The sequence below is a fragment of the Helianthus annuus genome, chromosome 8, assembly GCF_002127325.2.
Source record: "Helianthus annuus cultivar XRQ/B chromosome 8, HanXRQr2.0-SUNRISE, whole genome shotgun sequence".
NCBI classification, from domain to species: Eukaryota; Viridiplantae; Streptophyta; class Magnoliopsida; order Asterales; family Asteraceae; genus Helianthus; species Helianthus annuus.
Window position 1 is genome coordinate 11,295,123 of NC_035440.2, and position 72,089 is coordinate 11,367,211.

The window sequence follows — 72,089 nt, forward strand, 5'->3', positions numbered from 1 at the left end:
TCTTGCATGCTTGATTAATATGGGTAACTTAAACACATTCTGTATTTTGAGACAAAAACGATATGGTTTGACCCGTTTCGGCTAATATATGCAAACTAGTCACACAAGCCGATCCGAACGCGAAATGTGCGTAACGAGTAACCACAAGAGTCATATACAGGTTTCCTAAGTTAATATGCCTTAGATATGTTGTTACATTAGTAAGATATCTTCTATTATGCCCATAACGAATTTAAAACCAATTTATGCCCCGTAAGGGTATTTTGGTCATTCAAAAGGTTATAAAAGAGTTTAAACATAATTCTGAGTTTCGGGTCTGATGAAATCAGTAAAAATACTTAATTTACTAAGTTATATCAGTAGGGTATAACCTATATGTGAAATTTATCATTTCTAACCATACTATGCTCCGAATGGCATTTTGGTAATTTCACTTAAGGTTTAAAGGTTAAATCTAGAAATCTGAGTTTAAAACTTTTGCTTACTGCTAAAGTATAAAAATTTACTTAAAACATCAGTAGGTATCAAGTCTTATATATCTAATATTGTTTTAATACATACTATGCGTTTAAAACACTTAAAAACGCTAAAATGGCGATTTTGAGCTATTTCCGGGTTCTTAAAGGAAAGCTGATATTTTTACTATTCCAGAAGGCTTAAAATATTCTATTTATCATATTAGATCAGTAGAAAAAGGTTTGGTATCAAAAGTTTTGGTAAAACTCATTTTATAGCTTAAAAGGGCAAAACCGACAACTACCGAATTAAGCTTAGAACTCTAGGTTATGATCATCCTAAAAATAAATAAAAATCTCCAAAAATTCCAAAGTATTATTTTACATCAGTGGGTAAAAAGTTTGGTATCAAAAGTTGGATTTAGATAGGCTAGATGCTAATTACGCCATTTAATTACTAAAAAGCTTTCTAATTACGCTATTGAACGTAACTCTTAATCTAGACCTCAAACTAATGTCAAATTCTAGGTACAAGTTTATAAATCAGTACCTAAGGTTTCTACTGTTTTACATTTTCAAAATTCACGATTTAAGGTCATATGGGCATAATAGTCAACATTTAGGCGATTAACGGAAACATGCATATAAATGGGATAACTAATGAACCAAGTTGTATAATCACAGAGGGTTATACTTATAGGTAACTTGGTCCTAATAAGGCTCTAAGGCATTCCTAAATCATGCTCAAACGGGTCAGAACTGAAAGTCAAAGCATAAATCAAACTATGCGACTTTCGGTCCCGAACCGAGCCTAAACTGAAAATTGTCGAGTTGAACATGTTTAGACATGTTCTTACATTAATTACCAAGTTATATTAATGTCAAAACAGGTTGCATAGCTTCTACATTGCTAATTATGCATTTATTTGAAAATTAGCTTTCTGTTGACTTTTTATAATCAAGTTTGACTCGATAATTGACCTAATTAGAGTGGGAATCAGAGGGTGACCTTTTAGGGGTTTAATGCCCACATAATTACCAACTCGTAGGTACTTTCATAATGAAATTTGACTGGAGCAATTAAGATTAATGACGAAGTCAAACCTTAATTACGACGGTTTGACTAAACGCTAATAAACTAAGCAAAACTGAATTAAAGGAGGTTAAGCATACTTACAATAGTCCTAAGCACAACTAATGATCACTAGGAAAGATGCTTGAGCTCCAGGAACCTCCAAGAAGTGAGTTGTGATGGTTACAAGTGAATGAGCAAATGAAAACCCAAAGTTCATGGCTTTATATAGGTTTCTTGGATCACTAAGATCATGCCAAACAAGTCTAGGAATGTTATGGGATCATTCCAAGTGTCCCTATACTCTTTAAAACCATCAAACAAGCTCCATGTATTGAAAACCAGGCATCTAAGTCGGTTAAACCGGCTGTAACAGGCAGCTGTCAACATTTCCTGTATCTGGCAGTCCCAGGCGGCCCGCGTAAGGGTCCTGCCAGGGCTTACGCGCCCCGCGTGGCATCTGGTTTCAGGTTACAAGTTTTCAAATATTGCATATTTGGTCCCTGGTCCTTCCAAACTTGATTTTTGGCTCATTTCTTGCACTATAAACCCCCAAACTTGACTTTTAAGGACTCCAAGTTATAAACTAACTTTGTTAGGTCCCCGGTAATTCATACGTTCACCGAAAAGTCTTAAATTTCAACGTTGACGCTTTTAACCCCTCGTATACGAATATTGTCATAACTTTCTCATACTTTATCGAAACCTCGTGAAATTTTTATCACACATTCTTGTGAGTATAATTTATCATTAAAAAGCTTTGGGTCCGATAAAAGATCACTCAGAGGTATATTTTAAACATGTTGACACATTTAGCCCCTGTAGTTTGTAATTCCTCACTTTTTTCCCAATTAGCTTCGTATGATCCATGATTTATTCGTTTAAGGGTATAAACATCATGTAGGGTTATTGAAAGACATATTCATCCGTTGTTGACATTTTGAACCCTTATATTCACATACTTTCTCTGTTTGTCAACTTTAGTCCTTCATACGTAATCTTTTACACGTTCGAAGCTTATGACACGTGTCAATACATTATTGGACATGAATTTTCGAGGTGTTACATCCTCACCCCCTTAAAAGAAATCTCGACCTCGAGATTTACTGAAATAAATGAGGGTACTTTTCCTTCACTGTGGATTCTACCTCCCACGTGTACTCGGGACCTCTGCGGGCATCCCATTTAACCTTGACAATAGGCACATGCTTCCTCCGAAGCTTCTTAACCTTTCGATCCTCAATCGACAAAGGTTTTTCCACAGATTTCAAGCTCTTATCTATATGCACATCTGTGTGTGGTATGACTAGCAAGTCATCAGCTAGACATTTCTTCAGATTGCAGATGTGGAACACATTGTGAATACCATTGAGCTCTTCAGGTAAGTTTAACTTATAAGCTACTGATCCAACACATTCGATGATCTCGAATGGACCTATATACCTTGGGCTTAACTTACCTTTCTTACCAAATCGCATCACTCCCTTCCAGGGTGATACTTTAAGAAGGACTTTATCACCAACCTCGAACTTGAGAGGTTTTCGCCTTTTATCAGCATAACTCTTCTGCCTATCCCTGGCAGCTTTTAGGCGATCAGGAATCTGGACAATCTTGTCCGTCGTTTCGAAGACTAACTCAGGTTCGGATAATTGAGTTTCTCTTACTTCTGCCCAACAAATGGGCGTTCTGCATTTCCTACCATATAATGCCTCAAAAGGCGCAGCCTGAATGCTTGTATGGTAGCTATTGTTATAGGAGAACTCAACCAATGGCAGGTGCTTATCCCAGTTACCGCCTAAATCAATTACACATACACGAAGCATGTCTTCCAGAGTCTGGATGGTACGCTCACTCTGCCCATCCGTCTGAGGATGGTAAGCCGTACTGAAATTTAAATGCATGCCCAAAGACTGTTGGAAACTTTTCCAAAAGTGTGACGTATATCTGGTATCTCTATCAGAGATAATAGCAACTGGTACTCCATGCAGAGATACAATCTTATCAACATACATCTGGGCTAACATGTCAGAACTGTAAGTTTCCTTAATAGGTAGGAAATGTGTTGACTTAGTCAGTCTATCTACTATCACCCAAATAGTATCATTTCCTTTCTTAGTCTTTGGCAACTTGGTGATAAAATCTATTGTCACCATTTCCCACTTCCAGGTGGGGATTTTAGGCTGTTGTAGCAAACCAGACGGCTTTTGATGTTCAGCCTTGACTTGAGCACACGTCAAACATTTAGCTACATAGGCAGCTATAGACTTCTTCAAGCCTATCCACCAATAGTTTGCCTTCAAATCCTGGTACATTTTATCAGCTCAAGGATGAACGGAATATTTGGAACTGTGGGCTTCCTGGAGGATAACATCCCGAAGTCCTCCATAAACAGGAACCCATATTCGTCCATTTAACCTTAGGATTTCGTCCTTACCATAGGATAACTGCTCTTCAGACACTCCTAGCTTTTCATCAGGATAGTTAGCTTCCAACACAGCTTCCTTCTATGCAACTAACAACCTTTCATTCAAACTATTCTTGATCTCAATGCTCTTGGCATTGATTCTTATAGGCTTTACCTTTTCTTTTCTGCTTAAGGCATCAGCAACCACATTTGCCTTGCCTGGATGGTATCTTATTTCACAATCATAATCGTTTAAGGTTTTCATCCATCGTCGCTGCCTCATATTCAAGTCCTTCTGATTAAACAAATGTTGAAGGCTCTTGTGATTAGAATAGACCACACACTTAGTTCCATACAAGTAATGCCTCCATAGTTTTAGTGCGAATACAACGGCACCCAACTCCAAATCATGGGTGGTGTAATTCTTCTTGTGCACCTTTAACTGACGTGATTCATAGGCAATAACCTTGCCTTTCTGCATTAACACACAACCCATACCAGTGTGTGATGCATCGCAATATACCACAAACTCCTCAATCCCATCTGGCAATGTCAACACAGGAGCATTGCTCAACTTCTCCTTCAAAACATCGAAGGATTCTTGCTGCTTAGGCCCCCAGTCAAACTTGCTATTCTTGCGAGTGAGTAAAGTCAGGGGTGCTGCAATTCTGGAGAAGTTTTCTATAAATCGCCTATAGTAGCCTGCCAGTCCTAGGAAACTGCGAATCTCCGTAGGCGTCTTCGGCTCTTGCCAGTTCATAATAGCTTCAATCTTAGCGGGATCTACTTGGATACCGCGCTCACTAACCACATGTCCAAGAAATTGGACTTCACGAAGCCAAAATTCGCACTTCGAGAACTTGGCATAAAGCTTCTCCTGCTGCCGTAGTTTCAGAATACATCTAAGATGCTTCTCGTGGTCAGCTTGATTCCTTGAATAAATCAGGATGTCGTTAATGAATACAATAACAAATTTGTCCAAGTATGGCTTGCAGACACGATTCATGAGATCCATGAATGCGGCTGGTGCATTTGTGAGCCCAAAAGGCATCACTAGGAACTCGTAATGACCATAGCGAGTCCTAAACGCAGTCTTGTGCACGTCTTCATCTTTAACCTTCAACTGATGATAACCTGACCTCAAATCGATCTTAGAAAAGTAGCTTGCTCCTTGCAATTGATCGAACAGATAGTCGATCCTGGGCAAAGGATACCTATTCTTGATAGTGACCTTATTAAGCTCACGGTAATCAATACACAGACGCATTGATCCATCCTTCTTCTGGACAAACAAGATTGGCGCTCCCCAAGGAGATAAACTAGGTCTAATAAAACCTTTGGCTAACAAATCATCTAGCTGTGTCCTCAATTCCTTCATATCTGTTGGTGCTAACCTATAAGGTGCTCTCGCAACAGGCGCTGCTCTAGGGATGATGTCAATTCTAAACTTCACTTGTCTATCTGGTGGCAAGCCAGGTAGTTCTTCAAGGAAAACTTCGGGGTATTCAGAAATGACTGGAATATCTTCAACCTTGGGCTTCTGCTCATCAATAGTCACTTATGCCATGTAATGACACAACCCTTCTTCAAGCATCTAGATGCCTTGAGCATAGACACTTGCCCAGGTAATCCATACCGGGTATCTCCCTGAATGGTAAGTGACTCACCAGACGGAGTCTTAATTACCACTTGTTTCTTGTTGCAGATGATCTGGGCTTGGTTATGCGATAACCAATCCATGCCCAATACGATATCAAATCCGGCTAACTTCAAAGGAAGCAAAGACATAGGAAAAGAATGGTTCCTAATGGATATAAAACATCCATCTAAAACAGTTGAGGCGGTTTCTAAGGTACCATCAGCTAATTCCACCTCATATTTCACACTTAAGGTTTTAACAGGTAAATTCAGCAACTTACAAAACTTATTATCTACGAACGACTTATCAGCGCCAGAATCAAACAGTACTCTTGCATAGATATCATTTATGAGAAAGGTACCTATGATCACGTTGTCGTCCTGAATTGCCTCCTGTGCGTTCATTTGGAAGACCCTAGCATTGGTCTTCTTGGCTTCCTCAGGTTTCTTGGCATATTTAGGGCAGTTAGTCTTAATGTGCCCTTTCTCGTTGCAGCCGTAGCAGGTAGCATCTTTAATCTTCTTGCAGTCAATAGTCTTGTGCTCTTTAGACTTGCACAACCCACATGCAGGTGGTCCTGATTGAGACTTGGTCTCAAGCTTGCACTTTCCAAAGTGGCGTTTTTGACAAGTTGTGCATTTTGGCTTTTCTTCAGGTTGCTGACTATTCTTTCCAGACCCAAACTTTCTAGAATCAGTGTTTCCCTTATGCTTCTTCTCCGACCCTCGTGAGCTATCCTCCTCACGCTTCCTCTTACTCTCTTCAGAGTTCTTGAGCGATCTTAACCTGACCGCATCTAAGGTGAGAGATAGAGATAGATCAGCAGCTGATCTAAAAGTAGCAGGTCTCGAAGCCTTAACACTGGCTTTGATTTATGGGGCTAATCCCCCAATGAAGCGAGCAATCCTCTTGGGTTCTGGTGTCACAAGGTAAGGAACCAGTCTAGACATGGTGTTGAAACTGGTGAGGTAAGCTTGACAATCTAAATTTTTCATCACCAGTGATAAGAAATCTGATTCAATCCTTTCCACTTCATGCTGTGGACAATAGTTCTCCTTAATGAGAACAACAAACTGCTCCCATGACATATTGTAGAGCGGGATTTTCCCAGCAGCTTAAATGAGAGACTTCCACCATGCCAGTGCCTCTCCCTTGAACGATTGGGATACATACTTCACTATATCCCTTTCAGCACAACCGCTGATATCTACCACAGTGTCCATTTCATCTAACCAGGTCATACAATCAATTGCTCCTTTCTCCCCAATGAAATCCCGGGGTTTGTAGGAAACAAAGTACTTATAAGTACAAGACTTGGTACGTGGCTCATTATCGAACATTATTCTCTTGCGTGGAACACTGTGTTGGTTAGATGAATGTTCAACATCCTCTTTCTTATGTCCATCTTTCTTAGAGGGTGGCTTGCTATGAGCTTCTGAATGAGTCTTAGGAACAGACTTAGAGTGGGGTACCGAAGAGGTTCTACTATACGCCTTACTAACCTCCTTAAATTGCTCCTTTACAGCTTTAGATACAGCTGTATGAATCAGTGTACGGAGCTCTCCTTTGGTTATATTAACCCTATCATCATCGTTTTCCAGGGAATGACTGTTCACTTCCTCTGACCTAGCCATGTAGCTTTAATTGCTACATAAAATCACATAAAGACGAGGTTATACGGAAGCTTACACAGTTTTATCATTTTAAACGATTTATTGACCATGGTTTTTAATACACCTTTTAGTTAATTATTCAGGATAACCCTAAATTATATAATAGCACAAAAGGCCTAGTCACGTAGACAAGTTTAATTTCATAACCCAGAATTCTTATAGAATTGGGGTATTAAGGTTTGAATCAAAGTTCATTACCTTTTCTAGACGGGGAGTTGTAGGCTACCACTGTCTTTAGTCCCAGATGACATTAATTATAGCCCGTGGGCACTTCATCCTTAAGGGATGATTATATAAATATGGGAATTTAGAATAACCCTTTTTAATAATGACTTATGTGATTTTATCGAATCACAATTGTCAAGCATATTAATATGCTTTCGGATATTAACAAAGTTTTGAATCTTTTGAATAGGTTGTACCATCTTGGCCATGTCTACAAAGACATTTAGGCTAGGTTTTACCATCTTGGCCATGTCTGTAATGACAATTAGGCTAGGTTTCACCTTTAAGATTCTTTTAATATTAAACGCATAGCAAATCCTAATGTGAGATGTTAACAAGGACCTGAATCTAATTGAGGAACTACCATCTTGGCCCTGTCTTAAGGTGACACATGGCTAGGTCTTGTCCTTTTAGATTTTGCCATTTTATCATAATGGTAGATCTTATAAAATAAAGATATTATAATAGAATGGTTGCCCTAAATGGGACTTCTAACTGAAATGACTTGCCCATGCAAGGGCTAATCAGAAAAATAAGAAAGAAAACAAATCAAAAACAAAACAAATTAGGATTAGTCCTAAGTTCTTATCTAGACTCAAGAATGTGCAATTGTGTAATTGAGATTAAACACAAAAGGCTAGTGTTTAATTCACTCAGCGTTGGCTCTGATACCAACCTGTCACACCCCTATTTTCCACGTGTCACTGGTGGGCCCGGTGGGGAGTATCGTTACGTAATTGATATCATCATAGTCAAACAACACAACATATAAATGCACAGCGGAAGCAAAAGATATAAATTTATTTCAACTGAAGAAATTGTAATGTTTAGGTATCACAAAACAGTCGAAACAGATCCACAGGCGGATCAAATAAAAAGAAAAACTGTTCAATAGACTTTGACATCTAAAGCTTGCGAGACTTGAGTAATGATGCCTGGAGTAGCCAGCCTATTTCGTCTAGTACCTGCACTTAGCCTTTTTTGGAAAATACGTCAGTTTGCACTGGTAAATACAACTTAACTGACTCATTTTGAAAAGAGTTTGAAAATTGATTTAAATGCACTTCGGCAAAAATATTTTTATAACTTGGGACAATTATTCAAAATAATCTTGTATACAGTTTTACTCATTTGTCGTCCATTAGGGCCGGTTGCATGGCCGGACTTAAGTTAACTGACACGCCACAGGTATAATGCCCACAAGGTCGATTCCTTATAGTGGGATACCAGTTTTTACATAATGCATGTGTCAGGTGTACGCCTACACCCCGTGCTTAGGTCATGGCCATTTCTTTGAATGATGCCAAGGATATCCGGGACATGGTCATTTAACCCCCAAGGGCCATACACCAAATAATACATATCAAACAGGTCATGTAAATAGATCAATCACAATACGATTTAAATGACTACATACACCCGATCAAGCGGTACTTTTATAGTACCGTATCCCAAGCCCGTATAGGGAAAATAAGTTAAGGGTATTTACTTGAGCAATGTATAAATCAAATACTGCAAGTGCACGTAGCTTTTACTGGGCTCCTAATCTGGAAGGAAGGTTTTTAATAACCTATTAGAATCCTAACGGGTCTTTAATTAAGCTTAGACTTAGACCGGTTAGTTTTCAAAAGGAAGACACGGTTCAAACGCATGATAAAGCGAAGACCGGTTTAGAATATGGTTTTGACCCGACAAGCTTGCATGCTTGTTTAATATGGGTAACTTAAACACATTCTGGATTTTGAGACAAAAACGATATGGTTTGACCCGTTTCGGCTAATATATGCAAACTAGTCACACAAGCCGATCCGAACGCGAAATGTGCGTAACGAGTAACCACAAGAGTCATATACAGGTTTCCTAAGTTAATATGCCTTAAATATGTTTTGACATCAGTAGGATATCTTCTATTATGCCCATAACGAATTTAAAACCAATTTATGCCCCGTAAGGGTATTTTGGTCATTTAAAAGGTTATAAAAGAGTTTAAACATAATTCTGAGTTTCTGGTCTAATGAAATTAGTAAAAATACTTAATTTACTAAGTTATATCAGTAGGGTATAACCTATATGTGAAATTTATCATTTCTAACCATACTATGCTCCGAAGGGCATTTTGGTAATTTCACTTAAGGTTTAAAGGTTAAATCTGGAAATCTGAGTTTAAAACTTTTGCTTACTGCTAAAGTATAAAAATTTACTTAATACATCAGTAGGTATCAAGTCTTATATATCTAATATGGTTTTAATACATACTATGCGTTTAAAACGCTTAAAAACGCTAAAATGGCGATTTTGAGCTATTTCCGGGTTCTTAAAGGAAGGCTGATATTTTTACTATTCTAGAAGGCTTAAAATATTCTATTTATCATATTAGATCAGTAGAAAAAGGTTTGGTATCAAAAGTTTTGGTAAAACTCATTTTATAGCTTAAAAGGGCAAAACCGACAACTACCGAATTAAGCTTAGAACTCTAGGTTATGATCAGCCTAAAAATAAATAAAAATCTTCAAAAATTCCAAAATATTATTTTATATCAGTGGGTAAAAAGTTTGGTATCAAAAATTGGATTTAGATAGGCTAGATGCTAATTACGCCATTTAATTACTAAAAAGCTTTCTAATTACGCTATTGAGCGTAACTCTTAATCTAGACCTCAAACTGATGTCAAATTCTAGGTACAAGTTTATAAATTAGTACCTAAGGTTTCTACTCTTTTACATTTTCAAAATTCACGATTTAAGGTCATATGGGCATAATAGTCCACATTTAGGCGATTAACGGAAACATGCATATAAATAGGATAACTAATGAACCAAGTTGTATAATCACAGAGGGTTATACTTATAGGTAACTTGGTCCTAATAAGGCTCTAAGGCATTCCTAAATCATGCTCAAACGGGTCAGAACTAAAAGTCAAAGTATAAGTCAAACTATGAGACTTTCGGTCACGAACCGAGCCTAAACTGAAAATTGTCGAGTTGAACATGTTTAGACATGTTCTTACATTAACTACCAAGTTATATTAATGTCAAAACAGGTAGAATAGCTTCTACATTGCTAATTTAAGATCTCTTTAGTAAATAATACTCATTCAAATTTGATTACTTTACATCAATAGCGCAGGTAAGCGAGCAACAAGCTGCGCCGCTACCCCTTTCTGAATAGCAAACCCTAGCCTATTAAAGACAAACCCCTGCCCCCCTGTTGATGAGCAACTGTTATGGACAACCTTGTGGACCCTAGTCAACAAACGGATAGCTAATTATGCATTTATTTGAAAAATAGCTTTCTGTTGACTTTTTATAATCAAGTTTGACTCGACAATTGACCTAATTAGAGTGGGAATCAGAGGGTGACCTTTTAGGGGTTTAATGCCCACATAATTACCAACTCGTAGGTACTTTCATAATGAAATTTGACTGGAGCAATTAAGATTAATGACGAAGTCAAACCTTAATTACGATGGTTTGACTAAACGCTAATAAACTAAGCAAAACTGAATTAAAGGAGGTTAAGCATACTTACAATAGTCCTAAGCACAACTAATGATCACTAGGAAAGATGCTTGAGCTCCAGGAACCTCCAAGAAGTGAGTTGTGATGGTTACAAGTGAATGAGCAAATGAAAACCCAAAGTTCATGGCTTTATATAGGTTTCTTGGATTATTAAGATCATGCCAAACAAGTCTAGGAATGTTATGGGATCATTCCAAGTGTCCCTATACTCTTTAAAACCATCAAACAAGCTCCAAGTATTGAAAACCAGGCATCTAAGTCGGTTAAACCGGCTGTAACAGGCAGCTGTCAACATTTCCTGTATCTGGCAGTCCCAGGCGGCCCGCGTAAGGGTCTTGCCTGGGCTTACGCGCCCCGCGTGGCATCTGGTTTCAGGTTACAAGTTTTCAAATATTGCATATTTGGTCCCTGGTCCTTCCGAACTTGATTTTTGGCTCATTTCTTGCACTATAAACCCCCAAACTTAACTTTTAAGGACTCCAATTATAAACTAACTTTGTTAGGTCCCCGGTAATTCATACGTTCACCGCAAAGTCTTAAATTTCAACGTTGACGCTTTTAACCCCTCGTACACGAATATTGTCATAACTTTCTCATACTTTATCGAAACCTCGTGAAATTTTTATCACACATTCTTGTGAGCATAATTTATCATTACAAAGCTTTGGGTCCACTAAAAGATCACTCAGAGGTATATTGTAAACATGTTGACACATTTAGCCCCTGTAGTTTGTAATTCCTCACTTTCTTTCACAATTAGCTTCGTATGATCCATGATTTATTCGTTTAAGGGTATAAACATCATGTAGGGTTATTGAAAGACATATTCATCCGTTGTTGACATTTTGAACCCTTATATTCACATACTTTCTCTGTTTGTCAACTTTAGTCCTTCATACGTAATCTTTTACACGTTCGAAGCTTATGACACGTGTCAATACATTATTGGACATGAATTTTCGAGGTGTTATACTTTAAAACCCTAGCTTTGGTTTCTTGATTGTGGTGAAGATCTTCTCTCTCTCCTGGTGGTTCTTACACACTCTGTGTTGGTCTCTAAATCCTCGAAGATTTAGGGCAAACTGACCAGTAGTGTTTGTGTTGTTGTTGGGATTATTAGATCTGTTGGTTCTTGTGAACTTTAGATCTGGTAATATTTTTGGAGTTGCTTTGCACCCACTGTGAGATTGTTCTATCTCTCCTCTTTTATATTTCTGTTGATTGGATTAGTTGAAGTCGAGGTAGTGAGGACCGGCACTTTTACTTGTTTTGGTTATTGTTGTCTATTATCTGTTTCTTTGTGTTTCTTTTGGGTATTTGATATCTGTCTTAGTGTTTGGCTCCTGTATTAAGACCTGTCCAGGCACTATAAGTGACGAACCTGGAATCTGGACACTGATACAGCTTCGCCTTAGGGTTATTGTATTTCTGTATTGATTGTTATCTTTTTTATAATTGTTTGTGGTGATATTAATTGGTGATTTTTGATCATGACTGCTAAAGATGATATTTCTGGGTCTTCTCAGACCCTTATTAGTAAATTGGATATAGGTGACCCTTTGTTTCTTCATCTTAGTGACTCAAGTTCTTTAACTATTGTTGGTGTAAAGCTAAAAGGAACTGAAAATTATAGGGTTTGGTCTAGTGCTATGAAATTAGCTTTAGAAGCTAAAAATAAATTTGGTTTCATAGATGGTAAATGTAAAAAGAATACTGATGATGATGTTTTGAGTAGTCAGTGGTGTTGGATTTATATGTACGGGTTCGATAAGTCAACGCTGCTGACCGAGCTATGACCCGTAAGAGTTACACCTTGGGCAACGAACATTAAATCCACTTAATTGGATTAACTGGTGATCGCGAACAATCAGCAGAACGAAACATATAATTTTCTAGGATAATTATATATCCACGAGAAACGGAATTTATTATTTATACGGGTTATAAATAATATAATGTTTAATTACTTATTTAATTAAACTTTACTTTTCGGGCTTCGTATCGCATTTGAGCTTGTACTAGACATGTTGGGCTTTAGGGGTCCAAGAGATGATTGATAGGGTTATTAGTTAACCTAAATATATATTACTATATATATATATATATATATATATATATATATTTTAATCACCTCCCTTTTGAAGATATCTTACAGCCGTAAGAGAGCCAAAAGAAAAAGGCAATTCCTTTTTTTTGTTTTCTTTTCAAACAAACAGGCAAAAGGAGCCGCCACCAAGAAAAAGGTGCCGTCCCTTTTTTTCCTTTTTCTCGTGATTCTTGTTCCGCGAGCCACACCCGGCTACCGTGTTCGTGTTCTAGCACTCGTTCGTTGTACCTAGGTGTCTCACACGGTTAATTATTAACCACAAGGTATATTTAATCTCATCGGTAGATTAATTATTTTATATACCGTATTTGCATGCTTGTAACCATGATCTTGTTCGGTTCACTTTTTGGTGTTGATTATTAATATTTATTCCGCTGCGTTTTTATTAATTATATATTTAGTTAATAAAATATGTCAAACCCGTTTTGATAAAAACTAAAATTGACACCACTGAATCCCAACAAGTGGGACAAGTGTAATTCAGTTATCTTAAGTTGGCTATTAAATTCTGTTTCAGAAGAGTTGTATTTAGGGCAAGTTTTTTCAAAGTTAGCTTCTGAAGTCTGGACAGATTTGAAAGAAACTTATGATAAAGTTAATGGCTCTATAGTGTATGATCTGTATAAAAAAATCAATTGTATTACTCAAAATGGCAGTTCTGTTTCTGAATATTATCATAAACTAAACACAATGTGGAAGCAGTTTGATGCTGTGCTTCAACTGCCTACATGTTCATGTCAAGCAGCAAAAGATTATAATGACTTTTCTACTTTAATCAAACTTATGCAATTTCTTATGGGTTTAGATGATGTCTATCAACCTGTAAGAACTAACTTGCTAACTAGAGAGCCATTACCTTCAATCAAAGTTCCCTTTTCAATTGTGTCCAGGGAAGAATCACATAGAAATTCTAGTGTTGGGTCTAAAAGTCAGAATGTATCCTTTGTTTCTAAAACAAATCAATCTTTTGAACAAAAAAAGAAAGAATTTAGAGGTCCTAATCCTAACCTTAAGTGTACTCATTGTAATAAAATTGGTCACACTGTTGACAGATGTTTTGAGTTGGTTGGATATCCTTCAGGTTCCAAAAGAAAACCTGAAGGTCAGGTTGGAAAAATTTTTTCCAACACTAGGTCAAATGTGTCTTCTGTTCCTTCTGTATCTCCTTTTTCTCCAGAGCAGGTTGCTAAACTGTTGAGTCTTTTGGGTGAAAAAACAAGTACTGAGTCTCAGCCTTCTAATATGGGAGGTGAGTCTAGTTGTGTTTTAAATTCTTTAGGTGAGTTTGTTTGTTGTTCTAGTCTAATCAATTTTGGGTTTGATTATAACTGGATTTGTGATTCTGGTGCTAATCAGCACATGGTCAAAACTGATAAAAATATGTTTAATTGCATTGATGTATCTGAGTATGATTTAACTGTTTCTCATCCAAATGGAACCAAAGCTAAAGTGTCAAAAATTGGTAGTATAGAATTTGCTAAAGGTGTCATTTTAACTGATGTATTTTTTGTTCCAACTTACAGTGTTAATCTATTGTCTGTCTATAAGTTGTCCAAAGATAATCAAATTACTGTTATTTTTAATGAAAATACTTGTTTACTTCAGGATTCGAAATCAAGGAGAATCCTGGTGACTGGTAAACAGGATAATGGCCTTTACTTTGTAAATAAAGGTGTTAACTCTGTTAATTTGTGTTTTAATAGTTTGAACAACAGTAATTTGTGGCATAATAGGTTAGGACATCCTGCTGATCAGATCTTGTCAATTTTAAAAGGTGATTTAGGTGTTGTTGATATTGCAAAACATCCTTGTGAAATTTGTCATAAGGCTAAACAAGTTAGGGTTCCATTCCCTTTAAGTGAACATAAAACAAAAAATTTAGGTGATATTATTCACTTAGATGTTTGGGGACCTTATAAAGTAACTAGTAGAGATGGATTTAAATATTTCTTAACCATTGTTGATGATTATTCACGTGCTGTTTGGTGTTATTTGTTAAGAAATAAATGGAAGTGTTTGAAAATATTGAAAATTTTTATGAGTTAGTGTTAACTCAGTTTAAGAAAAAAATTAAGGTTTTTAGAAGTGATAATGGAACTGAATTTGTGAATAGTAAAATGGAATTTTTTTTTGTAAAAATAAGGGAATTTTGCTTCAAACATCCTGCTCTTACTCACCACAACAAAATGGTGTTGTTGAGAGGAAGCATATACATCTTTTAAACTTGGCAAGATCTCTGTTGTTCCAAAGTGGTGTGCCACTTAATTTTTGGTCTGATTGTGTGTTTACTGCTGTTTATCTTACTAACAGGTTACCTTCCTCTATGCTTCTAGGTAAAAGTCCATATGAGTTAATGTTTGGTTTTAAACCCTCTTTTTTTCACATCTTAGGATATTTGGTTGTTTATGCTTTAGCACTATTCTGAATGACTTAGATAAGTTGTCTTTTAATGCTGAAAAATGTATCTTAATTGGTTATTCTAATGTTAAAAAGGTTATAAACTGTGGAGTTTAGATAATAAAAAGGAGTTTTATTCTAGAGATGTAAAATTTTATGAAACATTTTTTCCTTTTAAATCAACCAATCAAGATAAACTTTTGACTGATTAGTTGAACCATTTAAATTTTTTTGATAATGTTGAAGTGTTAACAACTAGTCCTATAGTTCCCAATGATGAATAGGGGAGACATTAATCTCATGAGGTTACTGGTGATGATCAGCAACCAATCCCCTCTACATCTGCCACTCCAGATAATCTTGAACAACAACATTTAATAGATGGAGTTGAGAGTAGTAGTAGTGAAGGGTCTGGTAGGGCAGAGGACACTAGTACCTCAACTGATGAGATTAACCCATCTGAGGGAACAAGTCTTTCTCTTAGAAGGTCAAGCAGGAAAGTTGTTGTACCAAGAAAATTTGAACATTTTGTATTGAATAGTAAAGTTAAATATAGTTTAGATAAAGTGGTCAATTACTCTTGTTTGTCTTCTGATAATCTGTGTTTCACTGCTTCTTTGAATAAAGTAGTAGAGCCTTCATGTTATGAGGAAGCAGCTACCGATCCCAGGTGGGTAGAGGCTATGAACAAAGAGATGGAAGCTTTGTTCAGAAACAACACCTGAGTTCTAACTGAGCTTCCTCAAGGCAGGAAGGCTATTGGCTGTAAATGGGTTTTTAGAGTAAAATACAAGTCAAATGGGGAAGTAGAAATATTTAAAGCTAGACTTGTTGCTAAGGGTTTCAATCAAAGAGAAGGTCTTGATTTTGGAGAGACTTTCTCACCTGTTGTTAAAATGGTAACTATTAGAACTATCATAATCCTTGCTGTTTACTTTGATTGGCCTTTGTTTCAACTTGATGTTGATAATGCTTTCTTACATGGTACTATTACTGAAGATGTGTATATGAAATTACCTCCAGGATACTATTCTAAAAATGAATCAAAAGTTTGCAAGCTTGTAAAGTCCTTATATGGTCTTAAACAAGCACCTAGAAAATGGAATGAGAGATTAACTGATGTTTTGTTGGACTTTGGATTTATACAAAGCAAATGTGATCATTCTTTGTTTATTATGTCAAAAAATGATATAACTGTGTTTTTGTTAGTATATGTGGATGATATTATAGTCACAGATAATTCTGTTGATGAAATTAAAAGAATTAAGCATGTCTTGAATGAAATTTTTAAAATCAAAGATTTAGGTGTGTTAAAATATTTCCTTGGCATTGAAGTATTGTATGATAAGAGTAGTATTTGTCTTAGTTAAAGGAAATATTGTTTAGAACTTTTAAATGAATTTGGTTATTTAGGGTGTAAACATGTTAATACACCAATAGAACAAAGTTACTTAGTTTCTTCCAAACTTGACAAAGATCAAAAATTACTTAAAAATATTACAGGATTTCAAAAACTAATTGGTAAACTTATATTTTTGTCTTTAACAAGACCTGATATAAGTTACACAGTTCAGTTTTTAAGTCAGTTTATGCATAGTCCCAATGAAGTGCACTTAAATTTGGCATTAAGACTATTAAGATACTTAAAACAAAGTCCTGGTAAAGGACTGAGTTTTAAGAAAAGTGTTAGTCTTGATCTGCTTGGGTTTGCAGATTTTGACTAGGCCAAATGTTTATCTACTAGGAAATCTGTTACTGGTTTTTGCATTTTCCTGGGAGATTGTCTTGGTTCTTGGAAAAGCAAGAAACAAAGCATAGTTTCCAGGTCTACTGTAGAGGCTGAATATCGTGCAATGTGTTCTGCAACTTGTGAGCTTATCTGGCTTAAAAATTTGCTATCTGAGTTGAATGTCAATTGCAGTTTACACATGTCTTTAAAATGTGATAGTCAAGCTGCTATGTCAATAGCAGCTAACCCTGTGTTTCATGAAAGAACTAAGCATTTTGAATTAGATCAGCATTTTTTTAGAGAAAAAGTGGCAGATGGTGTTGTTAATCCTATTAAAGTTGACTCAGAAAGTCAACTTGCAGATGTTTTTACCAAAGGTCTTCGTGTTGCACAAAATGAAGAGTTTTGTAAAAAACTTACACTTGTTGACATGTTTAAGCCAAATGAATGAGGGGGGGGGGTGTTAAAATGTTAAATCTTCATCTCATTTTGTCATTCATTTGGGTTGTTTATTTATTGGACTTATATTATAAGTCTTGTTGATCTATCGTTGATATTGGGCTACTGATTGTTGGATTACTTTTGATATTGGGCTACTGATGTGTTTGTTAGTTTGTTACAACAGATCAAAATATCTCAGGGGGCTAAAGTGTATCTTCAGGGCCTTCAATTGTCATGCTTCATATTTTGTGGACTGAAGTGAAACTTCTAAAGTTTCAGTGTATATAAGGCTTCTTATTGTTCATTATTGGTAGTTTTTGTACTTGTACCGGTTCACTCTCTCTGCTAGGGTTTCAGTCATCTTAGAAGTTCTGTACGAACAATCTCTCATCTGTATCTGAGAGATTGTTCTGGTAGTGTTGTTCTGTTGATGATCATCAGTGAATGATCATCTTTATTCTTTCTGTATTTTGTACTGTTGATCTTACTTTTGTAAGATCTTTGGATATTTGGGGGGCAAATTCTTTTGAGTTGGTTTAATAAGGTTTTGTCACCTGTTTTGTCGTTATTTCTTGTGATTCTTGAGTTGTTGTGTTGAATCATATATTTCTACAATTTCATACGACCCGAACCGTGACCCGTGAACCGGCCAGAACCCCACTACTTGTTTCCCTCTTATATTATTATCCATGTTTTCTATAATGCAAATTACTTTTTGCATGTTTACTTCCCATATTTTCCACTTTCTTAGTTACAGTTTCTTTAGTAATTTTATTTGTATTTAAGTTTTGTTGATTGAATAAGAAAAGAGGAGAGAAAATTGTTGTAAAGTTTTGTTCTTTATCTTTTTTTGAGCCTAACCCACTCAACGGGTCTACCGAGAGAATTAGGATTTCCAATCGGTCTCTAACAGTATTCGTTGTCAAGGTTCTTGATGACTTATTTGACCAAATTGTAAGGAGCAAGTCGCACTAGACATGGTTTATGAATCATGGTTATACTCTACATTTTAACTAATGCAACGACGTCAACCGAGTTTGTCAATCAATGTTAAATCGATAGATTTTTGTATATACCGATGATATTTTAGTATATTTAAAAACCAATGGTGATCATGTTTGTCACCTTTATGAAGTACTTGAATTATTGCACAAGGAGCAACTTTATGCTTCATTCCCCAAGTGTGCTTTCTAGCTCCGTGAGGCATAATTCCTAGCACAATATTCATGTTGATTCGGTTAAAGTTGAAAGTGCAAAGATATGGTCACCACCACCGACCCCTTTTAAGGGGGTGGGGGTGGTCATTAGTGATAGAATTCCATCACTCACAAGCACCCAATCAAGTTCCGCTATGTCATCAACCATTTTTCCATCACTCACAACCTTTTTTAGTGGCATTGTCTATCACTCACAACACCCAAAAATAAATCCCCATGTTCCCTCATAATTTCCATTTTCCACAGCGTGATAAAATCCACACGTGGAATATTGCACGCGTTATAAACGGTTGTGGCGGTGGTGTTCTATGGTTGATAACGCGTTGAAAAGGCTATCACGGGGGATAACCCTGCCACCCCCAGTGGCCTAAGCTTTGGAGTTTCGTGGGTGTATCAACTTATTATCACAAATTCATTTCGGATTTTCTTTCCCAAATTTCTGCCACTTGAACCAAATTAACCGGGAAAGATATCAACTTCGGATGGATTAAAAAAATTATTTTTATTTTTAACACCAATATTAAAGAACCAGAAATTTTATAGTAAAATCACAGTTAAACATGCAACAAGCTGTGCTGTAACCCACTTTTGATAGCAAAACTGATAATGCCAAAAACAAAAGGTTGGTTCTTTGACATCGAGAAATTGTTTTGCACCACCATCTGCAATCAGTCCAGGAAACCGATAGCTTTGGGAGTAAGGGGATCCAATGTATCAAAGGTAAAAAGGGAATGAAGACATGTTGGTTCTTACCACAAGTTTTTCCAAATTTAGCAATTTTTCCTAATTTTGCCCTCAACATTGCCTAGCTAGCCACGAACCCGTTTTCCCTAAGGCCAAAAAGGGGGGACACTCTGGTAAGGTCGACACAGACGTGTTTCCCACTTGCACAACCAAACACGAGAACATCAACTACGCAAAGAGTTGATCTCCCTTCATGCAGGTCTATTAAGAAATTCACATGAACGTCTTTTTTTGGCAGAGATTCATGGCCGCTTAAACACAAAAAATGGAACATCCCTAACCAAGTCATGTTTGTATTTAAAGCACGAAAGCTCCTTACAAAGAACTGCATACTCCCTAAAGTTATCCTCGCAAACCTTACGACAAATTGGGCAAGGCTCATCAATGGGAACAAAGTGATCATTAACAGGTATTTAGGATGACCCGATATTCCACCGTTGACATGTATTGGCCTAGCTCTCCAACGGAGATAATGGTCAAGATTGAGCATTAGGGCCCCGTAGACACTCTAACACAACTTTCTAATGCGAAGATAGGTCAAACATCTTGTACCGAATATAGTACTACTTAAAGGAACAAACATTATGTTAGTTTATTGTAATGCATCATATCTCATGTCAGCATGTGTTCTTAATTACATGAAGGAAGAAAAGATTTTGGAGAAGGTATACTAGTATGCCAGGGTATAAAAAGTACGCCAAAGGGAAAATTACGAAGCGATATCTAAACTATTGTACAAACCTAATTCAATAATTGACACAAAAGATTAAGTTCTTAGAATCAATGATATATTCCAGGAAAAAATACTAAAAAAGTAGGAATAAAAATCAAAACTATTTTTTTCACTTTGTGCTATTATTTAGTTCAATAATAAATATCAAAATAAGAGGGTAAAAAAGTAAATAAAAAGGCACAAATTAAAAAAGTGTTTGCATTTATAAAATACGCCAAAAACTAAAAATATTAGAAAAAATATTTTTTATTCATAAAACAAAAACCTAGGAGACAGTTAAAAATAATTATCTTTTTATTATCCTTATTTCTGAAAAAAAAATTAAAACAAAAATAAATGAAAAAAGGCACTTAATTTTTTGTCGAAACGGCTTTTAATTTTACTCATCTTTTTTAATTTTTTTTTATTTTACGATTATATTCTTATAATTATTATAAGCATATATTGTTTTTTTCTGATATAACAATTAAAATACAATGTTTTATAAACTTTCAAGTATATGCATTCCGACGTATCTATTTTATCTATGTTTTGATAAAACTTTATTATAACTTTTTGGAATAATAGATTTTAATAATCCTAACTATTAGTCGTTGGCCGGCAACGGTCCCAACTTAAAAAATAACCAGTGGTGACATATTGTAAACCAATGGACCCTTACTAAACCGAAAAGGATAAGGAGACAAAAAGAAATTAAGGTTTTTTAGTAAAAGTCCATTAGCTTACAATATATAAAAGGTGGGACCACCGCTAGCTATTTTTGAAATTGTGACCGTTACCGGCCAACGGCTAATAGTTTTTATTATTTAAATTCGTTATTCCTAACTTTTTTATAAGTTCTTTAATTAATAATACCTCATTTGTGTTTAAATTGAGTATTATGTAATAATGTTTGTTCATTATTAAAAAAACGCTGAATACACAGACCAGTTTATTTTCTTGACATTATGACATACTTTCGTTAAAAACGGAACTAGTATTAGTTTTTGTGACTTTTGATCGCTGTAAAATACACGTTGATATCTTTTTAGGCATATCACGACTTAATTTTTTGGATTTTCTTTTTTATCTGCTATAATGAGCGTCGATACTGTAATAAAACAAATTGATGACAACTAAATTCCCGTCGTATAGCATGAGAAAATGACATAAGTTATTATGTAAAGTTCATTTCATTCCAAGGGAATTAACATTAACATAAAGGTTTCTCTCCATAAAATAATCAAATATATAAATAATAAAAACTAAGATAACTTACATATATAGTATTATTATTTATACAAACATTGCATACCTAAAAGTTAAAAATCATGAGAGGTTATGTAGAATCAAGTGAGCACCAAACTGAGGTGGAACGGTGAAAACTTGGAACGGAGAATGTTTATAAGACGGTGAAAGCTCAAATGAGAAGCGTTGCAAAACCATTGCGATTGCGGTTTTGGCTTTCGTCATCGCAAGGTTTTGTCCAAGGCAAACACGAGGACCACTAGAAAACGGGATGAACGGGCTCGATCCTTTGCCCTTCGTTGCATTAACAATCCCGTTAGCAAATCTTTCAGGTTTAAACTCGTGTACATCGTCCCCCCATATCTCACGGTCGTGTTGAACATGCATCGTGGCTAAAGCTAATTGCACACCCGGAGGTATCGTCATGTTTCCAAGCTTCGTGTCCTTGTGGGTCGCTCGTGTAATCATGACCGCCGGCGGGTACAACCTAAGTACTTCGTGTAGTATCATTGTCAAAATCTTTAGATTTTTTAAACCTTCAAAATCAAGTTCTTTGTTACCGAAAACCTTAACAATCTCTTCTCGAGCTTGCATTTGCCATTCTTGATGCAAACTCAAACAAACCATCGTCCAGACAATCAAATTCGAAGTTGTTTCAGATCCAGCGATGTAGAATAATTTGCATTCTTCGATCACGTCGTCCATACTCATTCCAACTCCATGTTCTTCAATCTCCTTCTTGTTTGATTCTAGCAAGATTCCTAGTAAGTCCTCATGTTTATCTTCTCCAATCTTAACAGCTCTCTTCCTCTTGTTGATTATTCCCATCAATACAGATCGAAGCTCTTTAATGTTTTCATTAAACTTCTTGTTCGCTTGGGTCGGTATAAACCTAAATTTCAAAACAAAATCATGCAATATAGAGTGTAACAAGGGGTAACCCGTTACCCCTAACGCTCCAGCGGTAGTGTAAATTTTGGAAAAATTAACGTTTTTTCCGATTTCGTTACCCTTTAATTTTTTTAAACGTTGCCCCTATAATGATTTTCTAAATCTGCAACTGGTTATTTAACACATAAAATTACTAGAAAACTGTTGTTACCTTCTTCCGGGAAGATGAAGTATAAAAACCATTTGGAATATAAGATCGATTTGTTCCTTTTGGATTCGAAATATCTTCTGCCCTTCTTCATAAGAGCTACCAAAAGCCGTACGTGAAATCACATCTCCAGCCAAGTTATCGATATATGGCCATACATCGACTTCTGTAGGACCGGATCCTGCAGTTAGGAGCTCCCATTTGTGGATCATATCACTGCAACTTAATCTGATAGCCGAGAACATGATCTACACACATATCATGCACTCCTTGAATTGTTTTATATATGGACCTCCGAAATAAATTAAATAGCTGAATTAAAAGGGCCAAACCTTGAGATTTTGAAGATTAAAAGCTGGATTGATGATTTTACGATGCTTGATCCATTTGTCGCCCTCAATGGCAAGAAGTCCGCGGACGATGCTATCTCGATACGGCTCGGGATGTGGCTTCTGAAACTCATCTGGTCTTAATAATATCTCTTTTATTAACTCTGGATCTCTAATATACATTCTTGGAGTTGGCCCCAACCATATGAAGGATTTTTCACCTGATCAGATGGTTCATAGTTTGGTCAACCATATTCAAAATGATTATTACTTAATCAAAGTTAAATAAAATACAATCATTAACTATTTTAACTAGAAAACTTAATCACAACTAAAAAAACAATTATTAACTATTTTAACTAGAAGGGTGGGGTTCTAAAGTGAACACTGGTGTATTTGTGAACTGAGTGAACAAATCCTGATCATTGATTTACATCATTAAATCGTAAAATACACTAATGTGTTTTCATCATCAAATGATGGGAATTGATTTACACTTGTGTATACACTTGTATATTGGTAATCAAGGGCTAGAATTAGTTTGTGTTCAGAATCAAGAGGATGGTTCACTAATGAACCTAACACCTAACTAGAAAACTATTAGAAGCATGCATGTGAGGGGCATACAAGATCACATGAAATAGTGGAGAAAAGTACAAGTACAATTATTTATACAATACTTGCAGTTCTTTAATTCAAGTTGTTTATGTATTTAACGAATCTTTTAATATATAACTCATATCAACTTGAGTTTAAACAAATACCAAAACAACCAGAAAAGTCAACCATGGATTGATGATATGAAGAAGAAATAGATAATTGAATACCATATACGATGATCAAAGGGGAGAGTATATGAAGTGATATCATGTGTGATTGGACTGGCCTTTAATCTACCTTCTTTCAGAGTTGTTGCAAACTCTATCATGTCACCCATTAGAAGCTTATATGGATTACCTTTATACCCTTCATCTCTCAGCCACTTCTCTAGTTTCTTTGGCTTCAACCATACCCAGTTCAGTAATTTCCATCCCCACCTCAAGATCACAAGTGTAACAATGACGGTTGCAACTTTACCCATTGTTTCCATCTTTTTCCTCAAGAAGAAAGATAGAAAGAGAAAGGATAATTCATAAGAAGGAACTGTTGAGATTTAAACATCCGCATGATGTAGTGCCTGCTATGTTATACATTATTAGTATTATAATAATCATTGTGTGTAAACCAAGGAAATCGGTAAAGATTATATTTTTAAAGGAAAAATTATTATCTTAATAGCATTTTGCAGATAGTGTCATTTTTAACGAATTTTGACAGGTTTTGCCCTTTATAGGGAATTTTGTTGCACATTACGTCCTTTAACCCTAATCCGGTTAATTTTTTCTTGTTAAATCTAGTCAACTAAGAGTATTTTAGTCCTTTTACTTATTTATTTAATATTTATTTTTAACGAATTTTGACAGGTTTTGCCATTTATAGGGAATTTTGTTGCACGTTACGTCCTTTGAGCTTAACCCAGTTAATTTTTTCTTGTTAAATCTAGTCAACTAAGGGTATTTTAGTCCTTTTACTTATTTATTTAATATTTTATTTTAATTAATAAACAAAAACAATTAAAAAAATTAATATGTATATATATACACTAAAAAGAAAATATATATACACTAAAAAAAATCAGTGTTCTCCTATACCCCACCATGTACAACCACCGTTCATCACCTAAAACCACCCTATACCACCTGATACCGTCACCCCACACCACCACCCACCACCCACACCCTTGATCTCTTTACCAATTTTCACATGATTTAACACAGACAACAACAATATTCTTAGATATCATCCTAATCCATCTATCTCTAACGAGATCTGTGAAACAAACACATTCCATAAACATACATATTTAATCAGTTCAATATCAATATAGCATATCATACTTTTGCAAGTAAAACCCAAAAGGGGCTTTTTAAAAAAAACAAGAATCATTCAAGCAACAAATAAATTAAGTTAACCTCTAATCTGAGATTAAATCTGATAAGCTTCTGCGCATATTCAATCTGAGATTAAATCTGGTGAGCTTCTACCCATAGGGTGCCCCTCCACCCTCATACAAACCCCGAAATCCATTCAACCGAACAGAACCTGGCCAGATATAATTTAAAAGGTACTAGTTTTGGTTTGGGGAATTGGCCTGTAATAATCCTACCTAAACCTTGTTGGCCATTAATAATCCTACCTCAGAATATTCCCCCCACCAGTCCCACCTTTCACATATTTTTCCTACAATGGTCCCCCGTTAAAAAAACTTAACGGAGTTAAGCTTTTGATCAGGACGATGATACGAGTCCATTGATTTAAAACTTACTACGAAATGGTGCTCCAAGTGAATTGATTTTGGTTAATTGGAAATTTAAACACCCGAATTGAAGCGTCGTTTTCATCGTTTGGAGCACCGTTTCGAGGCAAGTTTTACATCAATGGACTCATATCGTCGTTCTAATCAAAAGCTCTAAAAAATTTGTTTGTAATTTGGAAAAAAGTTTAACTCCGTTAAGTTTTTTTAACGAGGGACCATTGTAGGAAAAATAAGTGAAAGGTAGGACCGGTGGGGGGAATATTCTGAGGTGGGATTATTAATGGCCAATAAGGTCTAGGTGGGATTATTACAGGCCAATTTCCCTTTTGGTTTTGACAAACCATATAACCCATTAAACCCTGATTAAAACTCAAGAGTTAGAGAATTATGCGTTGAATATATGACAACTTAATGGTGACATTTATAGTGGAATCAACCGTTGAGAATGTTCTCAACACCTTGTTTGACAACTGCTGTGATTCTTGCTCTTCAATCATGTTCAAAAATTCATAATCACATTCAAGAAAACAGGTTTTGTTCAAAAGATTGAAGGTGGTCGAAGACAAATGACCGTATCGGTAGTCCCCAGAGAAAAATGGGAATTTGACCAAACATTGCACCCTATCGTTAAACGCTTCCAGTTCAGTCCGGTTTGTTCTTGATAATTACCCCCACAAACCCTCATGGTGACCAAAAAAGAAAACATATATTTAGTCTTCAATAATTAAGCTAAGTTCTTGGTAAGATAAGAGTATGGAATCTATATAGGAGATCTATTTTTGTATTAATATCTACTAGTGAGAACCCGCGCGTTGCAGTGGAGTCAACAAGTTACAGCGATGTACTCGTTTTTCGTTAATTTATCAATCTTTTCCTTTTATGGCAGGTTATGAATCACTTAAAGGGATTAGTAATACCAGGAGGAATGACCGGAACATGTTTCAACTCATATAAAAGTACAAAACAAGATAGCTTAAATCAAACAATTCAACCTAATAAGTGCGGCCATGAGTTCTAAATGGAACAAAACGTAACACCAACACAAGCAGAGGAAATGAGAAAATCCACAACTCTTCTGCTATTCGGTAACTCGTAGTTTACAAGACCGACTACATTAACTTACTAGAAAATCGCCAAGAGGAACAATGAAGGCAAAACTGTTCTTTCAGGCTAAATGGAAAAGCTCATGAATTGCTAAATTATACCTCCAAAGATGGGTTCAAGCAAAAAAAAAGGTGAACGTGCCCAACAAAGCCATGTTAAGTTACTCCAATGACAAAGGAATTAAAGGTTTGATTTAAAAAGTATCAATTTTGGTCCATTTTGGCCTTTTGGGACCTTTTGACCCACTGATTTTTTTTTTCTAAAACGACTTATTTCAAACTATTTTTTCTTACAAATAGTACCCATTTTCGCACGAATTCTGCATATACAGATAGTGACTCAAAGGAATGCATTAAAGCTCCACCATCTGACCATGTAACATGATATATTATCCAATGTTTTAAAGTCCGGTTTTTATACCGTACCGGATTTTACTAAAAAACGGTTTAACCGGGTGTATCGGACGGTTCAACCGGGTGTACCAGGCGGTATAACCGGTTTTACCGGATGGTTCAACCTGTACAACCGGCCGATTTGAACCGGTTTTTAAAACATTGATATTATCCATAGCTAAAATAGATTAAACTGTGTTAGCTGAAACAAGAGGAGGCTCCTTCAATGTACTCACAAACACATCCATTACAAAGTGACTTTAAATTGACCCATTTGAGACCAAACACAACCAAATCAAAAAGATATTTATTCAGTTACTCGTTCATAACGCACGAATTCGTCAAAAACATCGATCAAATCGATAATATTAGAAGTTTACCATACTCGGGGAACCTGTAAGGATGCTCCCATTTATGAAGTGATGATAACAGCTCTTACTCGGGTGACCCGTAAGGATGTACCCATTTATGAAGTGATGATAACTGCTATCCATGAGGTTGGGTTGATATCAGAAACTCACCACTCACATGCATTCATGATCACAAAGTTTATTAGTTTTGATCTTAAGATTCTTTGTGATATTCAAAATAGCTTGTAACTCCTCGAAACTGGCTTGAAATCAAGTCTTTTTATTCTACTTTCATGACTATTATTTGGCAATATGTTCCTAGAGTTATTGTTTCATTTTTCGTCGGTGTCAAGTGGTTTTTCACTAATTTAATAGCATTATTAAAATGATTTAAAAAAGAGAGGGTACAAATTTATTTTTACCCTTGTGAACAAGATAAGAAATAAGAATACATTATAAGCGCTTGTGCACAGGCTTAAGGTGTGTGTGTTTTTTTTTTTTTTTTTATATCTGCTTTGCTTATCAATTTTAGTGTAGCATTTTTTACCCAAATACTTTATGGGTGAGTCTACTTGGGTTGTATTTTTTACCCAAATACTTTAGAAGAAATTACTTAAAAGGGGTACAAGAGTGTGAAAGGCTCATTTCATTTGCAAACTCTGTGAAGATGTTCCAGCTTTATTGTGGAGGAACGGGTTGTTGGACAATCTTGACGTTTCCGGTTCGGGTCATGGATACCGGTCGGAAATGGAGCTTGTAGGTCAAATGGGTTGGATAATTTTAGTTAATTAGTCACATGTTTTTATTGTTTTAAATAGAACATGGGTTAGTGTTTGTTAGTTGAGTAAAGTAATGGAGAAGTGGTCATAGGTGGTTAGGTTTTCCTAGCATTAACATAAGTTTCTGTTCGTGAGTTTGTTTTGAGTGTAATTGAAGCTTGAAACCCAACACGGGTCAGTTTCAGGATTAAGGGGGAATTGTTAGTTTAAATCCTGAAACGGGTCGTTTTGAAAGAAATGAAAAGTTGGAGGATTTTGTAAAAGGGTTAAAGTAGTTTTTAGTAATTGGTATTAATTTTTTAAGTTATTTCTAGAGTAATTTTGCAGCTAATCATAGGATAAACACGCCAGCTTTATTCTAGTAGTATTAATCCTGCGTGAATAGTTTTCATTAACCGAAAAGGAGAGTACTCCATGCAACACATTTTGTAATACGGATATTAGACGACGCTTAGCAAAATATGGGAACCATTAACTGAAGCGGCCAAAGCCATGAAGCATTACCACAGTAATAACATAAAGACAAACAACACAGGAAATGGAAGGCCTATAAACAGTTCCATCGTCTGCACTCAAAAGACAGACTCCAAGAGAATTGTAAAAAAAACATGGGGCATTACTAGGGTAATAACATAAGTAAGTGTGTGAACCTTAGAATGTGATAGTATGCCTTTTAAAAATCGTATACATAATAAAATTTGTGTTATCATATTACCACATAATTCTAAGAAAAAAATTACTTTTTTTTTTATGAAAAAATGTGTGGATTGTGGAATGCTTTTTCTGCTCCAAAATAATTGAGTCGGCTTACCTTATTCAAGGTACAAAATTAAATATATGAACAATAAAATCTATGAGAAATTACATATTATTATTATTTAAATATAAATTGCATACATAATAATATAAAAATTATGAGATGTTACGTAGAATCAAGTGAGCACCAAACTGCGGTGGAAGAGTAAACACCGGGAATGGAGAATGTTTGTAAGAGGGTGAAAGCTCAAACGAGAAGCGCTGCAGAATCAACGCCATGGCGGTTTTTGCTTCCGTCATCGCAAGGTTTTGTCCTATGCAAACACGGGGACCGTTAGAAAACGGGAAGAATGGGCTCGAACCTTTCCCCTTCGTTGCATTAACAATCCCCTCAGCAAATCTTTCAGGATTAAACTCGTTTACATCATCTCCCCATATTTCACGGTCGTGATGAAGATGCACCATGGCTAACGTTAATTGCACGCCCGATGGTATCATCATGTTTCCAAGCTTTGTGTCCTTATGGGTCGCTCGTGTCATCATGATCACTGGTGGGTATAACCTAAGAACCTCGTTTAGTATCATTGTCAAAATCTTGAGGTTTTTCAAACCTTCAAAATCAGGTTGATTGTTTCCAAAAGCTTGAACAATCTCTTCTCGAGCCCGGATTTGCCATTCTTGATGCAAACTCAAACAAACCATCGTCCAGACGATCAAATTCGAGGTTGTTTCCGATCCAGCAATGTAGAATAGTTTACATTCTTCGATTACATCTTCCATACTCATTCCAACTCCATGTTCTTCAATCTCCTTCGTGTTTGATGCTAGCAAGATTCCAAGTAAGTCATCCTGTTTACCTTCTCCCATATCGATTGCTTTCTTCCTCTTGTTGATTATTCCCATCAAAACATTTCGAAGCTCTTTAACATTTTCTTTGAACTTTTTGTTCGCTTGTGTAGGTATAAACCTAAATTTCAATACGAAGTGATTCAACATATGTTATTTAACACATAAAGTCTGACTAAGTTTACTAAAAAGATTGTTGTTGTTACCTTCTTCCCGGAAGATGAAGTATAAAAAGCATTTGAAATAAGAGATTGATTTGTTCCTTTTGGATTCGGAATATCTTTTGCCCTTCTTCATAAGAGCTACCAAAAGCTGTTCGTGAAATCACATCTCCAGCCAAGTTATCGATATATGGCCATACGTCGACTTCTGTGGGACCGGATCCTGCGGTTAGGAGCTCCCATTTGTGGATCATTTCACTGCAACTTAAGCTGATAGCCGAGAACATCATCTACACACATATATTGTTTTAGAGTTGGACTACTGATTTAGATTAAATAGCCGATTTTGAAGAGTAGTACCGTGAGATTTTGAAGATTAAAAGCGGGATTGATGATTTTACGATGTTTGGTCCATTTGTGACCCTCGGTGACAAGAAGTCCGCGGATGATGCTATCTCGAAACGGCTCGGGATGTGGTTTCCGAAACTCATTTGGTCTTAATAATATCTCTTTTATCAACTCTGGATCCCGGATATACATCCTTGGATTTGGCCCCAGCCATATGAACGATTTTTCACCTGCTCAAACGGTTCATAATTTGAACAACCATTTTCAAAATGAATATCCCTTCATCAAAATTAAAGAAACAACTTTTACATAATATTTACGGGTGCGTTCAATTCAGAACCAGAACCAATAATGTTAAAAAAAGCAAACAAGAACTGCATAGTAACATGTGTATTATAACCATAAAGCAACAAGAATTATTTCAGTATTTAACGACACTATTTATTATTATCTAGAACATATCATAAAAAGTCAAACATGATAAAATAAAAGTATATAAAAAGATAAGCAGAGATTGATGAATACCGTATTTGGAGATGATATGATGATCAAAGGGTAAAGCATATGAAGTGATATCATGTGTGACTGGAATTGGCTTTGATTTACCTTCTTTCACAATTGTTGCAAGCTCTATCATGTCACCCATTAGAAACTTGTATGAATTACCTTTATACCCTTCACTTCTCAGCCACTTCTCTAGTTTCTTTGGTTTCAACCATATCCAGTTTAGTAATTTCCATCCCCACCTCAAGATCACCAGTGCAACAATGGCGGTTGCAACTTTACCCATTGTTTCCATTCTTTTTTCCTCAAAAAAATTAGAAATGATAAATTAATAATTTATAAGAAGGAATTGTTGACTTATATAACATCCTCATGACGATGCAATCGAGTGCTAGTTTTCTTAAATAATCATTGTGTGGTGAACAAGGTAACACGGCTAAGATTAAATTTTAAATACAAACTAGGTTATAACCACGGGTTGAATAAATAAATTTTATATACTAAATAAAAAACAATATATTTTTAAAAGCCTCTTTTATTATACGGGTTGAAGAAAATGTAATTTTATATATTAAATAATAAAAAAAATTATATCGATAAGACTATCCACATCAAGGATGTTTGTAGGTGACATGGAGGGTGTTCATTCCTATGTGGAGGGCATTTGTGAGAGGGATGGATTAGTGGGTGTTGTAGAGGATGACATGGAGGGTGTTCATTCTTCACAATTCTTGGGGAAGAATGGTGAAGAATGGGCTAATGGTGGGTCCTTTCTTTTTTTTATAAGGTTGTTTGTGGGAAGGATATATATGTTATTGTTGTGGGTAAAAAGTGTTTGTGGGAAGAATAAGTGAAAAGCTGATGTGGCATGATGATTAGGCTGTTTGTAGAAAGGATAGCCTTTCACTGATGCAGATAGTCTAAGAACCATATGTATTGTATGGGTTGAATAAATGTAATATTATATACCAAGTAATAAAAAAAATTATATCTTTAAAACCATGTGTGTTACACGGGTTGAATAAATGTAATATTGTTTACAAAATAATAAAAAAAAAAGTTAGATTTTTAAAAACCCCCGTGTATTACATGGGTTGAATAAATATGATTTTGTATACCAAATAATAAAAAATATATTTAAAAAACTAACGGATTTTTTATATTTAAAGTAGGATAAGATTGAATATTAATCTTTATTTATTTAGTTAATATAAGATTGAAAAATCATATGATTGAATAGGTGGGAGGTTGTATGATGATAAATCGGTTAACCGTATTATAATGTCATATGTTTTTAGTAATATATTTTTTTAATTATTTAAAAAAATAAGACTTTGTTATTGTTAGTAAAATCAATGATTTTATATTTTTAATTTTGTTTGGTATTATTGCACTGAAAAGTGCATATTATACATATAATTATATTATGTTTAAGTTATTGATGTCATTCAAAATGTTTTTTGATTTTATGTCTAGCATTACATATATTATGGTAAAAGTTTAAAGTTTATTAGAGATAACTACATCATCGAAAGAGATAACTACATCATCGAAAATAATAAGAGTAATTTGTATGTTACAAATAAAAAGTAGGTGTCTGTAAAAAAAAGTAATAATTTGGGTAAAAAGAAACTAAAAAATGTAGTTGTTACATGACACGTTAGGTAATATAAACAATGAAGATAATATGATATAAAAAAATCAAATAAATAATATTATAAATAAGAAGTACGCATTAATTATAAATAATTTGAAATGAAAAAACTACACATGAACAAAAGAAACTGTAAATACTGTTAAATCTTAAACAATAGATTTAGCACATAGTAAAGTTTCTATTTTTTTTAAATGACCAAAAAATGTTTGTACTTTGAAGTTAAACAATTTCATTCCTTTTGTTTTTTTTTTCTTTCAATTGCCATACCGAGTGCCAATACTATAAATAACCATACTGATTTCGATGAAAATTGAATTTCCGCTCCATCGTATGAGGGATTCCAGTACCTATTACTCTGAATTATATATTTGTTATTGTTAATCACAAAAATAAATCTAACTCATCTCATTAGTTTTTTAGATTAGTTAAAAACTCAAGAACCTATGTAAATGTCTTCTATACCAATAAGATATCTTTTGAAAAATAAGAACCAATGATTTATATTTATATTTATATTTAAGAACCAATTAGGTTTTTTTCAATCGGAAACCAAGTACTATACAAAATAGAAAAGGTAGATACAGTAAATGCAAAGAAACACCGTGATGCAGTGAATGTAGAAGATGAGAAATTATTGCAGTGAGTGCAGGAAAAAAAATTGGAAACAATGAATGCAGAAAAGGTTGAAGTTATGAAACAATGTATGAATACGATTGGTGAGACATCAAAAAAGGTTTGTGTGATTCGGACTCATGTGGAAGAAGGTATTCGATTTGTGATGAATCAATGGAACGTCAGAAACCGTGCGATGCGAATAGAGCACTTGTGAAAACTACAATAAATAATCTAGTGAGTGGATCAGATAAGCAAAGAAACCGTGCAAATACAAAAGAAGACATGTGTGTGAAGGATACAAATAATCTTGTGACTAGATAAGAAGAAATGTTTTTGTGATACAACCGCTAGAGAAATCTGAGTGGACTGGATTCTTTAAAAATCTATGCGAGATGGATTCAAGTCATATGATATAAAGATGGGCAAGTTAATAAAGACCGGGTGGAGTTCATGTTAAGAAAACTACACAATAAGAGGTTCGTGTGATACACATCAAGTGCGGTCAAGACTAGCGTGAAACAAATTCGTGTGAAGCAAGTTCGTGAGGAGCAAGGTTCATGAATAAAAGGATCCATGTGAAGTGCTGGATACCGAGGAGCTTCAAGAAGATAAAACTACTAGGAATACAATATCTACAACAACTCAAGGATGTCCGTGATTAGGGGGTGAATGAAGAACTAATCACTTCACATCCTAAGTACAAGGGTTTGTTCCGTAATTAGTATATAGATAGTTTAAGTTACGATTAGAATAGTTATAGAAGTACAAGGACCGGATGCGAGAAATTGGAAGTTTATAACCTACAAATTAAACAGATCGACGCCTCCTGGAGACACGACCATTCAGAAAGGGTGGCAACATCACAGGAAGGAAAAGACGTGATGTTTCAAGAAGAGACATGTCCATTCATCGCACCTTTTCGTTTCTTATAAATAGGGTTTAGATTTCAATAGTAAATATTCAGAATCACATGTACAAAACATTAGTTTATATTCAACTTCGATTCATGTTCTAGAGATCAAAATCAATTGGGGCCAACATTTCTAAATGGCAATCTCACCAAAACAGTTTACACGGAACAACCACATGGCATTATAAACTCACAAGTTCCAAACCATGCATGTTGTCATAAGAAGGCACTCTTTGGCCTCAAACAAGCGCCACACGCATCCTTTCAATGTCTTCGCGTGTTTCTGATTCAACTTGGGTTCCATTGCAGTCGTGCCAACACCTCGCTTTTTGTATATGTTAATGATTATCATAAGGGATGAAGATGAATCTCTCATTCAACAATTTATTACTCGTATTCATATGAAATATGCCATCAAAGACTTGGGTTTTTTAAACTATGTTTTGGGACTTCAGGTCAGCAACTAACTTTTTTTAGCCAAGCCAAATACGCTTATGATATTCTTTCTCGTGCCAATTTGCTTGGCACTAAACCCGTTGGAACGCCTACAACTGAGACCTTCAACTCTAAGGGATCTTCGTTTCATGGCCCAACTTTATATTAGTCCTTAGTTGGAGCTCTTCAATATCTTACGATCATGAAACCGGATTTATCATATGCAGTAAATCAGGCGAGTCAACTATTTCAATCTACACTACATCTCATTATCAATTAGTCAAATGTATTCTTCATTATGTTAAAGGCACAATTTCATTTAGTGTTACTTTTGATGAACCCACTACTACTCTTTTAATTGGTTATTCAGATGTGGATTGGGCTAGATGTAGACTCGTGAGTCCACTTATGGACTTTCAATATACTTGGGGAAAACGATAACTATGACCCAATTTTGTAGAATAAGATACAATTTAAGTAATCAAAATCACGAGACAATTACGTAGAATTTTTACTTATACATAAAGATTATGAAATCTTTTGTAGAATCAAGTGAGCACCAAACTGAGGTGGAAGAGTGAACACCCTGAACGGGGAGTGTTGGTACGATGGAGAAAGGTCAAAGGAGAAGCGTTGTAGAATCATCGCCATGGTTGTTTTTGCTTCTGTCATCGCAAGATTTTGCCCAATGCAAACACGAGGACCGTTAGAAAACGGGAAGAACGGACTCGACCCTTTTCCCTTCGTTGCATTCCCGATTCCTTGTGCAAATCTTTCAGGTTTAAACTCGTTTACATCGTCACCCCATATTTCACAGTCATGATGAACATACATCATGGCTAATGATAATTCTACCCCTGATGGTATCACCATGTTTCCTAGCTTTGTGGTCTTGTGAGTGGCCCGTGTTATCATGACCACCGGTGGGTATAACCTAAGAACCTCGTTTAGTATCATCGTTAATATTTTGAGGTTTTTTAGACCGTCAAATTCAAGTTTCGTGCCACCGAAAACCTGAATAATCTCTTCTCGTGCACGGATTTGCCATTCTTGATGCAAACTTAAACAAACCATCGTCCAAACTATCAAATTCGAGGTTGTTTCAGATCCTCCAATGTAGAATAATTTACATTCTTCAATCACGTCTTCCATACTCAATCCCACTCCATGCTCTTCAATCTCTTTCTTGTTTGATTCTAGCAAAAGTCCAAGTAAGTCATCATAGTTACCTTCTCCCGTCTCGATTGCTTTCTTCCTCTTGTTGATTATACCCATCAGTACTAATCGAAGCTCTTTATCATTTTCTTTGAACTTCTTGTTCGCTCGGGTTGGTATAAACCTAAATTTAATATCAAATTAGCATATAATACAATTAAGATTAGTAGATCATTTATTGTTGTTACCTGCTTCCAGGAATAAACAATATATAAAGCATTTGAAATAAAAGATCGATTTGTTCCTTTTGGATTCGAAATATCTTCCACCCTTCTTTGTAAGAGCTACCGAAAGCTGTTCGTGAAATCATATCTCCGCCCAAACTATCAATATATGGCCATACGTCGATTTCTGTGGAACTGGATCCTGCAGTTAGGAGCTCCCATTTGTGAATCATATCACTACAACTTGAGATGACAGCCGAGAACATGATCTATACACATATGAATCCATGTTTCTTTTTAGATTTTGATCATTAAACTAAATTTAATAATAGAGTTGAACAATCAGACCTTGAGACTTTGAAGACTAAAAGCTGGATTGATGATTTTACGATGTTTGGTCCATTTGTCACCTTCCGCGACAAGAAGTCCACGGATGATGCTATCTCGAAACGGCTCAGGATGTGTCTTCTGAAACTCATCTGGTCTTGATAATATCTCCTTTATCAACTCTGGATCCCTGATATACATCGTTGGTTTTGGCCCCATCCATATGAACGATTTTTCACCTGCTCATTTAGTACATAGTTTGGCTTTCAAAAAAAATATTCCTTAGTCAAATTTAAAGAAGAATTTTTAAACAAGATGCCAAAACAAACTAATTTTAATTACATAAGGTATGAAAAATGAAAATGATCCGAAATCGTGGAAGAGAGTTAGAAGAAAAGTAGTTATATAACTGTCTCATGTATTACATTCAAATCAATAAGCAGAACCAAATAAGTTACAATATAGAGAAATAAACAAGAAAATGAAGAATACCATATTTGGAGATGATATGATGATCAAAGGGGAGAGTATATGAAGTGATATCATGTGTGATTGGAATTGGCTTTGATTTACCTTCTTTCACCATTGTTGCAAGCTCTATCATGTCACCCATTAGAAGCTTATATGGATTACCTTTATACCCTTCACCTCTCAGCCACTTCTCTAGTTTCTTTGGCTTCAACCATACCCAGTTCAGTAATTTCCATCCCCAACTCACCATCACAGCTACAACAATGGCGATTACAAATTTACCAATTGTTTCCATTATTTTTACTACAGAAAAAGAGAATGGATGGTTAAGAAGAAGAAATCGTTTACTTTTATAACATCCACATGGCCGCCTCAACCACTAACTACCAAGCATTATATGTCAAAATTTGTTGATTTTATATTCATTGATAGTGTGTGTATGATATAGAAGGGCATCAGATCTTTTCATCTCATAAGTCATAATACTAAAGTTTAACATGGCCTTTATAACATGACGTAGTATTACATGGTTTGTGTCTTGTTATTCGTTTACCAACTATCTCGATTTAAATTCATAAATTTCTAAAAAAAATAAAAAGACAACTCCATAGTATTACGTATAATTTATTTTTGAATATGTCATAAAACTTACTTAAATACAATATTACTTGTAAATGATAGATTTTAGTTTATTTTCTTAACCAATCCTTTAAGTTTTCATTTTCAGGAACTCTTCACATTATTTAGAATATTATTCATAAAAAAATATAATATACTAACACGATAAGAAGTTTCAATATTATTCTAACAAGATCCGGTTTCAATACACGATAATTGTAGTGAAACAATTATAAAAGTTAGATATTTTGGTGACTTTTTCCTTGCCAATTTCTTTTGATTAAATTTTTAAAGAGTATCAAATCGAGGCAAACTCTTAATACTAGATATGACCTTAAAATAACATGGTCAAAGTCGGTCAGTGAGATGGGGGATAAGCTTCATCGTTGAGAGGAAAATAATCTAAATCATCAGCTAAGGCCTCTAGTGCTAAAGGAGGTAGGGGTACAGAGACACCCAGGATCGCAGTTTGACTAGAAGCAGTCACCTTTGAAAGAGTGTGTAATAGCTCACTAATCAAGCGCTCTTACGTCGTAGACGAACATGGCTAAGCGATCTGTCGAGGCTAGGGGAGCGTTCCGCCTTAGAGTGAAGCACCCTAAATAGCTTTGGAATTTCTCCATTTGAAAGTCTTATTTAAACGAAAAGTAGAGGAATTTGAAGGTTCTAAATGATACATAGTGTGATATAGTCAAAACAATGTATTATAGTACAAACCGAATAGATACCTCGAATACAGATAAACTTATAAACAGTTAGAGTTTTCTTCTTCCGTTTAAAATTAAGTATTTATGTTCGTATTTTCTCCTATGGATATATTAGAAATGATACCTTGGGACGGATATAAAGCCAAACAAATAGCTTCTGCTCGAAGAACAAAGAATTGTGTCAGTTGTAAGAGATGTGAATCCGACTGCCCAATAGATTTCTTGAGTCTTCGAGTTTACTTATGGCTTGAAACCATCAAATAGTAATGAATTTTACCCTTATTTTATTTAGACACTTATGTTGAACTAGCAAAAGCCCCTGCACGTTGTAGTGGTAAATCAGACACTTATATTGAACTAGTAAAAGACTCCGCACGTTGTGGTGGTAATTCAAAGTAGCTCAGTTTTACAAAGCGAAACATAGATAAAATAACACCCCTATAGTAAGTAAAAATTTATGTTGTAATTCAAACTAGTAAGTAAAAAGTTATGTTGTAATTTAAAGTTAGAGTAAAACTGTGACTAATCAAAAGAGATACTAGATTTAATTTAAAGTCTAGTAAAATTGTCACTAGTCAAAAGAGATTAAATTTTTAAAGTCAATAGAGGGGAGAGGGAAGAAGACGAAAGAAAAAAAAAAAGGATGGAGATGGCCTCTTTTGGTTGAAAACGGCACGTGCCAGCCATCAGAAGAGCAGCACAATTGTTTTCAAATTAAATTACGGTTCGGCATTTAGGCTATGGGGTATGGCTGAAGCGCCTTAGGTGCTTTATTGAGACACTTTATCGTGACGTAGGATTCACGTAGGATAGGAGGCTTCGTTCCATTTTTTGAATAAAGCCCATGGTATGGTTCGGAGCCTCCGCAATTATTAGTTATGAATTATTTTTAACTTTTTCTTAAATTCTATTAAAATAAACTAATAAATAAAACTAGAATTGATTTCCAGTAGGGATCAGTTTTTTTAACTTGATTTATGCGTACTGATTTTTTTAATTACTTATTGATCATAAAAATAAGCACGGAAACGTATTATAGTTGGCATGACTCATTTTCGAAAAAAAATTAAGTCCCGTAAACCAAATTAAAATTATACCAATACGTACATAAATACATACATAGAAATAAACACGACTCATTTTCGGGAAAAAACTTACATTGAAACGTAAACCAAATTGAATTTATACCAATAGATACTTAGAAATAAGCACGTAAAGCTCGAGTGGGTCAAAATTTCATTATGTCGAAACGTAAACCAACTAAATTTATACTTATACGTACATAAACGTCAAAACATAGTTTTGAAAACGTCAATAAAAATAAGCACCAAAACATATGTTATTTTACACGAGTCATGAAACGTAAAGTAACTCGAATTATACCATCTAATGAAAATGTACTATATTTGATCAGACTTATTTCCAAACAAAATTTACGTCAAAATGTACACCAACTAAATGTGTCCATAAAAAAAACAAAATTTATGTAAAAATGTACACCAACTAAATGTGTCCCTAAAAGTAAGCACGGAAACATATTATATTTGATGTGACTCATTTTAGAAAAAAAAAATTACATCGAAACGTAAATCAGTTTAAATTTATACCGATCTATACATAAATTCAAACATGTATAACTTGAGATGTGTCAAATTGACATTTTATAAAGTTTTTAAAAAGTTGAAGGGGTATAATTAATTATTGATAATGAAAATTGAGGTGATAAGTTTCAAAAAAAAAACATTGTAGCTTAGTAGCATCCTTTTATATATATAACAATTCAGATAACTATTCATTGTAAAAGAAAATATTTTGGTGGACAAAATGAAAGCAATGAAAGTTCATTCGTGTTAGTAACTTGCTCCCAAATTATAAAAATAAAATACAATTTAAACAACTAAAATAAATAAAATTAAAACAAAGTTTAAAAAAAAAAAAGAAGAAGAACATTACATAACCCAAATAATAACAAGCATACTGCTCTACTCGTCGTAGCCGTTGTCGAAGCCGTTATTTAGCATGTGATCCAACTAGAGATGTTCGACCAAATCCAATCAAAGATCCAAATGTGCTTCTCTCTTTCATATCTTAAGGCGAATTTCTTCTTTCTTGGCATAGGTTAGGATTGGGTTCTCCGGCTAAACGGTTTCATCATATTGGGGACAAATAGCTCGACCAAAGTCCTCCAAAATAATATTATGTAATATAATGCAAGCATACATTACATTTCGCATTCTTTTTTTCTTGTACAAGTGATGGTTAGGCAGTAATAGTCTATCGCTTCTTTAACACCTCAAAGGGTCGTTCGACATCCTTTATCGCCAACTCATGTTTTTTCTTGTAGTACAATTGTTTTTAATCATCAGGACAAGAAAGACTTTTCATCAAGACGGGCCACTCTGGATATATACCATCAACAAGATAATACCCGTATTTGTATTGCATATCATTCGTATAAAACTAGGTTATAACCCGTGAATACTCACGGGTTGTTAATCTATCTTTCTAAACAAATAAATATATACATATATATTAATAAATGATAAATTGTATGATGAATAGGGTGTATGAATAAATGATAAAACGGTCTGTGGCTGATTATATGAATGGATATCATAACAAAAACTGCATTGTAAGTCGAAACAATTATCGATAAAGTTTGAACAGTGAATAATGTGAAAATTGTGTTATCCATTAAAAGAAACACTAATAGTAAACTAACATATGATAAGATGTAATAACTTAAAATTCAAAACCATTAAACATTGTTAAAAACTATTAACGATAACAAAGTAAATGTATATCACATGAAAACCAATTATCGAAAACCTAAATGTAAAACAACTAATCAGTACTCCTTTTTGGAGGTACAACGAATTCAACATTCAAGACTTGATGAGTTTCATCAAAAGAAAAGTGAACCATATCACCCTCGTTAATGCGAGCACGTTTCATGAATCTCGACCATTTGCATAACGCATAACGAAAACCTTCTCCTCTCTTTTCACGTCTGGTACGATTGGTAAACTCCTCTTGCTCAGTCAAATGCAGAAGTTTGGCGGTCATAGGTTTTAAATCAGAATCAAGTTTAGCCATCCTTGAAACGTTATCAGGCAGCCGCTGTATTGTTTTTAAAATAAAATTAATAAGAAGAATATAAAAATAACAATGTACTTTTATGTGAATAAAACAATGTAATTTTTAATATAAGTAGTTCCAAGAATAATATTAAAACTTGCAAAATCTTTAGAAGTCGTACGAACAAACTTATAAACACAACCATCTTCTTGTTCATCAATAGCTGGCTCTTCAACTGCATCAATAGGTGCAACTACATGCTGAAAATCACATATAACATTTATTAGAATAACAATATAGTAATTAAATATATAAAAAAGCAAGCAAATGTATAGTTACCTCATCAACATCTACATCAGCAAAATTAATTTCAACACCATTTTTTCCAAGAATTTTTAAATGGAAATAATTTTCAAAACCTCTTGTGAATATTAAATAACAACCAGCCTCCAATTGTAACAGATTAACAATTACATCAATACCAATGGAGAAACCGACTTTACCATCAAGGGTTTCAATCTTGACGTGAAAGATTTTGTTGCCTATATCTATAATGGAAATTATATGATTTGATGTATAATCATAATAGTTGGGCAGAATGGACTCGGGAATGACCTGTAGAAATAATAACAAAAATAATAAAAATGTTAGTTTGTAATCAGTTCATAAAAAATAAATATATTAACATAAATAAAATAAAAGTAAAAAATAATCTTATAATAAAGTTACATGTTGTAGATAACAGCGATGTCCAGAAAGAGCTTTAAATCACACCATCAATGAAATGTGTTATTTTGAATGTAGAAAACTCGACAGGATTGAAGAGCACCAAACAACCTTTGTTCAGATGTAAATGTTTTACAACATTTGACCAACCATGGAAAAAGAAATCTTTTCCTTTGGCTTCGCTTAAACATTAAATGTTCGACCATCTTGACTTTGTATCACAACATTTGTAGGTGCTTTATTATTACCCCACAATTTGGATGCAGCGTCTGAAGGAATGGCCTGATAAAGCAACGAATCAAAAATAAGTTATAATTATATTTCTAATTTATAAACCATAACATAACTTTAAATTGTATTTCATGATAACAACAAAAACAAAGTATAATTAATGTCTGAATTTAGAAAATACCACTAAAAGTTCGTCCGCTACATTCATGTGTCTACAAAAGAGTGGCTCTCTAATACTGATTGAAAAAGAAGATATTAATAAAATATAACTTGTTAATGGTATTATTCGCAACAAATGATAACATTAAAAAGAAAAAAAATACCTTGAAGAACTTTCAGCCATATTAAAAACCTACAAACACATGTAACATAAACAAAACAATTAAGATTATCTATTATGAATTTTCAAATTAATTAAATTAATTATCAATTTTAGTTATAATATATGCTGATTATTTTTTTAAAAACATATATGAAATAAAATCAACTAAAAACACATAACGAATCCTTATCAACCATGTGATAATATAAGCTTATTAGAATAAAAACATGTTACATAATCCATGCTGATTAGTTACATAAACAAAAATGTGATGGAGATGTTATAATAACAGTTTGTAATACATTAATAGGTTTCATAAACATTCGGTTTCATAAACATACAGAATGTAAGAAACGTACCTTGTAGATTTGCTTCACGATCAAGAACAGGTAACTTGATTTTGATTCGAAAAACTTAGATATATAAAAAAACTGTTCGTTTATCATACAGAAAACCGAATTGCTGAATATATATATATATATATATATATATATATATATATATATATAAATAGGTGACATATACTAAGATAGAACAAAGCAATGTTATTACAAATCTTGCAAAAATTTATATAATAACTAACGATACATATTTCCAAATATGTATTGATAGAAATCAATTTTAATTGTTTCCTTATAATTTGTTACAATTATGTGGAACATTCCAAAAATATCATATCAATACGAATATAAAACCATTCTTGAAGAATGATGATAAAAGTCAAATGTTAATTAATTTTAAAAATTAGAGAAAACTTTCAAAATCGACAATATATTTACTTTTTATTTTTTAATTTATTTATTATTTAGGTTATATGGTAACAAAAACTGCATTTCACACTAACCACATCATAAGCATATCAACAACATATACATATTAGAAAATATTTGTCTAACAAACCATCAGTACTATCCCAAAGTTTCAAAACAAACCAACCATAAAACCACATTTAATATTCATGCTTAACCATCTAAAATAAACATAATAACCAACATTCACGAACTGCCTCTTTTCTTTGTGATCTTGGGTACGACTTTGGTCAACATCAAACGTTGAGAAGACTTGACGTACGTAAAGAAAAGAGTGGAGCCGATCTCAATAAGCCATTTACCAAAAACTGCGTGTATGGCTAATGAGATAAATCTATATGATAACAAAAACTGCATTTGACGTCGAAACAATTAACAACCAAGTTTTGACAGTAAATAATGTCAAAGTTGTGTTATCCATTAACAGGAACACTAAGACTAAAGTATCAACTTTCATACAATAGAGTGTTGTTTACTTACTATTTGTTCAAAAGGTAAATGAAACACACTAACCACATCATCAGCATATAACCAACATATACATACTACCAAAAGAGTTTACTAACCAACCATCCGTACTATCCCCAAGTAACAAAACAAACCAACCAAAAACCATATTTAATATTCATGCTTAACCATCTAACATAAACATAATAACCAACATTCAGGCACGGCGTCTTTTCTTTGTGATCTTGTGTACGACTTTCGTCAACATCAAACGCTGAGAAGATTTGACGTACGAAAAGAAAAGAGTGGCGCCAAACTTGATGTGATTCAATTTCAAGAAAGCTGACCACTTTTTAAAGCCATATCTGAACCCCTTCCCAGACTTCTCGGCTCTAGTGCACAACATAGTGAGTTCAAATTTTTCGTTCTGAACTATAACATTGTGCAAGTTGTCAATAGAAAGACACAGATGGCTTGAAACATCAGTCGGTAAACGCTGAGAAAAAAAAACAAAAGGATTAATTATCTGATTCATTAATAAGTTATGTATCTTGTATTATAAAATTTTAAGGAAAAAATCATATTATAAAGTTTACCAGTCTGCTTCCTGCTTTCTTTGTGAACTCAATTACAACAGTTTTCTTGAACTTTTTCGATGTAGAGCATTTACGGTCAACATCATGAGCTTTGGAAGTCAAGGAACTGAATGCCTTACGATTTGGTTTAACCTAAAACAATAAGTGTAAAAATTATATAGAAATGTAAACTTTTGTTATATAAAATATATTAATAAGAAAAAAGTGTACAACAATACGATACATGGTTGTTTAAATAATTAGAGATAATTTAATGGTAGAATACTTACATGTTTGTTTTCAGCAAAGCTGATTTCCTGAAGGACCATACAATCATCAACTTTCAGAAACTTAGAACGTGTACCAGAAGGCATATGAGACGTGGATGTCAAGGATCTGGATACCTTACCCTTTGGTTTAGCCTAAATAATTGAAAGTAAACAATAAGTGTAAAATTTTTACAGAAATGTAAAGTGTTGATGTATAAAGTTTAAGTCAACATTATATGTAATCGTATAAATGACACGATAAAGTTTTATAAAAAATTGAATATTGAAAACAAACATTAAATAAGTATTAAATTAACATATTAAAATTAAAAATATATTTATTCATTAAAAGGATTATATATTTGTAAAGTCAGTTAGTATAGAGGAAATAAATTTTTTGATATCAAAAAAATATGGAAAACAAAGACACCTAATAGAATAAAAAGTATATTATATGTATTGAAAATAAGTATTAAATTAAGTTAGTATATAACAAACAACCATTGGAGATACAGTCTCGTGACCAAATACAATCTTTGCCTTCCCTTTTGGGTCATTCTACATAAAAGTGAATAATAAGCATATAAATATACAACCAACTAATTAAAAGCGTTATATAATATATAAGGAACGTTGTGAACACTTACATGAGACCGATAGGCATCACAGGAAGATGAAAGCCGCATATAGTCACCAACTACATCACCAACAACATCTTCATCAGCATCACTTTCATATGTAATCACCTTATCTTTGTGTTCCCACTAAAAAAACATAATATTCAAAAATTTAGACATTCTTAACTTGAACATTAACCAATAAGTTCGTATTAGATAAATATTTAACTATAAGCGTAATAACACTAACCGCAAGGAGTAGATCAAATCCGTCATCACCGTAAATAGGATCATCCAACACAACAAACGTCCACCTTGAAATACATTTTAATACCAGTTTCATATCAAAAACCGACAACTCAAAAGTCTCATATCCAGCCATTGAAAAAATAAAATTACACCGGGTATCTAATGAAAGATCACTAATAAGCTTAGACCATCCATCAGTGAAAGCACAATTGTTGGACAACACATCCATCCTCACATTCCAAAACCTATCACCCACATAAAGACTTGATAATCCACCTTTATAACAACTGCCGTAAAACTGTCCCCAGAATTTGTCCGCCATGACCTGTAAAGTTCATACATAATTAACTTAAACAAAATATGGAGAAAAAATATTGGCAAAAAAAGGATTATTTGATATATAGTAATTACAATGAAATCATCATCAGCACTAATGGAAGTGATAAAAGAGTTATCCAAAACACATGACTTAAAGACATCAAGATACCATGTAAATAGTCCAAGACAGTTGAACAAACAGATAATCATTTTTTTGTAAACCACTGTCCCAAACGACTTTAACAAAGCCATCACCTAAAACAGGACCCAACACATCTTTTTCAATTTTGACAACCCATAAGTTGTCAACAGCAAATATTTTAACACAATCACCATACGGCAATTGTTCTCCCCACAATAATGTTGCAAAATCATAGGGTATTACCTATAATTTCAAAAAAAAAAAGAAACATAAGTATCAACATACTTATTAGTAAACATAAAAAAAAACATACCACTTTTGTAGGATCATGAACATCGAATACCTTCAAGAAACAACAACTGTTGCTATTGGGATCCATGTCTGCAAAAGTAATATAAACCATTATTTACAACTAAAAATAAAATAATAATACCACAATCAATTAACTTCAAGAAAGAACAACTCTTGCCATTACAATTGTTAAAAAAGATTGAACAAACTTGTTTTAGTAGACAAACAATCCAACTCCAATTATGACAAAAGATTGAGGGATCAACATGACAAAAAAACCATAAATCATTAAGAACATATATTATTAATTTTTGAGAAAAAATTACATAACAGAAATAATAAAATCAAATATTAGAAACTTAAAAAAGATAAAAACACTATAACATTCAAGTAAAATCTCTTGTTTGTTCATTGATCAGAGTTTTTAGTCGATCGAAGATTTAGGGATTCACATGAAAATCAAAATAAACCAAAAGCAGATAATGCAAATGAGGATAAAGAAACCTCCGATCTTGTTATTGTTTGAAAAAAAATCTATATAGCATTTGAAGAAATATGTATAAAATAAAGTAACTAAATAATCGAATATAAAAAAACATATTAAGCTTCGATTAGGGTTATGTACCTTTGATTTTGAAGAAATCTTGTAGAACCAGTGATCAAAGAAGAAGACGATGATCACGAGATGTTGATAAACTTCGTAGAGAACTTTGGATTTTGGTAGGTTAGATATTTTCAAAAATTGAGAGGGTGTGCAAGATATAGGATCCAATAAAAGAGTCCATTTGTTTTTTTACCCAAAGTTCCGACCCGATAAAATGGCGGATCCCGAATCCAATGCAATTGTTCGAAATGGAACATTGAGACTCATAGTTTAACAATTGTTTAAAAGAATAAAAAATAACATAGGTATACTTAAATATTTGAATTTAAAAGTTGCATATATTTATAATAAAATAACATATAAAATATAATCAAGTATTTATACAAAAAATAAACTTCAAAACTTTAAATTTGAAAATAAACTTTAAATTTTCAATTACAATTTCCCAAATATTTCTTTGTAAACAACGTTTGCAGTTTTATTTGTTGGCCTCCCATCTTTGTCAAATATTAAAAGCTTCACACCATCTTTGGTCTTTACTCTCGACAACGCAACATAAAGCTGACCATGTGAGAAAACGGGGTCTTTCAAGTATAGACCAACTCTGGACAAAGATTGAGCTTGAATTTTTTTAATAGTCATCGCAAAACATACAGTTATTGTAAACTGCCGTCGTTGAAACTTGAAGGGTATTTTCTTGTCTGATGGTATCATGCTAATTCTTGGGATGTAAGTTCTTGAACCAACATTACCTCCCAATAATATCTCAGCCTCGATAACACGTTTACCAAGACGTGTGATTTGAAGACATGTACCGTTACACAGACCGTTTTGTTGATAAATATTCCTCAAAAGCATGACCGGAACACCCAATTTTAATACCAATCTATGATTTGGTAATCCTGAAACCTTCACACTGTTTAACACATCAGGATTATATAAATCTTGATGTAACGGATCGTTAATTTCCTCAGTAGGGCATACACTATCAGAGCTAAGATACTCTACTTCTTCACTAGGAAACAATGCCAGCAAACGATCATTTTGCTCATGAACAACTTCGTTCTTAGGAGAGAGTATAGCTCTCTCAGAAAAGTAATCACGGTCTGTAAAACGCTCAAGAACGAAGGATATACAAAGTCAATCAAACCTTGAATTGGATCGTTTTCATCAGTTATTAAAAGATCGTCAGGTATTTCAATACTTGAATTACAATCATTAGAATCACCAACATTGCCTTCGCCGATCTCGAGAATCCATTTACCAAATTCTTTTATCTCCTCGATGTTTGAGCTACTCGATCCAACAGACAAACGCATGTTCGTTGTCAAATTTAACACCTTGAAACTCGACCATATGTAAGATGAACATAAAGAGGCGTGTACGATGTCTTGCCTGCTTCCATTTTGTACAACTGGTAGGATTTGCCTAAAGTCACCACCAAATACAATAGCCTTTCCACCAAATGGAAGTTCATAATTTCGTGAATCAGAGAAACTCAAAACCACTTTCAATGTATGGTCAAGAGCCTCAAAAGCATGTTTATGTACCATCGGTGCTTCATCCTAAATAATCAACTTGGCTTCGTTTAGAAGAATAGCGATTTCAGAATTAGGCTTAATATGGCAAACAGAATATTCAGTAAGATTAATTGGAATATGGAATCTTGAATGGGCGGTACGACCTCGTGACAACAAAAATGATGCAATCCCAATTGAAGCAACATTAATAACAATATGTCCATTGCATCTAATGGAAGCAGCTAAGGTTTTCCACAGAAATGTCTTACATGTACCACCGTAACCATACACGAAAAAAAACACCACCTTTCCCACGTTCAACAGCAGCCATAATCTGGTTATATACTGCTCTTTGATCATCATTTAAAGAATTATGAAGCTTATTGAACTCAGCCCTAACTTCATCCATGTCCCATGAAAGCTCCTCGTTTATCAGACTGTTGGTCTCATATATTGTGGAATTTTCGTCAAGAACAGGCATTGGTGAGAATCTATGCAAGCTGGATTGTAACACCTCGAAAAATTTCGTCCAATAATGTATTGACACGTGTCATAAGGTTCCGGTATGTGAAAGTGTACTTTAAAGGGACTAAAAGTGACAAACGGTGAAAACTATGGAACGTAAGGGTCCAAAGTGTCAACAATGGATAAATAGACTCTATGATAACCCAACATAATGTTTATAACCTTAAACGGATGGTTCATGGATCATACGACGCGGAAATTTCACAAAAGTGAGGAATGACAAACTATAGGGGCCAAAAGTGTCAACATGTTGAATTTATACCTCTGAGTGAACTTTTGGCAGACCCGAAGCTTTATAATGCTAAAATATACTCACTAGAATATGTGGTAAAAATTTCGTGAAGTTTCGTCAACGTATGAGAAAGTTATGGCCAAAACCGTACTTGAGGGACTAAAAGCGTCAACGTCGAATTTCATGGCTTTTCGGTTGAGCGGAAAGTTATCCGAGGACATTTCCATGTTGGTAAATGTCCCAAGGTTCTTAAAAACCAAGTTTGGGGGTTTACGAGTCAAAATAAGTAGCCGAGACATCGCGTGCAAGGACAGGGACCAAATCTGCCAATGTTTGAAAGTTTTTGGGCCTGCAGACCCCAGGCGACCCGCCTGGGAATCCTAGGCGGGCCGCGTGAGACTATCAGAAGCAAAATTTCGCGAAAATTGCAATTCTGGTCCGAATTTGAAGTGCATAACAGCTCATGGCACCTCCAAAAGCTCCAATAAACCCTTGCATGCCTAGGACTATAGTAACCTATCCTCAAACCTCTGAATCCCTCTTTAAATCAGATCAAAGCTCCATTCCTTGGCATTTGCATTGTGATCAAGAACTCTTTCAACTCTCAAGAACTCTCAAGACTTCCTGGAGCATTTCTGGACATCAAGGCCGATTCTTAGTGTTAGCTAAGCATCAATAGGACCTTTGTAAGCTTCTAATTCAGTCTCTAATTCGTTCTAGCATTGATTAATTGCTAAAAGTCAAACCGTTGTTCTTGAACTTTGACTTTCTGATTAAACGAGTTTTACTCAGTCACTTCTCAAATTGAAACCACACATATGTTGGTATTCATGTGGGAAACAAACCCTCAAAAGGGTATTCTCTGATTCCCACTTTATGCATGCTAATTGTCGAGTCAAAGGCGTTCTTAAAAAGTCAACAGAAGTGGTTTTTGCAAAAATAAGCTTAAATGGTAATGTAGAGGACATGCAATCTGTTTGATCATCATAAATAACTTATAATATATGTAAGAATGTGTTTTATCATAATCAACTCGACAATCTTGAGTATAAATACGAATCGGAACCGAAAGTCTTATAAAAAGACTTTTTCGTAGACTATCGATTCGGATCTGTACGTGCATGTTTGAGACCTGTATTGGAGAGTACTTTGAACCATTTTTATTTTGGTAAAACTCTCTGGAATTTTTATATCTCGAGTCTATTCTTAGCCGATTCATTTGCATGTTCCGATTTATGCTTAAAGTTGACTATTTTGCCCTTTTTGATATAAACGTGATTTTTGGAAAAGTGAAAGAGTAGAAATCTTTATTTCTAATATATAAACTTGCACCGAAAATTTGAGACCCGTTGGTGGTCCAGACTTTGAATTATGGCCGATAGCGTAAAACTATATCTTAAAGTTACATAAACGGCGCATTTCGCATATGACCCATTGCAGGCCACGTTTTGATACAAAACTTTTTACCCACTAATGTTATATAATATTTTGGGATTTTGATGATTTTTATTTGATTTTTGGCTGAACGGATCATACGTCGCTAAGTCGATTCGGTGGATGCCGGTTTTGACCGTTTAAGCCATAAAATGAGTTTTATACATTCTTTTGACTCCAAACCTTTTTCTACTGATTTTATATGTTAAATAAATTATTTTGAGCATTCTAGAAATATAAAAATCTCAGCTTTCTTTTGAAAACCCGGAAACGGCTCTAAATCGCGTTTTAAGCGTTTTTAACGCCTAGTAAGCGTTATACTCATTTTAAACATATAAGACTCATACCTACTGATGTATTTAGTATATTTTCATATAATAACAGTAAGTATAAATGTTTGAGCTCAGATTTCCAGTTTTGGCATTTTTAGCCCTTGTGAAATTACTAAAATACCCCTACGGTGCATAGATTGATTTTAAATGTTAAGTTTGGTATATGGGTCATACCCTACTGTTATAATATGCCAAATTAGGTATATTTACTGTATAAATCAGAGCTGTAACTCAGATTACCAAATTGACTCTTTCATAATCTTTTAAATGACCAAAATGCCCTTATGAGGTGTAAATTGAGTTTAAATACATTCGGGGCATAATAGGACATAACTTACTGATATTATATCATATTTAAAGCATAATATCTCAGGGAACTTACATATGACTCATTCGGCTACCCGTAACGCCCTTTTTGCGTTCGGTTCGGTTTATGTAACTAGTTTACATAGATTGACCGAAACGGGTCAAACGTTATCATTTTATCTCAAAATCCAGAATGTATTTAGTATACCCATATTATACAAGTATTCAAACTTGTCGGGTCTAAATCACGTTCTATCCGGTCTTCGCTTAATCGTGCGCTTGAACCGTATATTTCCTTAAAACTAACCGGTCTAAGCTTAGGCTTAATTAAAGACCCGTTAGTATTCTAATTGGTTATTTATACCATCGTTCCAGACTAGAGCTTTCCGGTAAATTGTACCTACGCTTACTTAGGAATACGGCTGAGTTATTATTCTTGCTATTTAAGACAGGAGCTAGCTCAGGTAAATACTTTTAACTTATTTTCCCTTATACGGGCTTGGGATACGGTATTATAAAAATACCGCTTCGTCGGGTGTAGAAACTGTTTAATCGGAGATGATTAAATTGCATAATCCCGTTTTAATCTGTGTTGATTGATAACAAATAACATTGGGGGTTAATGACCGTGTCCTGGATATCCTTGGCTCATTTTAAAAAGTGAATGGCCACGACGTAAGCACAAGGTGTAGGCAAAACACCTCCTGTTGCATATGTATAACGTATACTCACACGTGAGAGTATCTTCTTGTGAGATTATATTTGTGGTGTGTCGATTAATCTTGTCCGGCTTGTATTGTATAATCACCGGCCCTAAATGTTGGACAACCATGTAAATCGGATACAAGATTTTTATTAATAAAATTGTCCCAAGTATAAAGATTAATTTTGCCTCTGTGCATTTTAATCAATGTGTCAAGATATTTTGTGCCGTTTGCACTCGAATCACTTTTCAAACTCTTTTTTCCAAAATGAGTCAGTTAATTGTATTTACCAGTGTAAACTGACGTATTTTCCAAAAAGGTTAAGTGACAGGTACTATGCGTAATTGGCTGGGAGCTCAGGGCGTCACTAAGGAATCTTGCAAGTTCTAGATGCCTAAAGTCTATTGAACAGTTTTCTTTTATTGATCCGCCTGTGGATCCTTTACCTTCCGTTGTAATACTTTGACATTACTTATATTCGGAATGTAATATATTTATCTTTTGCTTCCGCTGTGCATTTATATATTGTGTTGTTTGTCTATGATGATGCCAACTACGTCACTATACTCCCCACCGGGCCCACCGGTGACACGTGGAAAATTGGGGTGTGACAGGTTGGTATCAGAGCCAACATTGAGTGAATTAAACACTAGCTTTTGTGTTTAATCTCAATGACACAATTGCACATTCCTAAATCTTCTGAGTCTAGACTTAACATAGGAATACTCCCGATTCTAATATGGAATTTACTGCTTCCGATTATTTTTATATTGGATACGTCGCCAAGCGAAGAAGCCGTAATAGGAGTTCTCCACACCGGAGCCCGAGATGCTGAGTCTCGTACCGCGGCTAAAATGGAACGAACATCCAAGGAGAAAGCATTCAGAAATAAGATGAAGAAGAAACTCCTTTTACTGAAAATCGTTTTCCTTATTAGTCCTTATAAGGACATAATTATCTTTTAATGCCTACGGGCCAAACTTATTTAAAACATCCATTAGTGATGTAGTGCCTACGGGCCAAACTTATTAAACATCCAATAGTGATGTAGCGCCTACGGGCCATACAAATTGTCATATAAGACAAAAGGCAGTGGTGGTCTATGACTCCCTGTCAAGAAAAGGTAATGAACTTTGATTCACACCTAAATGCCTTGATCCCAGACGATCATGGCTTATAAATTAAACTTGTCCTCGTGACTAAGCCTTTTGTGCTATTACTAAATGCCTTGATCCCAGACGATCATGGCTTATAAATTAAACTTGTCCTCGTGACTAAGCCTTTTGTGCTATTACTAAATGCCTCGATCCCAGACGATCATGGCTTATAAATTAAACTTGTCCTCGTGACTAAGCCTTTTGTGCTATTACTAAATGCCTCGATCCCAGACGATCATGGCTTATAAATTAACTTGTCTACGCGACTAGGCCATTTGTGCTATTATTAACTTATAAATTAGGATTTATGATAAAATCCTGAATAAAATAAATATCCTTCTTTCCCTGCCAGTAGGCATTTTTAAAAAGAATCTTAAAGGTGAAATCTAGCCTACGCGGCCAAGATGGTGAAACCTACCCAAGGGATTCAGATCCTTGTTAACGCCTAAGAACGTGTTAGCACTCCTGACAAATGTGATTCGATAAATCACAACAATCAAACTTATATTGGATTCTTCCAATTTTCGTATCTAGCCTAGTGATTTAGAAATCATGGCTTGTGTCATCCTATAAGATGATCACATTATAAACATCCGATAGTGATGAAGTGCCTCCGGGCTAAACTTGTTGTCCGATAAGACAACGACAGTGGTGGTCTTGACCTCCTGTCTAAAAGTGTTGGACCAGGTCCAAGCATAATAGTCGGTAGGATCCATACGATCTCGACTAATAACATCTGAGAAGATGATCATATTATAACCATCCCTCAGAAGGGGAACGCCCACGGGCTATGCCTATTGTCCTAAAGGACAAAAGACAGTTGAAGTCTACAACTCCCTGTCAAGAGAAGGTAATGAACGTGATTCGAACCTTAAATGCCTCGATTCTCTGAAATCATGGCTTACCAAAATTTAGAACTGTCCTTGTGACTAGGCCTTATGCGCCACTTTAATATCCTTAATGTTTTATAACTAGGATAAATTATAATGGAAAATACTAATTAAATATAACTAACAAGTTAACCAATATGGTTTATATTACCATGGTTGATAAATCGTCAAAGATGATGATTCCATAATAATCTCTGAATAAATCATTGTTAATAATTATGTAGCAATCAAGCTACATGGCTGGATTAGATGAAGTTAACAGTCGTTTGAAGGAGAGCAATGATACTACCGGAATTAATGTAACTGGAGCAGAACTGCAGGCAATAATAGATTATGCTGTTACTCGAGCTCTTGATCGACAGAATGATGAATCAAATGATACCCACTCCAAGACTCTATCTATGGCTCATAGTAAGCCCCCTCCTGAAACGCATGAGTCAAGGGAGGACGATGATCATGACTTGTCAAATCAAAGGAGTATTCCGTCTAGACAAGTTGTGTTTCATCAAGAGGCACCAGTTAAGACCTGTTCATATAAATATTTTGTCTCCTGCAAGCCCAGAGACTTTACAGGAGAAAATGGGGCCATCGATTGCATGACATGGCTCGATGAGATGGACGCTGTTGTTGACATCAGCGGTTGTGCGGAGCAAGATGTTGTGAAATTTGTTTCACAATCATTTAAAGGAGAAGCGTTGGCATGGTGGAGATCATTGCTCCAAGCCACGGGGAAAGTTCTACTCTACAACTTATCTTGGGGACAATTTGTTGCTTTAGTCAAGGAAAACTACTGCCCTCAGCATGAAGTAGAAAAGATAGAATCAGACTTCTTGACTTTGGTCATGGAAGATTTGAATTGTCCGGCATATGTGACAAGTTTCAACACTATGTCCCGCCTAGTTCCTTATCTAGTCACCCCTAAACCTAAACGCATAGCGCGTTTCATTAGAGGCCTAGCACCAGAGATAAAAGGGAATGTTAAAGCATCTAGGCCAACCACATATAGGTCCGCGGTGGACTTATCCTTATCTCTCACCTTAGATGCAATCAGAATTAAGTCTGTTAAGGCTTCTGGCGACAAGAGAAGAGAAAGAGAGGAGGAAAACTCTCATCAAACTAACAAGAAGAAGAAGGGAAGCTCGGAGCGTGGGAAAGATTCCGAGTTTAGGAAGAACTCGAGTCAGTCTGATAACAGACCCAAATGCAATAACTGCAAAAAGCAACATTTTGGAAGATGTACAATAGACCCACACGCTAAATTGTGTGGAATTTGCAAGACCAAAGGCCACAAAACCTTAGATTGCAAGGGGTTAAAGAACGCCACATGCTACAACTGTAACGAGGAAGGGCACATCAAAACCAACTGCCCAAAGCTTATAAAGAAGCCTGAGAGGCCAGGAAAACAAATGCATGAGTCTTCCGGATGAATGCCAGGAAGGATAACTATATAGCAGGAACCAATATCGAGTATGGCAAACTCGGGTAAGATAACAGTCAATCGCGCCATTGATGACGCGACACATGCTAATGATGCTGAAATTGTAAACCTTAGAATTTCCAAAGATGTTCTTCAGACTATGATAGACGCAGCCGTTGGAAAAGCTGTAAAGAAGGCTGTGAAAAAGTTAAAGGAGCCCCATGCTGCTCGGTCCAAGTTTTATCTAGGACCACATTTCCTTGCTCTTGAGGAGGATCTCGTTCATGCCTCGGATGCAAAGGATGAACTAAAAAGGAAAAGGGAGGTAGATAACTCCCAGAGTTCTAAGAAAAAGAACAAACAAAAGTCTGACAAGAAACCAGTATGTGAGACCTGCAAGAAGTGCCATTATGGGGAATGCAGGTTCGAACCAAGATCCAAATCACAGCCCAGGGCTTGTGGGATCTGCAAGTCTAAGGGACATAAAGCATTGGACTGTAAGGACATGAAGAATGCAGTTTGTTTTGGCTGTAATGAGAAAGGCCACATCAAGACTACGTGCCCTAAATATGTCAAAGGAAATGCGGCGGAGGAAGTAAAGCCAAAAATTGAAAACGCCTAAAGTGCCTAAGCTGGCCCATAAATAATGACATCAGGTACAATTCCTTGTCGTTTTATCAGTAATTTAAATGCTAAGAGTTTTATTTTGGTTCGGATACCAGTAAATCCTTCGTAAACTATAAGTATATCAGATTTTTTAAAACTCTTCATAAGGACTCCATATATTAAATATGAGGTATAAATTACCAATGGAATCTTTAATGACCTCTCTCGCATCCTCGGAGAAAATCCTTTCATAAGAATCTGGAGTACCTTTCCCCAGAAAGAGTACGACAATATATATTATTTATTTTATTTTATTATTTTCTCATTGTTTTCTATCGTCTGCGAATGCCAAACTATGTTTGATAAGAGTGCCATATGAGGATTTGCGTATCCTAGTGCGTCCCATAGATTGCTTCCATGCCTGATCAGTATGGAGGTTTAATGCATGGGATCCCCGAAGATATCCCAATAGTCATATAGTACTAAAGTCGACTAGTAGTATTTAAAGAAGATATCCTATATAAAAATGTCCTTATAAGTATCTCTACTTAGGGCATCTTTGCAATGGTAAAGGGAATGTGTCATTTATCTGACACCGACAGCGATAGATGAGCCAAAGCCTGAGAGTACGAAAATCTCTGACACCTTTATGTGTCATAATTAGCTTCCTTATAAGAATTACCATGTTCACCTCTTGAGAGACAAGTAGAGTTAAGATCTATATCCTATTTCGGGTTATTCTATTATGAAACCTTCAAGGTAGCTAGTACCATCATTGGAAGAATCGAAACCCCGATTAAGTAAGTTTTAAAATAAAGGATTCATATAGCCTAACTCGATATCCTGAAGAAATCGGTGTTGTTAACTAAGAAAGAAGGTTCATTCTGCTTATGCATTGAATACCACAACCCAAATTAAGCAACAATTAAGAATTTCCATCAGCTGCCCAGGATCGTCGATTGTTCGACTAACTGAGAGAATTAACTATCCCTTAAGATTAGTTTTAAGTAATGGGTAGAATAACCATTTCTCATTCGAGATAAGCTTTCTATAATAATTGATGTATAAGTATCAAGGCTGTTCCTTTGGAGACCTTGCTTAGATGGGATGTTGATTATCTATTGTTAAATAGAAGATTGATGCGTCCAATCATCCGGTCTGATAGTTTCCTTGGAAACAACGAATAAGATCGGGCAAATCTATGATCATTTGTAAGATTGCCAGTTTTGGCAGAAAAATCAAAGAATTATGAAAATAGCAACCCTCCTAAGTCCTTGTTAAGAAATAAGGTTCATCAAAGACATCACTCTGGAAGGGTGTGCCAAATTAATAAGTATCAGGCTAGTTAAACTCTGATTATATATAAAAACCATTCGAAGGAATCGAATGTATCATAGATCATATAACTTATGAGCTAAAAGCTTATTTAAGGAGCTTGGTGGAACTCGCAATGTATTACACCCTAAGGATTAAGGGATATGTATCGCCAATAAGCCAAGAAGCACTATCACATAACGGCTGGAAGACTTGTGATATAATGATAAACCCGTATCGAATACGGATCCTAGGCGCAAAGATTTTCACGTCAAAGTAGGTGGAAAAGTGTTACTTAAGGTATCGCCCCGGAGGGGGGGTGATGCGATTTGGTAAGAAAGGCAAGCTAAGCCCGAGATACGAAGGACCTTTCGAGATTTGTCGAACGTGTCGGGTCAGTCGCTTATAAGTTGAAATTGCCTGAAGAACTTAGCGCTATTCATAATGTGTTCCACATCGGTAATTTGAAGAAGTGTTTCGCGGACGAATCACTGGATATACCGCACACAGATATGCACATAGATGAGAGTCTGAAGTTTGTGGAAAAACCTTTGTCGATCGAGGATCGACAGGTGAAGAAGCTTCGAAGGAAGCACGTGCCTATTGTTAAGGTCAAATGGGATGCCCGTAGAGGTCCCGAATATACGTGGGAAGTGGAACCCACATTGAAAGAGAAATACCCTCAATTGTTTCAGTAAATCTCGAGGACGAGATTTCTTTTAAGGGGGTGAGGATGTAACACCTCGAAAAATTTCGTCCAATAATGTATTGACACGTGTCATAAAGTTCCGGTATGTGAAAGTGTACTTTAAAGGGACTAAAAGTGACAAACGGTGAAAACTATGGAACGTAAGGGTCCAAAGTGTCAACAATGGATAAATAGACTCTATGATAACCCAACATAATGTTTATAACCTTAAACGGATGGTTCATGGATCATACGACGCGGAAATTTCACAAAAGTGAGGAATGACAAACTATAGGGGCCAAAAGTGTCAACATGTTGAATTTATACCTCTGAGTGAACTTTTGGCAGACCCGAAGCTTTATAATGCTAAAATATACTCACTAGAATATGTGGTAAAAATTTCGTGAAGTTTCGTCAACGTATGAGAAAGTTATGGCCAAAACCGTACTTGAGGGACTAAAAGCGTCAACGTCGAATTTCATGGCTTTTTGGTTGAGCGGAAAGTTATCCGAGGACATTTCCATGTTGGTAAATGTCCCAAGGTTCTTAAAAACCAAGTTTGGGGGTTTACAAGTCAAAATAAGTAGCCGAGACATCGCGTGCAAGGACAGGGACCAAATCTGCCAATGTTTGAAAGTTTTTGGGCCTGCAGACCCCAGGCGACCCGCCTGGGAATCCTTAGGTGGGCCGCGTGAGACTATCAGAAGCAAAATTTCGCGAAAATTGCAATTCTGGTCCGAATTTGAAGTGCATAACAGCTCATGGCACCTCCAAAAGCTCCAATAAACCCTTGCATGCCTAGGACTATAGTAACCTATCCTCAAACCTCTGAATCCCTCTTTAAATCAGATCAAAGCTCCATTCCTTGGCATTTGCATTGTGATCAAGAACTCTTTCAACTCTCAAGAACTCTCAAGACTTCCTGGAGCATTTCTGGACATCAAGGCCGATTCTTAGTGTTAGCTAAGCATCAATAGGACCTTTGTAAGCTTCTAATTCAGTCTCTAATTCGTTCTAGCATTGATTAATTGCTAAAAGTCAAACCGTTGTTCTTGAACTTTGACTTTCTGATTAAACGAGTTTTACTCAGTCACTTCTCAAATTGAAACCACACATATGTTGGTATTCATGTGGGAAACAAACCCTCAAAAGGGTATTCTCTGATTCCCACTTTATGCATGCTAATTGTCGAGTCAAAGGCGTTCTTAAAAAGTCAACAGAAGTGGTTTTTGCAAAAATAAGCTTAAATGGTAATGTAGAGGACATGCAATCTGTTTGATCATCATAAATAACTTATAATATATGTAAGAATGTGTTTTATCATAATCAACTCGACAATCTTGAGTATAAATACGAATCGGAACCGAAAGTCTTATAAAAAGACTTTTTCGTAGACTATCGATTCGGATCCGTACGTGCATGTTTGAGACCTGTATTGGAGAGTACTTTGAACCATTTTTATTTTGGTAAAACTCTCTGGAATTTTTATATCTCGAGTCTATTCTTAGCCGATTCATTTGCATGTTCCGATTTATGCTTAAAGTTGACTATTTTGCCCTTTTTGATATAATTGTGATTTTTGGAAAAGTGAAAGAGTAGAAATCTTTATTTCTAATATATAAACTTGCACCGAAAATTTGAGACCCGTTGGTGGTCCAGACTTTGAATTATGGCCGATAGCGTAAAACTATATCTTAAAGTTACATAAACGGCGCATTTCGCATATGACCCATTGCAGGCCACGTTTTGATACAAAACTTTTTACCCACTAATTTTATATAATATTTTGGGATTTTGATGATTTTTATTTGATTTTTGGCTGAACGGATCATACGTCGCTAAGTCGATTCGGTGGATGCCGGTTTTGACCGTTTAAGCCATAAAATGAGTTTTATACATTCTTTTGACTCCAAACCTTTTTCTACTGATTTTATATGTTAAATAAATTATTTTGAGCATTCTGGAAATATAAAAATCTCAGCTTTCTTTTGAAAACCCGGAAACGGCTCTAAATCGCGTTTTAAGCGTTTTTAACGCCTAGTAAGCGTTATACTCATTTTAAACATATAAGACTCATACCTACTGATGTATTTAGTATATTTTCATATAATAACAGTAAGTATAAATGTTTGAGCTCAGATTTCCAGTTTTGGCATTTTTAGCCCTTGTGAAATTACTAAAATACCCCTACGGTGCATAGATTGATTTTAAATGTTAAGTTTGGTATATGGGTCATACCCTACTGTTATAATATGCCAAATTAGGTATATTTACTGTATAAATCAGAGCTGTAACTCAGATTACCAAATTGACTCTTTCATAATCTTTTAAATGACCAAAATGCCCTTATGAGGTGTAAATTGAGTTTAAATACATTCGGGGCATAATAGGACATAACTTACTGATATTATATCATATTTAAAGCATAATATCTCAGGGAACTTACATATGACTCATTCGGCTACCCGTAACGCCCTTTTTGCGTTCGGTTCGGTTTATGTAACTAGTTTACATAGATTGACCGAAACGGGTCAAACGTTATCATTTTTATCTCAAAATCCAGAATGTATTTAGTATACCCATATTATACAAGTATTCAAACTTGTCGGGTCTAAATCACGTTCTATCCGGTCTTCGCTTAATCGTGCGCTTGAACCGTATATTTCCTTAAAACTAACCGGTCTAAGCTTAGGCTTAATTAAAGACCCGTTAGTATTCTAATTGGTTATTTATACCATCGTTCCAGACTAGAGCTTTCCGGTAAATTGTACCTACGCTTACTTAGGAATACGGCTGAGTTATTATTCTTGCTATTTAAGACAGGAGCTAGCTCAGGTAAATACTTTTAACTTATTTTCCCTTATACGGGCTTGGGATACGGTATTATAAAAATACCGCTTGGTCGGGTGTAGAAACTGTTTAATCGGAGATGATTAAATTGCATAATCCCGTTTTAATCTGTGTTGATTGATAACAAATAACATTGGGGGTTAATGACCGTGTCCTGGATATCCTTGGCTCATTTTAAAAAGTGAATGGCCACGACGTAAGCACAAGGTGTAGGCAAAACACCTCCTGTTGCATATGTATAACGTATACTCACACGTGAGAGTATCTTCTTGTGAGATTATATTTGTGGTGTGTCGATTAATCTTGTCCGGCTTGTATTGTATAATCACCGGCCCTAAATGTTGGACAACCATGTAAATTGGATACAAGATTTTTATTAATAAAATTGTCCCAAGTATAAAGATTAATTTTGCCTCTGTGCATTTTAATCAATGTGTCAAGATATTTTGTGCCGTTTGCACTCGAATCACTCTTCAAACTCTTTTTCCAAAATGAGTCAGTTAATTGTATTTACCAGTGTAAACTGACGTATTTTCCAAAAAGGTTAAGTGACAGGTACTATGCGTAATTGGCTGGGAGCTCAGGGCGTCACTAAGGAATCTTGCAAGTTCTAGATGCCTAAAGTCTATTGAACAGTTTTCTTTTATTGATCCGCCTGTGGATCCTTTACCTTCCGTTGTAATACTTTGACATTACTTATATTCGGAATGTAATATATTTATCTTTTGCTTCCGCTGTGCATTTATATATTGTGTTGTTTGTCTATGATGATGCCAACTACATCACTATACTCCCCACCGGGCCCACCGGTGACACGTGGAAAATTGGGGTGTGACATGGATCCTTTACGAATAAGATAGTTTTCGATTTAGACAACGTTATATTCTTTAAACGTTCATCTGAAACAACCAATCATGCACGTTCTCCTCTTATCATGTTCAATTTTCGTCGTTGATAGTTTAAGCTTGAAAACAATTAGTGGTATATTATCATGACAGATACCATATTTTTGAATATAACTAACAATGGTATCGACTATAAATGCTTGTTGATTATCGATGTTTAAATATATATATTTACAAATTAAGATGTGGTTGTTTATATGTGATTTGCATTTATTATATAAGTTCTAACTCATATTTACTAAAAATTTATTGTAACCTTAAATCTTGAAGTAAACAGTAAAGATGAATTCCATAAAAAAATCAATGAAGAAAAAGAAAAGTTGGAAATTAATATTAAAATATTGAAAGTATAAATTTCAGAATATCTCTTTTTAGACTACATTGGTAATTTTATTAGTAATGTTCCCTTCACTGTCTAAATATTAACATCTTTAAGCCATCCATACTTTTGAATCTTGAAAGCGTCAAATAAATATTAACATCAACTAAAAAGGGTTGACTTTACAAAATTAACTATTATATGCAATTATTAAAAATTCGATATCTATATTATAAAAGAATGAAAATTACCGTAATTTTAAATTTTTTAAGATTCTATATATAAAGATTATAATCAAATAAAACATACAACATTCATCAAAATTATTAGTCTACCAAATTTGGTTTCCATATTAGCTAAAATTGATTGTAAATTAGTAAACAAATCAATTTAAGTATCATACTTTTATATTATATAACAACATAAGTTCAAATACTGTTTAACACCTTTTTTTTTGAAAAAAACGATATAAATATTCCCAAAATCTATATATGTATTGTTTCCTTATTGGTTTGAGATAGATGAAATTTTTCTAAAATATATTAACTTATTAAAAAATATACATTTAAAAAAACCAAATTTTAAAAATAAGATAACATAAATCAATTAACATTATTTCAGTATTGGTTTGGAATAGATGGATAAATAGTATATGACATGTTAACTGCTAGTTTATGAAGTTGACATACCAATAAAAAATTATTTTTAAACAATAATAAAGCAACAGTGAAGATACTCTTTTTAACATTAACAAAGCATAGAACAGAATTATTGTATCGTACAAATATATTTAGAGGTTCGGATGGTTGAGTGTAGGAATCGATATCATAACCAAAACAACTTTTGATGTGGAAATAAATAAGACAAATATGAAAAGGAAGGTAATACCAAAATTCTGTTATCCATTCAAACCAAAACTAATAGCTATTTATCAGATTTCACACAAAAGAGCTTTGTTTACGTACTAACAGTTCTACCGAAAACATATCCGACTATCCACCGTCAACCATCCTTCACTAATACCCACCAATGATCAAAAAACGAAACCAAACTACCACATTAACTATTCAGCCTAAACCAACAAACAAAAACCACGATTTCCTTTGTCGTCGCGCGCGACCTCTTTTCTTTGTAGTCTTGTGTACAACTTTGGTCAACATCAAAAGCTGCGAAGACTTGACGTACTTAAAGAAAAGTTTGGCGCCGAACCGGATGTGATTTGATTTCAAGAAAGCTAACCACTTGGTAAAACCATACCTGTAACCATCATCAGACTTCTCGGCTCTTGTGTTCATATTAGTTAGCTCACTCCTTAGGTTCTGGATCGTAACGTCACGCAAGTTGTCAACAGAAAGAGACAGATCACTCGAAACATCAACCGGTAAATGCTGAGAAATGAACAGAACGGATTAATTATTAAATTCATTTATCAAAAAATTAGTAGACATTTAATAAATAATAATGATTATAATCATATCATAACGTATACCAGTTTGATTTCAGCCACTTTGGTGAACTCTAAAAATGAATTGTTTTTCAACCTTTTGATTGTACGTTTACGGCGAACATCAGCCGTCGCCGTGGTGGATCTGCAAGCCTCGCGCTTTGATTTAACCTAAATATTTAAAAGATATAAAATAAGTATCATAATTAAAAAGAACTATAATGATTTCATGAATGAATTTTATTAGTAAACATTATACAATGTGTACTTACAGTAATGTTTTCAGAAGGCTTCATTATATCAATGACAACACACTCATTCTTCCTCGAAACGTTTAAACGCGTACGATAGGCGATATGAGAATTCTTGGACAACTCGTGTAAACGAAATTTATTCTTTGGTATCAAGAAATTATCGAGATCCATATCAAACTTGCTTTTGACCTAAAACAAAAGAAAAAAATATGATAAAGTAAAACACATAATATGATAAAAAATACAATGTACATATTGAAAAAAAAACTATTAAATTATGTTATTAGTTCATATAAACCTTTGGAGAAACAGTTTCATCACCACAGACAACCTTTGACTTCCCTTTCGTGTCCAACTACACAACAATGAATAAGAAACATATAAATATAACATGAAGTAATTAATAGCATCTATATAATATATAAACAAACTTATAAAAAAAATATTACATGACATTGACAGGTAGCAGACGGAGTCTCTTTCAAAGCATCATTCTTTGTATTCCAACAATCATTGAACTACATAAAAGAAAATAGTAGCACAATTTAATAGTGTACTTATCTAATAGATATAATAAGATCTGTTAATAATTTGAACGCATACACTTACCAGCTTCTTAGCATCTTCCATCTCAATTAGAGCAGCTATATGTCGATCAAACTTGTAGTCATCAGTATCCTAAAAAATGACATCATAAATATAAAAATATAAGAATAAAACAGTGTACTGGTTGTTAAAGTTTGTTAACATATATTAAAACATAGTTACATACATTAAATATAGACTCAAAATTTGGAAGTTGAAAGTCACCAACACTATCCCCAGCAACACCTTCTTCAACATGACTTTCGGTAGTCTGTGGCTTCTCCTTGTGTTTCGACTACAGATAAAAAGTCCACATTAGTAACAATGTTAAATAAAGTTCAACTAATAAGATCGTATCAATCAACTTTAACAACGAAGGAGCGTTGTTTTTAGGATCCATAACTACAAAGGAAGTAAGCAATGTTTTTAAAAAATGTAACGGTAATCTATTTATAGAAACAATGTCTATTTACAGAAACCGAATAATAATTCCGAATACATAAAATTAAACTTAAAACAATAATTTGTTTATAGAAACAAAAAAAAACTTTAAAAGGAAATTAAAGGTATCCTTAAAGAATTAACAACTAACTAAATAGAAAAAAAAATATAATTGATAAAACAAACCATATGAACTTCAAAAGATAATCACATAAACTTTTAAAATAAAGCATAAAGACAAAACTTAAAACCAAAGACTATAGATATCAATAAACAAACAACACCAAGAAAATTGAACTAACCTGTTTTGGTTGACGAACACTCCGAGTTCGATTGTCACAAAAGATTGAGGGTTCACCATGAGAAAAAAAACCATAAATCATTCAGAACATATATTATTAATTTTTGAAAAAAAAAAACCGAACAGAAAGGATAAAATCAACTAACAAGTGGCGCCGAACCGGATGTGATTTCATTTCAAGAAAGATGACCGCTTGGTAAAACCATACATGTAACCATCACCAGACTTCTCGGCTCTTGTTTTCATAAGGTATTTCCTATGAATCGAAACAAAAAACATAAAAGCTTAAATAAATTATTGTCTGTTGAAAAAATGAAAACCAAAGAAACATACCAACAATATAGGATCATCTTCATCAATCAACTTTAAAAACGAAGGAGCGTTGTTTTTAGGATCCATAACTGCAAACGAAGTAAGCAATTTAAAAAAAAATATAACGGTAATCTATTTATAGAAACAATGTCTAATTACAGAAACATGTTTAAAAAGAAATTAAAGTTATCTTTATACCTATTTAAAAATAATTATGCATAAACAGAAATTCAATAACAAATAATAAAGACTATACATATCAAAAAACAAACAATATCAACAACATATAACTAACCTGTTTTGGTAGACGAACAATCCGAGTCCGAATTTCAAAAAAGATTGAGGGTTCACCATGGGAAAATACAAACCATAAATCAATCAGAATATATTAATAAGTAAAAAAAAAAATTTAATGAACAAAAGGGATAAAATTACATATTAAAAACTTAAAAAAAACAACTATAACACTTAACTAACCTCTTTTGTTTGACGAATTATCGGAGTCCAAAATCAGATCTACAGAAATCAGAATAAAGAAAAAGTTATTACAAATCAGAACAAAGAAAAAGTTATTAGAAATACAAAGAAAGAAAAACATAAAGTTGATCGGATCTACAGAAATCAAAACAAACAAAAAGTTATTAGAAATTGAAAGAATATATATAAAATGAACTTTATATACAATCGAATAACATAAAAAACAACATACCTTTAATTTCTTTGATCGGATCTACAGAAATCAGAACAAAAATGATTTTTAAATGTATATATAAAATATAAAATGATAAAACTTACGGCAATTTCAAATGTATATCTATAAGATTATACATATTGAGTTTATAATCAAATTAAACATAAAAGATACATTAAAATTATTAGTCTACAAAAATTAGATTCCATATTACCTAAAAATGGATGTAAATTAGTAAACAAATCAATTTAAGTATCATACTTTTATATTATATAACAACATGATTTCAAATAATGTTTAACATATTTTTGTTTAAAAATCGATAGAAAAAATCACAAAATCTATATATGTAAATCAATTATTACTGTTTCCTTTTTGGTTTGACATAGATGAAATTTTCAAAAAATATATTATGTAAATAAAATAATACAGATTTAAAAAACCTAATTCAAAATAAAAATAGATTAAATAAATCAATTAACATTATTTCAGTATCGGTTTGGAATAGGTGCAGAAATGGTATATGACATGTTAACTGCTACTTTATGAAGTTTAATTACCAGGTAAAAATTTATTTTTAAAAAATAACAAATCAATAGTGAAGATACTCTTTATAAGATTAAAAATACATAGAACAGAATTATTGGTATCGTACAAATATATTTAGAGGTTCGGATGGTTGATTCTAGGAATCAATGTCATAACCAAAACAACTTTTTGATGTGGAAATAAAGAAGACAAATATTAAAAGGAATGTAATACCAAAATGGTATTATGCATTCAAACCAACACTAATATTAAAAACAAAGGAGCGTTATTTATAGAATCCATAACTGCAAAGGAAATAAGGAATTTTCTAAAAAAATATAACGGTAACTTATTTATAGAAACAATGTCTAATTACAGAAACCGAGTTATAATTGAGAATACAAAAATTAACCTTAAAAACAGTAATGTGTTTATGGAAACAAAAACATCTTTAGAAAGAAATTAAAGGTATCTTTAAACCTAAAAAGAAAAACTCATAACTGACAAAACTAACAATATGAACTTCAAAAGATAATGAGTTAATGACATAAAGTTTCAAAATTATGCCTAAACAGAAAATTTAATAAGAAATAAAAAAATAAGAAAGGGTATACATATCAAAAAACAAACAATACCAACAACATTTAACTAACCTGTTTTGGTAGACGAACATTCCGAGTGCGAATTTCAATAAAGATTGAGGGTTAACCATGGGAAAATACAAACAATAAATCATTCAGAACATATATTACTAATTTAAAAAAATAGTGACACAAAATTTAATAAGAAATAAGAAAGACTATACATCAAAAAACAAACAATACCAACAACATTTAACTAACATGTTTTGGTATACGAACATTCCGAGTACGAATTTCACAAAAGATTGACGGTTAACCATGGGAAAATACAAACCATAAATCATTCAGAACATATATTACTAATTTAAAAAAAATTACTGAACAGAAAGGATAAAATTAAATATTACAAACTTAAAAAAGATTTAAAAAAATATAAAATTTAACTAACATCTTTTGTTTGAGGAATTATCGGAGTCCGATTTTTATCACAGGTTACGGATTCACATGAAAAAATAAACCTAAAAAACCAATCTTCAGACTAAAAAACTTCACATCAAACAATAACCTAATAGATTATGTAACACATAGATCTAGACGATTACAACCAAATTAAACCTAATCAATAACCAAAAACGATAAGATTCGCAATCAAAGAGCTAATAAGCCTAAATTCGTAAATACAAAATATATGTGATATTGAAAGGAAAAGATTACCAGTAATCAAATCTTGATAGACCAACATGATGATGCTTCTGGAAAACGGTGGAAACAAAGAGAGCATCGAATCGGATTAACATACCTGCAACTTATGTTTACGGATCTACAAAAAAAAATAAGAACAATGACAAACTTAGTATCAATCGAATCAGTTTGTAAAAAAATATCAACATCTATATAATCGAATAACACAAAGAAACAATATTTAGCTTTGTTTTGGTAGATTTACATTTGAATTTGATCAAATCTTGATAAATCTAAACACAAAAAAACTAAATCAAAAGTTTTTAATAGACAAAAAACGGTGGAAACAAAGAGAGCATCGAATCGGATTAACATACCTGCAACTTATGTTTACGGATTTACAAAAAAAAATAAGAACAATGACAAACTTAGTATCAATCGAATCAGTTTGTAAAAAAATATCAACATCTATATAATCGAATAACACAAAGAAACAATATTTAGCTTTGTTTTGGTAGATTTACCTTTGAATTTGATCAAATCTTGATAAATCTAAGCACAAAAAACTAAATCAAAAGTTTTTAATAGACAAAAAAAACAAACCTCAGTTGTCCGACCAAAAGCATTCTACGTTCAGACACCATCAAATGAATATAGTCCTTCAAGCCCTAGGAGATCTGATGGAATTGTGTAGAGGAAGAAAGCTTTCAAAAAATATAAGCTTCAAGCCCTAGGAGATCTGAAGGAATTGTGTAGAGGAAGAAAGCTTTCAAAAAATTTAAGGGACCCAAATCAAACTGATCCGACCCGGACTTTATTCGGATCCCGCGTCCATTTGTGAAGCAATTAGTTAATTTAGAATTCTTTTATCAATTCCCTCCTAAACTCAACAAAAAAACTTGCCACATCAGCAAAAATGACCAAAATCAAATGCCACATAGCCCACATCACATCTCATTTATATATATATATATATATATATATATATATATATATATATATATATAGATGATGAATCAGGTGCGACCCCGTCTATGACATCATCGAAAAGATTCGAGGAATATAAAACTTGAAGATCGTTGTTTGAATCGGCCATGCCAAAGTACGTATGACAAATCCATAAATCTTGAGACGCGACTGCTTGTAGGATTAGGGTTAGACCATCATGATCACCTCGAGTGTATTAGCTTTTCCAAGCAGTTAGACATGCTGTCCAATCCCAATACGTGCAATCAAGGCTACCCAACATCCCAATGCATGCAATGCTACCCAACATTCCAGAAAAACCGTGTATTCCTTAATGGGCCGTGTATAAAAGCATGATGTCATTGCAGGTCGGACTCCTGAGATATCGTTGTCCATAAAGATTAATAATACCTAAAAATATTATAGTAACAATGCTAATAATAAAAATAGCAATAATGACAAATGGTATGTCTTAGAAATATTAATAATAACAATAGTAAAGGAAAACAAATAAACAAATATACATTCACAAAAAATTGTGAATACTTTCTCTACCCGTTCGTGCCGACATCCGTAGATAATCTTCCCAAGCTTCGCTTGTCACTACGAACTCTAATTGTCGAATGACGGCCGTACATTTTTGCAACGACGAGAATCTGACTTTATCCCATGCATCCGCTCATTGTTTGAAAAAAGTATATCCGTGCTCTAAATCACCGACTAATCTCGATTTTTAGATCATTGCATTTGATTGTTGTCTATTCTTGCTAACTTGTATTTCTTTTGATGTTATTGCAAACTTTGTTTCCTAGTTTGTGGTTGACCAAGAAGGTACAATGCTCACATTCCTAAATGGTTATACGTGTAGTTTGTTTGTTCTAGACTTTATTTTTCCATCTTAGACCACCCGTAGTATGGGGTTTTTGGCGTTTTTCCCCAAAAAAACACCACCCACGCCCCTAGACCGCCCCTGAACGTTTTTTACAAAAATTTCGTCCGAAGAGTTCTTTCTCCACGCCTTCCTTCAATTTTTTTGGCCAGTGTCGCACACCTTTCCAATCTTTGGCCAATAGCATTTTTTATGGTTTTTATTTTTATTAGAATATAATATAATGCCCCACAAGATTTCAAGCCTCGCTATACTCATTTTAACATAATGACCAATAATACCACATTGCTGACTGGACTGTTATATGGCGCAAAACGCCTAAGAGTGAGGGCATTATTTGGGTCTTCCACTACACATTCTCTTATTGTATATACTTTGTTTCAATACAGAGGTGGCGATTCATATATTTTTGGAACTTGAAAGAATTTTATCTATAGTTGACCCATGCTAAAATAAAGTTCAGTGCTTCGGCATGACTGGAGACCACCAAATGTAAGTTTATTTTTGTTAACTACGATAGCTAGAAATTCATATAACATCATACTTGTGAAGGAGGGTTGCCATGGGAAGGCTAGTATCAAATGTAGAGGTCGACGCCATGGAAGAAGACAGTCGATTTGACTTTGGCCGCGAACACAGGAGAGAAATCAGCGGCAGGTGAGGGATATTTTTTCAACGACGTACGGTTAGGATGTAGTAGAGTGATATATTCACCACACAAGTAATATTTTGATTATGAAGGATCCCAATACAACAGTATACATGGGTGAAAAAGGAAAAAACAGTAAACTATAAAATGTCGGATAATCTTGACAGGTTCGGTTCGGGTTGATGGATCCTGGTCGCGGAGCTACCGGTTTGTTTAATTGGGTCACGTGTGAAGGGTCGTGAAGTTATATTTTAGAGTTGCATGTGAATGAGAAATGGTCAAGTTTGACCTAATTTCATGCATGTATATGTTGAATGTGTAGTTAGACTCTTGGAGAATATAGGTGCACGTAATTGGAGGTTGTTGACTTGTTGCCATAAAGTAGGAGCTTTTTACTTATGCATGTGTGTTTAGTTTTTGTATAAATAGGATAGCAGCACTAGTTTGTTTTTGTCCTCTCATATATTAAATAATAAGAAAGTTCAAGCAGTTAATATCTTTGTTGTTCGAGAGTTTTGAGTGAGTGTTCTTGGGCCTGAACCAACATAAAACACATACAATCTTATATTTAATTTGCATACTACACACCCTCACTAATCCTAGTCGCCGTTGATAGCAATTGCCACTACTCCTGATTAGTTAACACTACTATTAATCAGTTGTCACTGATATGCTACTGATGTTACTTAGACTTTTTACTTAATTAAACCATAAAAATTACAAGAAATTATGTAGATTTTTTACTTGTACATAAATAATAAATATTATGAGATGTTACGTAGAATTAAGCGAGCTCCAAACTGAGGTGGAAGAGTGAATACCCTAAACGGAGAATGTTTGTAAGACGCTGAAAGCTCAAACGAGAAGCGTCGCAAAATCATCGACATGGCTGTTTTTGCTTCCGTCATTGCAAAGTTTTGTCCGATGCAAACACGAGGACCACTAGAAAATGGGAAGAATGGGCTCGAACCTTTGTCATTTGTCGCATTCACAATCCCTTCTTCAAATCTTTCAGGTTTAAACTCGTTTACATCATCTCCCCATATTTCGGGGTCATGATGAACATGCATCATGGGTAACACTAACTCCACGCCCGATGGTATCACCATGTTTCCTAGCTTCGTGTTCTTGTGAGTCGCCCGTGTCATCATGGTCACGGGTGGATATAACCTAAGAACCTCGTTTAGTATCATTGTTAAAATCTTTAGGTTTTTCAAACCGTCGAATTCTAGTTTTGTGTCACCAAAAACTTGAACAATCTCTTCTCGAGCTCGGATTTGCCATTCCTGATGCAAACTTAAACAAACCATCGTCCAAACGATCAAATTCGAGGTGGTTTCGGATCCAGCAACGTAGAATAGTTTACATTCTTCGATCACGTCTTCCATGCTCATTCCCACTCCATGTTCTTCAATCTCCTTCTTGTTAGATTCTAGCAAAATCCCAAGTAAGTCATCATGTTTACCTTCTCCCCTCTCGATTGCTTTCTTCCTCTTGTCGATAATTGCCATTAGTACAGATCGAAGCTCGTTAATGTTTTCTATAAACTTCTTGTTCGCTCTAGTCGGTATAAACCTACATTTCAAAACAAATTAACATAAAGTCGAATTAAGATGAGATAACTAGTCAATCTTTTATTGTTGTTACCTTCTTCCAGGAATATAAAGTATAAAAATCATTTGGAATAAAAGATCGATTTGTTCCTTTTGGATTCGGAATATCTTCTGCCCTTCTTCATAAGAGCTACCAAAAGCTGTTCGTGAAATCACATCTCCAGCCAAGTTATCGATATATGGCCATACGTCGACTTCTGTAGGACCAGATCCCGCGGTTAGAAGCTCCCATTTATGGATCATATCACTGCAGCTTGAGCTAATAGCTGAGAACATGATCTAGTAGATATTTTTGTCAATGTTTTAGTTGTGGGTCGTTAAACTAAATTGAATAAAATAAAGAGTAAACTGCTAAAATGGTCCTTGAGGTTTGGTCACTTTTGCCACTTTAGTCCAAAACTCAAACATTTTGAATCTGGGTCCTTGTGGTTTCAATTTTGTTGCGGTTTTCATCTAAAAGCAAAATCTGCTCAGATTTTTCAGTTAACATTCAACTTTTTTGTCTTTTGCCTCTCTTTTAATGAAGGGCAAAATGGTCAGATTTTTTTAATGT

At 34.4% G+C, this 72,089-nt stretch overlaps 5 protein-coding genes and 1 long non-coding RNA gene across 8 annotated transcripts in view; all 6 read right to left on the bottom strand.

Moving 5' to 3' along the window:
• Nucleotides 1-21,573: 21,573 nt before the first annotated feature.
• LOC110872066 (cytochrome P450 CYP72A219-like) lies at nucleotides 21,574-24,143 on the bottom strand. 3 transcript variants are annotated; one of them, XM_022120829.2, is made up of 4 exons: nucleotides 23,967-24,143; nucleotides 23,013-23,230; nucleotides 22,684-22,928; nucleotides 21,574-22,473 (listed from the first exon to the last, which is right to left on the bottom strand). In XM_022120829.2, exons 1-4 carry the CDS (start codon nucleotides 24,097-24,099, stop codon nucleotides 21,663-21,665), a joined length of 1,407 nt encoding a protein of 468 aa, XP_021976521.1. In that variant the 5' UTR covers nucleotides 24,100-24,143; the 3' UTR covers nucleotides 21,574-21,662. The 3 variants fall into 3 exon arrangements, with proteins under 3 accessions (XP_021976521.1, XP_035832322.1, XP_021976522.1); XM_035976429.1 differs by having other exon boundaries at nucleotides 23,907-24,143; XM_022120830.2 differs by having other exon boundaries at nucleotides 23,837-24,039.
• Nucleotides 24,144-28,842: 4,699 nt separating this feature from the next.
• Nucleotides 28,843-30,932, bottom strand: LOC110872065 (cytochrome P450 CYP72A219-like). The gene is made up of 4 exons (XM_022120828.2): nucleotides 30,627-30,932; nucleotides 30,114-30,331; nucleotides 29,799-30,043; nucleotides 28,843-29,713 (listed from the first exon to the last, which is right to left on the bottom strand). Exons 1-4 carry the CDS (start codon nucleotides 30,898-30,900, stop codon nucleotides 28,903-28,905), a joined length of 1,548 nt encoding a protein of 515 aa, XP_021976520.1. The 5' UTR covers nucleotides 30,901-30,932; the 3' UTR covers nucleotides 28,843-28,902.
• Nucleotides 30,933-34,674: 3,742 nt separating this feature from the next.
• Nucleotides 34,675-36,696, bottom strand: LOC110869550 (cytochrome P450 CYP72A219). Its single transcript, XM_022118793.2, has 4 exons — nucleotides 36,421-36,696; nucleotides 35,950-36,167; nucleotides 35,626-35,870; nucleotides 34,675-35,561 (listed from the first exon to the last, which is right to left on the bottom strand). The coding sequence occupies exons 1-4, from the start codon at nucleotides 36,692-36,694 to the stop codon at nucleotides 34,751-34,753; spliced, it is 1,548 nt and encodes a 515-aa protein (XP_021974485.1). The 5' UTR covers nucleotides 36,695-36,696; the 3' UTR covers nucleotides 34,675-34,750.
• Nucleotides 36,697-44,281: 7,585 nt separating this feature from the next.
• On the bottom strand, nucleotides 44,282-44,929 carry LOC118481172. The gene is made up of 3 exons (XR_004864667.1): nucleotides 44,829-44,929; nucleotides 44,683-44,739; nucleotides 44,282-44,334 (listed from the first exon to the last, which is right to left on the bottom strand). It is a non-coding gene; the product is annotated as an uncharacterized LOC118481172 (long non-coding RNA).
• A 1,908-nt stretch (nucleotides 44,930-46,837) lies between these two features.
• LOC118480912 (ATP-dependent DNA helicase PIF1-like) lies at nucleotides 46,838-47,955 on the bottom strand. Its single transcript, XM_035975901.1, has 2 exons — nucleotides 47,553-47,955; nucleotides 46,838-47,508 (listed from the first exon to the last, which is right to left on the bottom strand). Exons 1-2 carry the CDS (start codon nucleotides 47,953-47,955, stop codon nucleotides 46,838-46,840), a joined length of 1,074 nt encoding a protein of 357 aa, XP_035831794.1.
• Nucleotides 47,956-70,605: 22,650 nt separating this feature from the next.
• The window catches only part of LOC110872064 (cytochrome P450 CYP72A219-like), a 3,238-nt gene continuing 1,754 nt past the window's right edge, over nucleotides 70,606-72,089 (bottom strand). Inside the window, exons 3-4 of the mRNA XM_022120827.2 lie at nucleotides 71,571-71,815; nucleotides 70,606-71,498 (exon numbers count right to left, since the gene is read on the bottom strand). Of these exons, the coding sequence (XP_021976519.1) occupies nucleotides 70,688-71,498; nucleotides 71,571-71,815 (1,056 nt within the window). The 3' untranslated portion in view covers nucleotides 70,606-70,687. The remainder of the gene's footprint in view (nucleotides 71,499-71,570; nucleotides 71,816-72,089) is intronic.

Excerpts from the sequence above, each read along its gene's own strand:
- LOC110872066 (XM_035976429.1), bottom strand. The coding sequence starts at position 24,099 with ATGGAAACAATGGGTAAAGTTGCAACCGTCATTGTTACACTTGTGATC. Across the intron at positions 22,929-23,012 it reads TTAATCTTCAAAATCTCAAG|ATCATGTTCTCGGCTATCAG; the intron begins GTTTGGCCCTTT and ends ATATGTGTGTAG. Across the intron at positions 22,474-22,683 it reads CTTCATCTTCCCGGAAGAAG|GTTTATACCGACCCAAGCGA; the intron begins GTAACAACAGTT and ends TTTGAAATTTAG.
- LOC110872065 (XM_022120828.2), bottom strand. The coding sequence starts at position 30,900 with ATGGAAACAATGGGTAAAGTTGCAACCGCCATTGTTGCACTGGTGATC. Across the intron at positions 30,044-30,113 it reads TTAATCTTCAAAATCTCACG|ATGATGTTCTCGGCTATCAG; the intron begins GTACTACTCTTC and ends ATATGTGTGTAG. Across the intron at positions 29,714-29,798 it reads CTTCATCTTCCGGGAAGAAG|GTTTATACCTACACAAGCGA; the intron begins GTAACAACAACA and ends ATTGAAATTTAG.
- LOC110869550 (XM_022118793.2), bottom strand. The coding sequence starts at position 36,694 with ATGGAAACAATTGGTAAATTTGTAATCGCCATTGTTGTAGCTGTGATG. Across the intron at positions 35,871-35,949 it reads TTAGTCTTCAAAGTCTCAAG|ATCATGTTCTCGGCTGTCAT; the intron begins GTCTGATTGTTC and ends ATATGTGTATAG. Across the intron at positions 35,562-35,625 it reads TTGTTTATTCCTGGAAGCAG|GTTTATACCAACCCGAGCGA; the intron begins GTAACAACAATA and ends TATTAAATTTAG.
- LOC118480912 (XM_035975901.1), bottom strand. The coding sequence starts at position 47,955 with ATGGTACATAAACATGCTTTTGAGGCTCTTGACCATACATTGAAAGTG. Across the intron at positions 47,509-47,552 it reads TGAAAACGATCCAATTCAAG|ACCGTGATTACTTTTCTGAG; the intron begins GTTTGATTGACT and ends AGCGTTTTACAG.